At 35.9% G+C, this 61312-nt stretch overlaps 1 long non-coding RNA gene across 3 annotated transcripts; it reads left to right on the top strand.

The window, feature by feature from the left end:
* The first annotated feature begins 23523 nt into the window (after nucleotides 1-23523).
* LOC134484656 (uncharacterized) lies at nucleotides 23524-28572 on the top strand. 3 transcript variants are annotated; one of them, XR_010062240.1, is made up of 2 exons: nucleotides 23524-23688; nucleotides 26142-28572. It is a non-coding gene; the product is annotated as an uncharacterized LOC134484656 (long non-coding RNA). The 3 variants fall into 3 exon arrangements; XR_010062241.1 differs by lacking the exon at nucleotides 23524-23688 and adding an exon at nucleotides 25099-25641; XR_010062242.1 differs by lacking the exon at nucleotides 23524-23688 and adding an exon at nucleotides 25650-25825.
* The last annotated feature ends 32740 nt before the right edge of the window (nucleotides 28573-61312 follow it).

Below are 61312 nucleotides of genomic sequence, written 5' to 3'. Positions count from 1 at the left end.
GAGGATACAGAGAGTGTGTCCAAATTAACAAAATCAAATATTAAAAAGGGAGACAGAACAGCAGAATCAGAGGAAATTTAAAAAAAATTGCTGTACTACAAAAGCCTAGGTTCAAAAAACTTGAAAATCTGGAAAAAAAAAGACAATTTTCCAGACAAATACAAGATACCAAACCTAAATCAGGAAAAGATAAACCATTTAAACAACCCATAACTCCCAAAGGAATACAAGCAATCATCAAAACTCTCCCACCCAAAAAGAGTCCAGGATCAGATGGGTTTAGTGTAGAAATCCATCCAAAATTCATTGAAAAATTCATAACAATACTGTCCAAACTATTCCATAAAATTGAAACAGATGGAGTACTACCAAATTGCTTTCATGAAGTCACAATTACTCTTATAACTAAAACAAAGAAAGACTCAACAAAGAAAGATAACTCAGACCAATTTCTCTTATCAATATCAACACAAAAATACTCAATGAAATTCTTGCAAACCTATTCATACAACACATTAAACAATCATCTACTATGTTTAAGTAGGATTCATCCCAGGCTTGCAGGGATACTTTAATATACAGAAAACAAACAACATAATTCACTATATAAACTCCAAGATAAAAACCACATGATCCTTTCATTAGATGCTGAGAAAGATTTTGACAAAATTCAACATCACTTCATGAAAAAAGTCCTGGAAAGCACAGGAATTTAAGGCCCACACCTAAACATATACAGCAAATCCGTAACTAACATTAAACTAAGTGGAGAGAAACTTAAAGCAATCACACTGAAATCAGGGACTGAACAAGGGTGCCCACTCTCTCACAACTTATTCAATATAGTTCTAGACATCTTAGTCAGAGCAAGCAGACACTGAAGGAGGTCAAAGGGATATAGATTGGAAAAGAAGAAGTTAAAATAGCACTGTTTGTAGTTGATAGGATTGTATACTTAGTGACCTCAAACATTCCACAAGAGAATTACTAAGCCTGATGAGCAATTTCAGCAAAGTGGCTGAGTATAAAAATAACTCTGCACAAAGCTAAACAAGCAGAGAAAGAAAGTAGGGATATGACACCCTTCACAATAGCAGCAAATAATATAAAATGTCTTGGGGTGACATTATCCAAGTAAGTAAAAAATATGAGCATATGAGCAGAACCTCAAGTCTCTGAAGAAAGTGAAGGAGATTTCAGAGATGGAAAGATCTCCCATGTTCATGGACTGGCAGGATTAATACAGTAAAAATGGCCATTATATTAAACGCAACCTACATATTCATTCCAATCCCCATCAAAATTCCAATCCAATTCGTCAAAGATTTAGACAGAACATTCATTAATTCATCTGTAATAAAAAAAAAAAACACAGAATAGCTAAAACTGTCCTCAACAATAAAAGGACTTCAATGGGAATCACTATCCCTAAACTCAAGCAGTATTACAGGGCAACAGCGATAAAAAAAAAACAAAAAAAAAAAAAAAAACAAAAAAAAAAAACTGTATGGCGTTGTGACAGAGGCAGGCAAATAAACCAGTCGAATAGAATTGAAGACCCAGAAATGAACCCCTACAACCATGGTCACTTAATTTTTGAGAAAGAAGTCAAAACCATCCAATGGAAAAAAAGACAGCATTTTCAGCATGTGGTGCTGGTTCAACTGTGGGTCAGTATGTAAAAGATTGCAGATCAATCCATTCTTACTGCCCTGTAGAAAGCATAAGTACAACTGGATCAAGGACCTCCACTTCAAACCAGATACACTCCAACAAATAGAAGACAAAGTGTGGAAACATGTCAAACACATGCTCACTGGAGAAAATTTTCTGAACGAAACACCAAAGGCTCATGTTCTAAGATGAAGAATCAACAAATGTGATCTTAAAAAAACTGAAAAACTTCTGTAAGGTACAGGACACTGTTGTTAGGATAAAATGGAAACCAATAGATTGGAAAAAGATCTTTACCAATCCTACAACTGATAGACAGCTTATATCCAAAATATACAAAGAACACATGAAGTGAGACTACAGGGAGACAAATAACCATTTGAAAAATGGGGTTCAAAGCAAAACAGAGAATTCACAGCTGAAGAATATCAATTGGCAGAGAAATACCTAAAGAAATATTCAACAACTATAGTATAAGGGAAATGCAAATCAAAACAACCCTGATATTCCACCTCACACCAGTGAGAATGTCTAAGATCAAAAACTCAGGTGAGAGCAAATGCTGGAGAGGATGTGGAGAAAGAGGAACACTGCTCCATTGTTGGTGGGATTGCAGACTGATATAACCATTCTGGAAATCAGTGTAGAGGTTTCTCAGAAAATTGGACATTGAGTTATCTGAAGACACAGCTACACCGATCTTGCGCATATACCCAAAAGATGCCCCAATATATAACAAAGACATGAGCACCACTATGTTCATAGTAGCCTTATTTATAATAGCCAGAAGCTGAAAGAACCCAGATGATCTTCCACAGAGGAATGAATACAGGAAATATGGCACATCTAACCAATGGAGTGTCATTAAGAGATACATTGAAATGCTAGCACTCTATACAACAGGGTTTTAGAGTCCCTTAGTGAGAGAATGGTCTTTTACAGCAAGGTCTTCATTATCAGACTTTGATTTAACCCATCTACCAATGAAGTGAAATTATCCCAGACATAAAATAGTGCCTCTCCAGAAACAGCTTTTATCCACTAATACGCATCTACTTCTATTTCATAATTGTCATGTTTATATGGGTTTAGGATACAAAATGTTCTGATTTATTAATGATATTTAAGTATTATTTGGGGTAATTTTGAAATTTTCAAAGGAACAAACCTATTTTATGATTGTATTCCATACTACTTGTAATTTGATCTTGAAGAATTTCATGAAAACTGAAGTATCGAAAATGTATATCTTCCCATTGAAAATTTGTAACATCAATCATGTGAAACTCCCGCTGAACCTCAGTGTATTGATTTCTCTGAAAGCATTTATAGACTCTCCTACTGCATTATTGCAACTCTACAGAAGCTTCACTCCCATAGTGGCAGTTCCAGATCAGATGTAAACAAACAATTTTCTTTGCCTTGGAAAAGATTTAAAATATTTTCATTAACTTTTTATATGAAACTAGTCAGGATTTTGAGAAAAGGGGGCAGACAGGCCCCAGAAAGTATGTTTTTAAAATTCTTTTCTTAAAATTAGACTTTTTCATGCAATATATTTGAATTATGATTACTCTACCCTCTATTCCCCCCTTCTATTCCTCTCCTATCATCTGTATCTACATCCTTCTGACTCTCAAAACAAACCATCATCTAAGGGATAAAAATAAAATGAAAGTTAATGAATTGGAGTAGAACAAAACAAGCATATAGAAAAGAGCCAAAACAAGGGTCAAGAATCAGATACAGACACGGAGACCCAGACTTCCATTCACACACTCTGGAATTCCATGGAAACATAAAACCAGGAAAAATATATACACAAAACATACAGAGCAAAAATTAATAGATAAATAAACATAAAACAAAATGAAAAAGACATTCTGAAGAAAAAGTCCTGACCCATTATGAGACAAGGATCCTCCAAAGATGATGTTCAGTTCCCTTAGTGCTTTATACGCAGTCTACCCTTAAAATTAGTTTGTGTACCCAGTGATATTCCCTTGGAGAAAACTAAGTTTTCATTTTCACATGATTATCCAATGGAGATAACTTCCAAATTAGAGATAAGGTGATATGCAGGCCTTGGGTTCTTTCAAGGGCTTATTAATAGGTAAGGAGATCTGTGAGGTGCTGTCCACTGAGCATGATACAATTGTGGCCCTCCAGAACTCAAAATACTTACATCTATCTGAACAGACCCTATATAATATTGACACTGCCTATTCAAAGGAACTAAGTGAAGTGCTGGAGAATAGAGAATGATGTAGCCATGGGTGTCTTACTTCATGCAAGAAGATTTTAAGAGACTAAAATTTACTATGAGTTGGTGTCTCAAAGTAACACCAGAAATTACACTGTTAACGTCTCACTAACACAACTGCCTAAACAACAGCTGAGGAAGAGAGGGAATGGGGAAGAATGGAAGTTTAGTTCTCTTTCTGTTTAAATTCCTTCTTCCTCTTCTTCTTCTTCTTCTTCTTCTTCTTCTTCTTCTTCTTCTTCTTCTTCTTCTTCTTCTTCTTCTTCTTCTCCTTCTTCTTCTTCATCTTCATCTCCTTTTCCTCCGTCTCCTCCTCCTTGTCTTCCTCCTGTTCCTCCTTCTTCTTCTTCCTCTTCTGCTTCTTCCTGCTCTTCTTCCTCCTCCTCAATCTCTTCTTCTTCCTGTTCTCCTTCCTCCTCCTCTTCTCCTTCTTCTTCTTCTTCTCCTCCTCCTCCTCCTCCTCCTCCTCCTCCTCCTCCTCCTCCTCCTCCTCCTCCTCCTCCTCCTCCTCCTCCTCCTCCTCCTCCTCCTCCTTCTTCTTCTTCTTCTTCTTCTTCTTCTTCTTCTTCTTCTTCTTCTTCTTCTTCTTCTTCTTCTCCTTCTCCTCTCCCTCTGGTTTGATGTGTAGGTCCTTGATTCACTTTGACTTAGGCTTTGTACATGGATATAAAAATGAGATAATTTGCATTCTTCTTCATGCTGATTTCCAGTTGAACCAGAATTATTTTTGGAAAATGCTATGTTTCTGCCTTTGAATGGTTTTTATCTACTTTTCCAAATATAAAATGATAGGTGTGTGGGTTCATTTCTGTGTCTTCACTTCTATTCCACTGGTCTATCCATCTGTGTCTTTACCAATACCATGCAGTATTTATCACTATTGCTCTGTAATACTGCTTGAGTTCAAGGGTGATGATTCCCCCAGAAGTTCTTTTCTTGTGGAGGATAGTTTAAGCTCTTCTAGTTTTTTCTTATTCTAAATAAATTTGGAAATTTCTCTTTTTATCTCTATTAAAGAAGTGAGTAGGAATTTTGATGGAGATTGCATTGAATGTGTAAAATTAAATTGATTGGCAAAATGGTCATCTTTACTATATTAATCCTGTCTATCCATGAGCATGTAAGCTCTTTCTATCTTCTGAGATAGTATTCAATTTCTTTCTTCAGATACTTGATCTTTTGTCATACAGATCATTCACTTGCTTGAATAAACTTAAACCAAGATATTTTATATTATTTGGGACTATTGTGAAGTGTGTGATTTCAATATTTTCTTTCTCAGCCTGTTTATCCATTGAGGAGAGGAAGGCTACTGGTATGTTTGAGTTAATTTTATACCCTGACACTTTGATGAAGTTATTTATCAGGTTAAGAAGTTCTCTGGTGGTACTTTTGGGTCACTTAAGTATATACTATCATATCATCTGCAAATGGTGATATTTTGATATCTTCCCTTCCAATTTGTGTCAGTTTGACCCCCTTGTGGTCTGGTTTCTCTGACTATAACATGGAGTCCTGTTTTGAATGAGTAGAGAGAGAGTGGGCAGCCTTTGTCTAGTCCCTGATTTTAGTGGGATTGCTTCAAGTTTCTTTCCATTTAGTTTGATGTTAGCTACAGGTTTCCTGTATATTTCTTACACTATATTTTGATATGAGCCTTCAGTTCGTGATTTTGCCAGGACTTTTATTCACATGGGTTGTTGAATTTTGTCAAATGCTTTCTCACCATCTAATGAAATGACCTTGCGCTCCTTATCTTTGAGTTTGTTTACATGATGGATTACATTTATGAATTTTCCTATATTAAACCACCCTTCCATCCCTTGGTTCAAGTCTACTTGATCATGATGGATGATTTTTTTGATGTGTTGTAATATTCGGATTGCAAGAATTTTATTGAGAATTTTTTCATCAATATCCCTAAGGGAAATTGGTCTGAAGTCCTCTTTCTGTGCTGAGTGTTTGTGTGGGCTAGGTATAAGAGTAATTGTGGATTCATATAAGGAATGTGGTTGTGCTCCATCTGTTTCAATTTTGTGGAAGAGTTTGGACAGTATTAGTATGAGGTTATCTTCCATTCTCATTTCCCTGCTTTCCCTATACCTAATTCCTGCAAAGGCCACTCCCTTCCCAACCTCCCCTCTCATTCAGTTTCCTCTCTCCTGCCATTCTCCTCAATATCAATTCTGCTAACTGCATTTTAAAGTCAATATTTAGGAAAAAACACTGAGAAAGTATAGGAAGTATCCCATAAGCAATTGTGGTTGATGTTTTGTCAAGATATGAACATATTTAATTTAATAGTTGTCAAAATTACTACATATACTGTTAGAAGAGACACTGTCTTCATTACCTTCAACATGAAGGAAAACCATTTATATATTCTTTTAAGTTATACAAGGGCATCTGTTAAATGAGTAACACACATCACACAACTTTATTACTTTGAAAGCTCTCTTTATTGCATATATTTACACAATGAAAAGTACAAAGGCTTAAACTCATGTGAGTGTACTTTGTTTCAAATTAAAGTTTAGATATACAGGTTGATGACAACAGCCATCTCAGACTCAGAGGGGTTAAATACATAAGGGCATCATCTATTACCTTACCTTTCTTCTTTCCTTTATTCCTGATGAAGACTCATCTCATTTGCAGCCCCTGCTGTGAGAGATGGATCAGAAAATGCCTGAGAGTCCACAAACCAGAATCCATCTATAGGAAAGAAAAAAGACTACATCTACAAATAGTACACGCACTCAAAACTTGTTTGTAGATCTTAACACTTGAAATAAAATGCAAAAAGAAACCCATTTTCTAGGATATTACAATATACAGGAAATGGTACCTGTAGGAAGCATTCTCAGGGGATTTTAAACTTCTGCACCTAAGAATGAAACTGCCTCCATGAAGGTGAAGATTTTTTTCTTTGGCAAGAATGTCAGTCTGTCTCTTGACAGTTGTGCAGTCTGTTCATCACTAGAGCAACGGTGATGCTTTATGAATGTGAATAGATAAACACATACCAGTTTTCACTTCTTCAAATAATTTCAAGAAGAACCTGAAAGAGAATATATAATGTTCCACAGATGAAATATGGGAATTTAAATTAGCCATCATAAATATGTTGTTAAAATTTCTGCCTTTATTAATTTTGACTATTTCTGCTATGAATAATAAGATGGTTATGTAATGTCTACCAATCCCCAAAGCCTGAAACATTGTGGAAAACTGTCTTATTTCTCCCCAACTTGGTTTTTGATCACCATACTTTTCATTGCCCATCTAAATTCTCTGTTTCTCATGTAGATCTGAGGACTATGTGAGGATGTCACTCTCATGTAGAAGACCAAGGAACTTTCTGTACTTGCATGTATTTACTCATGGGAGCATGCAAATAAATCTTTCAGTTTCAAGAACAAAATCGTGGCTGTCCAAGACCCACATGAAACAATATCTTTCTTTCTGCCATCAATGAACTTTAGCACACTGGTAACAACACAGATAACAATATAATGGAATAGTCCTGTAATAATAATAATAGTGATGATGATGATGATGATGATGATGATGATAATGATGATGGAAAAATCCCCTCGAGGGATCACGTTATAAGGAAAATAAATGTTGAGATGTGTTTTTTTTAAGTGATATTGTATCCAGGAAAGCAATTTTCAATAGGACAGACTCCTCTCACATGAAAATCACTCAAACTGTCATGGCTTCACAGAGAGAGTTGAGAACCAGAGTGGTCTTTTAGGACAAGAGAAAGATTCACCAACATTCTATAAAGAAAAGCAATCCAGACATTCTGTGTGAGGATGGTTAGCTTACGCATGGCTAACACACACAACATATACACAAACACACAAACACACACACAGACACATATGCATGTACACACACACAGATACAAAGAGACACACAGAAAGAGACATAGACAGTTAGACAAACAGACATTCACACAGAGAGACTGACAATCACAGACAAACACACAGACACAGACACACATACACTGACACAAACACACAGACACACACACACGTATACACACAAATATACAGAAGCACAGACACAGAGACGATAACCAATATACAGATACACACACAGACACAGACAGACACACACACACACACACACAAACACACTTATGTACACACACACACACACACACACACTCACACACACACACTCATCTCTTGTCTCCTACCTAGAGTGTCCAGGTGCATAAAACGTGTGAAAGGATGAAGTGGACCCAGGAAACAGTTAGTCAGCAGAATATTGGTCTGCGTGCAAGTGAATTTTGGTGTCTTCCAAGGATTTCAGTGTCACAGCTCTGTTAGAAGGTATTCAGGGACACGCTATGGTTGTGTGCATATAATTTACTCAGGGTCAAAAGGGCTAAACGAACCTTGGAGAGCAGGAAGGGGTTTTTGTGTGCACTTACATCAGTTGCAGGCTTAAGGTACCAGGAAGTCCTCTATTGCTATATCTTTATAATCTCTGACCCAGCATCGGTCTGTTGTTCAGGGATCTCCATTTTACCTACTCAGAAATCGACTCCACTGAATGTGCCCCATACCCAACCCTGAGGTCCTACTTGCTCGATTTCAAATGATTGCAGGTTCATGTTATGCATTCTCTGTCAGAATAAATCCTCAGGAACGTGGCCCTCTAGACATCATGAATTAACCAGTGCTTCCTTCGAGTTTCTGCATTAACCCGTATGTCCTCTATTTCTGGCCAGTTCTCTCTACACCCCGCTATCCCTCCATCTTCCCCTCTGAACTTCTGCTCCTGTCCTCAGTCGCACTCACTCACTCACAGAATCTGTTCCAGTTCTTCCTTTCAGACAGGTCGATGCTTTTCTTCTCAAGGTGCCTTCTCCTTTCCTTTGTCCTCTCTGCATTTGTGGATTGTAGATGGAATATGATTTATCTCACAGCCGATACCATGCATAGGTAAACGCCTGCCATGTGTGTGTCTCCAGGTCTCATTTCCCTCTTGGGCTGATTTTTTTTTCTAGTTTCATGTATTTTCTCTTTGGCTTCAGGATATCATGCCTCGACCACTATGATGTCATTCCCCCACCCCTATGATGTCATGCCCCACCCCCATGATGTCATGCCTTGGCCCCTTGTTAGAATGGTTGTATATATTCACCAGGTAACATTCTGAATTCTGCCCTGTCACCAGACTCCTCCAGGCACCCACCATTTACAGTTCTTCCTCCTATCCTCTCCCCTTCTACTCTTATTGAGTAGAGGACCCTTCTGGGTACACCCCGTCTCCTGGCACATAAAGTCTCTGCAGGACTAGACTCATCGTCTCCCACTAGGTCCTGAAAACGCAGCCCGGGTAGGAGAACAGGATCCACAGACAGGCGATGGGTTTACTGAACTCATGTGAGAACCATTGTGCTCCTCTACCTCTCTCAGTCCTTCCCTCAGCTCTTTAGAGAGACTCACTGAGCACTGTCTGATATCAAGCCCTGTGCCTGTGCATCTGTATCAGTCGGCTGCTCGTTGGAGCCTTGCAGAGGACAATAATGCTACACTGCCGTCTGCAAACATAAGAAAGGACCATTAATAATGTCAGTGTTTGCCGTCTGCCCATAGGATAAGTCTCACATCCGGCCACTTTTCCTTTGGCCATTTCCTCATTTCCTCTTCCATCTCTCTCCGTGTGTCTCTTATAGAGTGGGCAATTTCTGGGTCAAAATTTTGGGGATGTGTTTGGTTCCTTATCCTTCCACCTTGGGTCCTCTGTGGCTACAGAAATTGACCATTTCGGTGTCCGTATCCCCACTGTTACGAGTCTCAGCTAAAGTCACCCTCATGGACGCCAGGGTATCCTCACCCATCCCAGATTGCTGGCAAATCATAGAGATAGTACCAACCCTGGACAGTCACTGATTTCAGTTTATTCTCTTGGCGCTCTGTCCCTCTTGCTCGTCTCTCCCAAGAAATGATTCTCAAACCCTATTTACCTTCCCATCCCCTCAGTCACCCATTCCTTTCCTTCCAACTGCCTCTTCTCATTACTTTGTTCCTCCTTCTGAGTGAAATTCAAACATTTTTCTTGGCCCATTCTTATTGTTTATCCTCTTTGGTTCCATAGAACTTAGTGTGTGAATTCTGTACTTAATGGCTAATACCCTCTTTTAAGTGAATATATACATGTTATTTTGGGTCTCAATTACTTCATTCAGGACAATACTTTCTCACTCCATCTTCTTGACCGCAGCTTCTCAATGTCCTTATTTTTCTTTCTTTTTTTTTCTTTTTTTCAGAGCTGGGGTCCTTATTTTTCATATGTGTATAGTATTTCATAGTGTAAATGAACTAAATTATCTGTAGCCACTGTTTGGTTGAGGGGCATCTGGCTTATTTCTATTTTCTGTTCATTATGAAGAAATCCACTAGGAACATGATGGAGCACATGTACTCTCTGCATGGCAGAGGTCTTTTCAGATATAAGACCAGGTGTAGTATAGCTGGGTCTTTAGGAAGAATATTCCCCATTTTCTCACAATCCACTGGACAGATATTGATAGCATTATACAGATTTGCTCTTCCCAAGCAAATGCAATTTGTATCCTGATATTTATTTGCTTCCTCAAAGGAGGTCTCCCCCCACCAACTAGCCCTCTATCATGGACACTGGTGATCACATATGAAACTTCTTCCCATTTTAACCGGTCAGTAAATGCTAGAGCCTTTTTACTGATAGCCAGAGGGGAAAGTTGGTACCGGAGGTATGACAGTGGGGTTAGGTAAAGAGGCAGAAGAGGGTAAGAGGTGAAGGGAGAGGACTGAAGAAAAAGAGGAGGAAGTAATGATGGAAACAATCCATGTGGCCTGAAGAATGCACATGTAGCAGGGGTTTGATGGTTGGAGTATAAGTTATGATAACATTAGATCTACCCAATACACGTTTATAGATTATAATTATAATAACCAAATTGTGTGTTTTCTTTATGGGTCATTGGGTTTGGAAATTCCAACAAGCTTTCCTCAACAGTATTTCTGAATCAAATTTTCTGTTAATAGAGATCACCCCTTGTAGGGGCTCTAACCATTGCTCCATAGTCCAGTAGATACAGCTGTTTCTTCCTCAGTCATGTCTCTTGTATTTTCTGTGGATATCTGTTTCTTCAGTGATCCATGCCCAGTGTTCCTTTTTCTCAAGGTTTTCAATGATCTCACCAGAGGAGTTTCAGGTTTCTCAACTTGTTCCACTTAGTTAACTGCAGCTTCACAATGTCCTTATTGCTCATACCTGCATATTATTCCACTTTAAAAATTTTCTGATAACAGTGAACCGTCGTGAGTAGGCTAAAATTTCCCAAGAAAACATTAAACATTCAGTCTCTAAATCTAGATCTCCTCATCCCATTATGCTTGCTTTGCCTGAATGGCCATGGCATGAGCAGTTTTTTCTTAGGGACATCAAAGCCATTTCCTTCTCCAGTAATGGCTGCCATCCCTCTGTCACAGGTTTTTACCCTGGTTATTTTTGGTGATTGATGTGATTTAGAAATTGTAACACCATCCGCATGGTAGAAAGCCAGAGATGTTTCAGGTTGACCCTGCTTCCACAGCCAATGATGTCACATGTGCACAATGAGCAACCATGTGACACCCAAACAGCAAGATGATGTCATCTTTGACTCCACATGTGACTGCAAGATTGCCTCTTCTCCTGCATGCACCTTGGCAACCATGTCATCCTGACTGCAAGATAGGAACTTTGAATCTACACCCAAAATTAAGATGGCCTCTTTAACTCTCTTAATCCTACCCATCTGTGAGTATGGGAGGTCTTTCTGTCTTCTGCTACCTTCCTCAGTGTCTCTTTTCAGAGACTTGGAGTTCACACCAGATATGCTTCTGATGTGCTAGGTAAGAGTTAATTTATATTTCATAATATATATATATATATATATATATATATATATATATATCCATTGTGATTGGCATGTCTTCCATAATTTCTTCTCAGCCTCTCTGTCATTTGCATGGCATATTATTTTCATTTAATTTTTCATCCATCCACTTGGCTGAAGGTGTTTTTCATATGTAGGTCATTTCTGGTAAAACTTTTGCATCACATATGTTCACTATTATATGATGTGTGAGTGGTGATACACTGAGTTCTCCTTTTGCGATATCACCCCCTTGACCTCCTTTGGTTGTCTTATTGCTCTAGCAGGAATTTAAGGACTTTACTGAAAGGATGCTGCGAGGTGTGCAGTCTGTTCTCATTCTCCAATTTAGTAGAATTGCCTTTTGCTTCCCTACCCCTTATTTAGATATTAACTGTTGGCTTGCTATATTGCATTTTATGTAATATTTTTTGTATTTATTTTAGTATTTTATTACATTAGGTATGTGCCTGACATCCCTGGTCTCCCTGAGATCTTAAATATGGAACGACGATGGATTTTGTCAAAAGCATTTTCAGCATTTAAGAGATAGTCTTGCATTTTTTCCTTCTTTCTTTAATTCTGCTCCTTCACACCATTGAGTAATAGTGAATATTAATAAATCATATTAAATATGTTAATAATTAATATATTATTTTTGATATATTAATGTAATATATCAGTTACATTATTATATCAATATATATTAATTTAATATAGTAACATAATATATTAATATTAATTATATTTACCTTATTAATATAATAATTTAATGTATAAATACATGTTAATATTAACATAGTATATTAATATTAGTTATATATTATGATGTTAGGATATAACAATTTAATGTTACTTTATTAAAATATATATGTATTTTATTAAAAAAATATATATTATGATATGCAACTACCAAAAAGTTAAATCCAAGGGGAGCTCCCACGTTAATTTGAAGTGCAGAGGGCACAATTTTTTTTTTCAGTTAAGTTTGTTAATATGGTGGATCACTTTAATGGGTTTTCATAGATTGATCCACTCCTGCATCCTCAGGAGAAAGCTTACATGATTGCACTGAATGGCAGTTTGAAATGCTTTTCATTTTGTTTTTGAGCATTTTACCTAGTATTTTTTCCACCATTGTCTGTAAAGAAAATTCGTCTGCAATTCTTTCTTTGTTGAGTCATTTTGTGATTTCGGTGTCAGGGCGACAGTGGTGTCGTGGAATCTGTTTGGTGATTTTCCTTCTGTTTCTGTGTTTTGGAGTAGGTTGAGAATTCTTTGAAAATCTGGTAGAAGTCTGCGCTCAATGAAACTGGCCCTGAGAATTTTTCAGTGGTTAAACTTTCAATTACTGTTTGTGTCTTTTTAGGGGTTGTACAGCTATTTACATAGTTTATCTTACCTTAGTTTACCTGTGGTCAGTGTTATCCATCTACACAAACATCCATTTAATTCACAGATTCTAATTTTGTAGAAAGCAGGTTTTTGAAGTGAGACCTAAGGATTCTGTGACTTTCATCTTTGTCTATCGATGTGTCTCCCTGTTCATTTCTGATTTTGTTATTTGGATGCTGTCTTACCTCGTATTACATTATCTATTTAAGGGTTTGTCTGTCTGGTTGATTTTCCCAAGGAACTAGCTCTTGTTTTTGTTAATATTAGTATTCTTTTTGTTTCTGGTGGATCACTCTCACCCTGAGTCTGATCATTTCTATCTGTCTCCTCCTTTAATATATGTTTGCTTCTTTTTATTCTAGAGATTTCATGTGTGCTGGGAAACTGCTAGTATGGGGTCTCTCCAGTTTCTTTATAAAATTGCTCTGTGCTGCATGTGCACTTTCCTCTTAGCACTGCTTTCCTTATGTACCTTAAGTTTGGAGACGATATGCCATCATTATCATTGAATTCTAGGAACCTTTTTTTTTTTCAAGTCTTCTCTGAACTTGTGGTTCTTCAGTTGCAAGCTATTGAATATCCATGAGTTTATAGACTTTTTGTTATTGTTGAAGTCCAGTTTAAATCCATGGTGATCTGAGAAGATCCAATGGTTAGCACAGTCTTTCTGTGTCTGTTGTGACTTGTTTATTGAGGGTGAACATGATCAGTTCAGGATAATGTTCCATGAGGTACAGAAAAGAAAGTGTGTACTTTTGTGTTCATGTGAAATATTCTGTAGATATGAATGAGGTCAGATTAATTGAAACCCCTGGCAGTTATATATTCTATTTTTATTGTTTTATTTTTAGTTTCTGTCTCAATGACCTGCCCTTGGTGAGATGGGACATTGATATCCCCCACTATTAATGTGTGAGGTTCGATGTGATATTTGAGCTTCAGCAATATTTCTCTCACCAATGTTGCTACTTTTGTCTTTGGGATATAGACATCCAGAATTGAGATGCCATTTTGGTGGGTTTTTCCTCTAATAAATATGAAGTGTCCTTCCCCTTCTCTTTTGATTACTTTTGTTTGGAAGTCTTATTGCTGGATGTTAGAGTGGCTACACCATCTTGTTTCTTGTTTTATTTCTTGGAAAACATGTCCCAACACCTTAGTCTAAGGTTATGTCTATCTCAATTGCTGGAGTGTGCTTCTTGAATGCAACAGAATGACAGATCCTGTTTTTACATCCATTATTTTAACCTCTGTCCTTTTGTTGTTGAATAGAGGCCACTAATGCTTAACGGTATTAATGACCAGTGATATTAACTTCATGCTATTTTGATGTTGTGGGTGCAGGGTTTTCTTGCTTGCATGTATTTTGGTTTTTTTTTTTTTTTGGGGTGGGATGTTTGAGTGTGTATGTTAGTATAAAATCTGTTCTGTAGGGTGAATGATTTTTTTTTTGTTTGCATGTTGTTTTTGTTTTTTTCGGGGGGGGGTTGTTAGAGCATGCAGGCGAGTACTTTCGTAGGTTATGCTGTATAATTTTTAATTTCTAGTCGGAGGTTGGGATGGTTCAAATTCTGAAAATCCATCAGTATAATCCACTATAAGTGAAACTGAAGGAAAAAAATTACATGATAATCTCATTAGATGCAGAAAAAGCAATTCCAGCCCCACTTCATGATAAAAGAGTGTGAGTGATAAGGGAGACAAGTCCTATGGAGAAACATAGTAAAAGCAAGGGAGAGAAACCTGTAATGACCGTCAAGCTAAATATAAAGAAACTTAAAACAATTCATTAAAGTGAAGGACAAGGTAAGGCTGCCCACTCTCCCTATTCAGTATAGTATTTGAAATTCTATCCAGGGTAAAAGCATGGTTCAAATTTGGTTCTGACATGGAGTATTGCCAAGTGCTGTGAAGGAGGAATGGCACAACATTTTAAAAATCCTGGGGTATGGCCCACTCTTTAGAACAGCCTCATTGCTCTTTGGTGAGTCATAGCCCCAAGGACCAACTGTACTGAGAACTTCATGCAGCGTTTCGCTCGGTTGTTCCCCTCATATCTCTCTAATTCTAAGAAGTACATAAAAATCCTCCTGGAGCTTACCACCACTCAGGGAGCAACATCATTGGCATTTGCAATAATAGTGGTCGAGGTCTTTTAGGAATTTCCTCTGTGGAAGACCAATGCTTCCACCATCACCAAAGGAAATGTAGAATAATTAGTGACGACCAGCACCCTTAAAAAGCATTTGGAAAAATAAAATTGTTTGTTAAGCTGGCTAACATGTTTTAACTACTGCCTCTGATGTAAAAAAAAAATTAGGGAACAATTTGAAGTTCGAAAAGACAGGGACTTTTTAAGGCCAGGGATCAAGAACAATGGTGGCACAGGCTAATGGTGTGACTGTCACACATGCTGGACTGTTGAGGACTGATTTCTGTCCCAGTTGTACCCTCAGCTCCCTGATAGGATTTAATAAGGATTGACAATCGCAGGTGTGCATTCTGATCATTTAAAGTAGATATGACATTTTTATACACATATTTAGATTTGTGCTTTTTAAAAGATTCTTATTAGAGTACTTTTAAAGATAAATGATACAATATCAACCATTTCTCTGTAAATTCAAAATGCTGCCTACAGTGAAGGGAAACCGAATGAGAAAACTACTTTGCTTACTCTTTGTTACTCTATAACAAATTGCTTACTTATGAGCCTTGTTGGCCTTGGGAGTAATTTGTTTATTTTACGTGTACTATGTAATATTTCTTCTCATACACTATCACTCTTTTCAGCATCAAGCATGAGAAGAAACTAGAACATTATCACATTTGCAGTTTTACTTGGCTTGAAAGATTTCACTAGGATATCAAAGCTATTTGCTGTGGTTTGCCCTGAAGTTATCTGTATTTTGATGCTAATTCCACTGCCCCAAGGACAGCTGCCTACTCATGTACTCAGAACTCAGGTGACTTCACCAAAACCACCTCCCTATTGAATTTGTAAAGTACAGGTGTGGGGCAGGTACATGATAGAAGGATGCTTTGGGAGTAATTTGTTTTCTTTACTTGTACTATGTAAAGAACTTTTCTTTACCATGTAAAGAAGGAGGTCATTGGAGGAGAAGGAAGAATGGGTGAGAGAGATGTTTGAAGAAAGAGGAGGAGACTGGAGGAAAAAGGGGAGATAGGAAGAGGAGAGGGTGAGAAGTCATGGCAGGTGAGGTTACAATTATGGTCTGTGTATTTACAGGTTATTATTAATGTTCCTAAGGGATGGATGGTAAAGGGCTTTGTATATTTAAGTGCGCAATTATATCTTAGCAATTGGGTCAAAATTTTTGTGATGTGTGTCTTCTATGTGACGGATTGAGTATAGGAAAGTGTGTGGCGGCAAGGGACACTGGGCTGACAGGGAGTAGGGATGTGTTTTCACCAAGATATCTACCTATTATATTAGGACACTACGGTGCTAGTGATAGCATGGTAAAAGACAAGTTTTCTTTTTTTTTTTTTACAACAACAGATGGCAAAACAAGGTGATGGGCAAGAATCCACTAGTAATCAAAAAGTTGAGAGAACCTTTTTATTTTCTAAGTAAGAGGACACCTGTGCCATATTAATTCTTGATAACTTAAGAGCAGAATATAAAACAAAAATGGGGAAGCAGCAAGGGCTGACAGGCTGTTGGTCCCCTGCTGTGTGATAAGTAATGGCAGTTCAGAGAGTTAAAAGATTAAAGCTGCTTTTTAATGAGAGTTGTTTAGTAAGTCTTTCAGGATACACATTTTCTTTTTAACATAGGCTCCACAGGGGAATTTTGTGTGGAAATCCTAGTTACACAAGACACTTCTTCTATTAAGGTATTTTTAACAAGTGATTAAGTTTTATTTAAGAAAGAAGAGAGTAGAGAGATTACCTGAATCAGGTGGGGATTTTCATCTACTGCTCAGAACTTAGGGAAAAATTAGGCACTACCAATTAGAGAGTTTTGATGAAATGTCTGTAACAACAGGGAAAGTGAATGCAGACATATATTGTAGAAGTTATTAACGATAAAGAAAAATCTGTGGCTTCAGGTAGAGAGCTTAACAGACTGAGCTATTTTGGGCAAAAGTCCTGGTTTGAAGTTTTCTTATTGATATTAGAATTGATAGAAGGTATTCGATTAGTTTTATGAATTATCCCACTATATGGCTCGTTGATGACGCTTAGCGATGATTTGTGGTTACTTTTGATATTTATGACAATAGCAAGTTCAAATTCTCTTAACATGGGCTCCATGGGAACTTTGGGTTTATTTCCTGATATCACCAAGTACTGAGTTATATCAGGCTCATTTTATACTTAAATTCCTTTTTTAAAAATTGTTTAATCTTCAGGATGGGTGTGACTTTGAGTTTTATGCTTATATTATTACTCTGGGAGAGAGTGCAAGATACAAGCTTCTCTGGTTTCAGATTAAGAAACAGAGTATTTTGGAAGAAATATTTTGTCCTTGTGTTTTTAAAAATTGTGATTAGGATTCTGGAAACCTCACAGAGTCATACTGATCAGGTTTGATATCAGTAGACGGCTATCAAATATATATTCAGGAGAATCAAACAAAAGATATATCGATTCTTAACCTTTTTCCTGAGAGTTGTATTTTGTAGAGTGTACCTACTTGGAATCCTGGTTTCAGTGAATTTCAGCTGGGTCCAGTCAGGACATATCGGCTATCGCATTTGTTTCATTTTTCCTACCCCCTACACCTAAGGATATCTCAACGCCCATGTACAACTTGAAGAAGTTATGGTGGATCCGTTGTCTCAATTACCTGGAATTTGTGGGGTGGGGCTGGAAGTGGTTATTTTAAAGATGTTTTTATAAAGAATTGAAAATTGGTTGAAATTTAGCAGGGAGGAATAAGCTAGATTTAGTTACAGTCATAATCGTATTTGGTAACTAAGCTTAATCTTATCTTTGTTTGGGTATAGAAATAATTTGAAAAAATTTTAAAATTACAAGAGCCAGTTCTATTATTTTTGTCATTACACACTTCTGAGTTGATTAAACCTGTGAGTTAAGATTGAAATATTAAAGTCATGCATCTGACTTTGTAAGAGTACTATCAAGAAAAAATTAAGATATAAAGACAACAGTCCAGATTGTCTTAGATAGATAGATGCTTTTCAAAAATGTAAGAAATCCACAAAATTTGAGATTTAAAGTTATTACTTATCTTTTGTTGAGTCATATCTTCTCCTAACTGTTCCCCTTTGGCAAATTTAATGAAGAATTTGAACATCTCTACCTCCAAATGAGGCAATACTTTGTGGCTAGGCAGTCACTGGAAAAAAATGCCTGTTTCATATGCAGATTAATACTATCCAGAAAAGGACAAATTATGCAGAGGATTTGAGGGATAAACCCTGCCAATACAGGGTAATCAGCCCTTCCAAGTCCGCCTTTCAATAGGCTGTCAGTTGATCTTGTGTCAGAAGGCTGAAGACTTAAGCTCACATGTTGCTAACAGGGGATTGTGCTATTGGAGATTTGTCTCTACAACCTCTCAGTTCTAGAAGCCCTCTAAGACATCCTATGTGTATAGATATTTGGACACTCTCAGATTTCTGACGGGGTAGGAGACTAATTATAGCCTCATTGCTTATCAGGCTGTATAACTCTGAATATACATATTTTACTGGATAGTTATCAGATAGTATACAAGCTAGCCAAGACATAATATAGATTTTAAGCCTTTCTGAAGCTGGAATGAAGAACTAAATGCTCTTTCTAACTGATATGGTGACATACTGGGTTTTGAGTATATCAAATGCTTTATAAATTGTAGAATAGTAATAATCTTACTCAATTGATATATATAAATGAAAAGTCTGTTTAACTGGACAAAAAGGGGGAAACGTTGTTTACACTAAAGTTATCTGTATTTTGATGCTAATCCACTGCTCCAAGGACAGCTGCCTTGTCCTGTACTCAGAACTCAGGTAAATTCTACAGAACAGCTTTCACATTAAATTTGTGAAGTACAGGTGAGGGGCAGGTACAGGATAGAAGCAGGCCTATCATTGGAAGAGAAGGAAGTATGGGCAGGAATGAAGTTTGAAGGAAGTAGAAGAGACTAGAGGAAAAAGGAGAGACAGGAAGAGGAGAGGGTGAGAAGCCATGGCAGGTGAATTTAAGATACTGCTCTGTGTATTTACTGGTTGTTATTATTGTCCCTAAGGTATGGATCGTACCAGGCTTTGTATGCTTATGTGGGCTACTATATCTTATCAATTGGGTCAAAGATTATTGTGTTGTGTGTTCTTTCATGTGAGGTTTTGAGTGTAAAAACATGTGTGGCAATAAGAGACACTGGGCAGCTGAGGAGTGGTGATGTATTCAACCAAGATATCTAGCAGAGACTTGGGAAACTACAGTGCCAGAGATAGCGGGATATAAGACAACTTTTTTATTTTTATATTTTTGCAACAACACATTCACTTCTGTATTTGACATGCTCTTTTTGTGTCACTTAGGGAAGATCTATATCTGGTTCCTGACAGAATGTGCTTCTTAGGTTCATCAATCTTATCTAGTTATCTAGTTTTGGTGGCTGATTATATATATATATCGGTGGTTCCTACAACTATGAGATTACGTGCAATTTTAACATGGATTCTGAGCAGGTATGTCAAGAAGGTAGAATCCACAAACGGCAATGCCAAATAGACTCGCTCCTATTCTTATGACCCTAATGAAGTTGAGGTTTCATTGGACCTCTAGTTCTTCCCTCCCTGCCAATCCTCCTGTATCTTATCTTTGGCGTGAAGAAAGAATCATTTTAAAACATCCAAAACCCTGAAATCTCACCCTTGGAACACGACAAGGTTGATATTACAGAGATCATATCTAATGGGACTACATAGTCCACGCTGTCCTTTGATTTACTCAGGCAGTTATTTCTTTGCACAAAATAAAAATTTGGGAGTTTATCATTTTAAGTAGGTACACAATATTTACACTGTTAAATTCACTTCATAGCTTAGCCACGTTTGTTGCCAAAATCATTGCCAAAAAACTGGAATTTGAAAACAGAATACTTGAGTACACATTCAGGAATATCTATAAAGACCCCTTTCAAGGAATGACCAATTAGAAAATGAAATACAATATTCACTCAATTAAACATCTGTAAAGAAAAAATGGCCTGTGGGAAACAGGGAAAAAATAGGAAATTGATCTGTTTGTCAGAGGAATGGAACTGGGAATAGAATTATTATCCAAAAGAATCTCCTACATCCCATGTTTCTAGATCTTTTCTACTCAATACAAGCCCCTAACTGAGTTTCTCCATGTAGAGCCTGTAACCACTGATGAAGCAAAGAGAAGTTTCCAGCTGTAGAGAGATGTAGTACATAAATGTTACCAATGTGTCACAGTAGACATTCCTGGAAAAGGCAAACTCGAATCTGGTCAATGTAAGGAAAGCTATTTAGGAGGTAGGCCATGGCAGTTCTCACTGACATCATCATTTGACCCTCCCTGAAAAATTTCTTGTACCCTGGAGAGCCCTAATTTTGTGATGTCACAAAAAACTGCATCACATATATTCCTGCAGTACCTCTAGGGATTACTAAGTGGCCTCTATTTCAGTGCAAACAGCCATTTGGGAAAGAGAACAAAGAGGATGTATATAACAAAAATGAGTAGAAGAAAGTTGGCTTTCTGTTTTAGTTTGAAAAAAATGAAAAAAATATGTGGTACATGGGAAAGTGCAGTGAGTGCCGTGTAGGGTTTGTGAGGGTTCACTGAACACATGAGCCTTCCACATATGGGATTCAGGAAGTGGGAGCCTCTTAGTAGCAACTGGATTTCCTTGCTTGTTATGGTTCCTGAAAGTCAGAGGTTTTTTTTTATCATTAATTTCATTATTCCAAAAGTCAGGTGTTGGGATGGGTACAGTTTTTTTTTTTTTTGAGAGCACATGGCTTCTATTTTTTCTTCCAGAAGAAAAAAGTCCTAAGGAGGAAGGGAAAGACAAGTATTGTATCCTCAGCTCAGAGTAAACTCCTTCGTGTACATGATTTCTACACTGTAGTTTGTGTCTGACACTGATATCTGGGAGGGAGAAATGCTTCTAGTTCAGACTTAATCATATCAGTCTTTCCACTAGTGTTATGCTGACTACCATTCCCTAACAGTGTCCCTCGTAGATTTCTGAATCAATATGTCTGATTACCTTGCAGTTTTATTTACTTTTATCTCTTTCATAATTTTTTTTTAATTTAAGCTAATTTTAATATTTTTTGGATATTTCTATATCTACATTTAAATGTTATTTCCTTTCCCAGTTTCCTCTCCATAAGAGACCTAAATGTTTCCATTCCTTGACATTTAAACCACCCTTACTGTCCCTTGACATTTCCTTGAACTGGGAGTCAAACCTAGGGAGGACCAAGGTCCTCTCCTTCCTTTGGTGTCCACCAATGCCATCCTCTGCTACATATGCAGTTGGAGCAATAGGCCTGTCCATGTACAGTCTTTGATTATCTGTATAGTACCAGAAAGTTCTTGTTCATTGTTCTGATGGGGTTGATAGCCTCTTCAGCTCTTGTAATCCTTTCTGAAAATTTATCAACAAGAGGTCCGTTTACAATTCTCTGGTTTGCCACTAGCATTCACTTCGGTAACTGACATGCTCTAGTTGTGTCTCTCAGGGAAGATCTATAACCTGTTACTGGCAGCATGCACTTCTTAGATTTATTAATCTGAATCGTATCTAGTTTTGGTGTCTGATCTATTTATTTATCTATCCATCTATCTATCTATCTATCTATCTATCTATCTATCTATCTATCTATCTATGCATATATTTATCTATCTATCTCTGCCTCTGTCTCTAGCTCTATCTCTTCTCTATCTCTATATATCTATATCTATTTATCTATATCTATTTTTATATATATGTACATATATTTGATGGCTTATACATCTATGAAATTAGTTGAAATTTTAACATGGATTCTGAGGTCCTAGGTCAAGAATGGAGAATCCACAAATGCCAATACCAAATATACTCCCTCCTGTTCTTATGCGCCTATCGAAGTTGAGCTTTTACTGGGCCTCAAGGCATTCCTCTCCCTTCCCATCATCCTGTATCTTTTGTATGGCCTGAATAAAGAATCATGGTAAAATATCTAAAAGCCTGAAGTCTCACCCTTGGAACACAGGAAGGTAGATATTCCAGAAATGATACCTAATGGGACTACAGAACCGCATGCTATAGTCCATGCTGTCCTTTGATTTACTGATGTCTGGTAATTTTTGCATAAAATAAAAATTTGGGAGTTTATCACTTGAAGTAGGAACACAATATTTACACTATTACATTCACTCTTTAGCTTGAGCAGCTTTGTTGCGAAAATCATTGCAAAAAACTAGAATTGCAAAACAGAATTTTTGAGTACATATTCAGGAATATCTATAATGTGCCCTATCAAGGAATGAACAATTAGAAAATGAAATACAAAATCCACTCAATTAAATATCTGTAGGGAAACAATGGCCTTTGGGAAACAGATAGAACTTAGGAAATTGAACTGTTTGTCACAGGAATGGAACTGGGAATAAAATTATAATACAGAAGATTGTCCTACATCCCATGTTCCTAGATCTTTTCTACACATGCAAAACCCGTAATAACTTTCTCCATTCAGAGCATGTAACCACTAATAAAGCAAAGAGAACTGTCTAGCTTTAGAGTGATGTTCTACATAAATGTGTCCACTGTGTCAAAGGAGACACACCTGGAAAGGTCACCTTAGAATCTGGTCAATATAAAGAAAGCTCTTTAGCAGGTAGGCCATGGCAGTTCTCAGTGACATCATCATTAGGCTGGCCCTGAAAAATCTCTTGTATACTGGAGATCCCTAGCTTCTCCTGTGATGTCACAGTGTTTTCCAGACTGCAACTGCCTCTCAGACATTCATTCAGTACCTCTAGGGTTTATTAATTGGCCTTTATTTCAGTGTAAACAGCTATTTGTGAGGAAGATCAAAGAAGATGTAGATATCAGAGATGGGGAGAAGGAAGTTGGCCTAGGAAGTTTTAGTTCAAAAAACGAAGAAATATGTGGTACATGGGAAAGCACAAGGAGTGCTGTGTAGGGGTTGTGAGGGTTCACTGAACACATAGCCTTGATCTGAGCCTTCCCAATATGGGATTCAGGAGGTGGGAGCCTCTCGGTAGCATCTGGATTTCATTGCTTGTTATGGTTCCTGGAAGTCAGAGGTTGTTTATCATTAATTTCTTTATTCCAAAAGTCAGGTATTCGGAAGTTTACAGTTGTTTTTCTGAGAGCTAATGGCTTTCATTCTTTTTCCCCAGGAAAAATAGTCCTGAGGAAGGAGGGACAACAAGTATTGTATCGTCATGTCATCTCAAGGTAAACTCCTCCTTGATTTGGATTCCTATAGTGCACTTTGTTTCTGACACAGATATCTGGGACAGAGATGTGCATCTAGTTCAGACATCATCATCTCAGTCTTTCCACTAGTATTTCTCTGATTACCATTCCCTGACAGTTACCCTTTAGATTTCTGTGTCAATATGTGTGATTCATTGACAGTTTTCTTTTCTTTTAACTCTATCATTTCTTTAGGAATTTTTATTGCGTTTCTAATTGGATACTTCTATATTTACATTTCAAATGTAATTTCCTTTCTCAGTTTCCTGTCCATAAGAGCCCTAACCTGTCCCCCTCCCCTTTTTCAATAACCCCCCTTACTGCCTCTTGACAGTCCATTGAACTGGGAATCAAATCTAGGGAGGACCAAGGGCCTCTTTTTTCATTGGTGTCACGAAGGCCATCTTCTGCTACATTTGCAGTTGGAGACATTGGTCTGCCCATGAGCAGTCTTTGAATATTGATTTAGTACCAGAAAGGTTTCGTGTATTGGCATTGTCCTTGTGGGGATTAAAGCCCCATTCAGATCTTGTAATCCTTTCTCAACATTTACCAACAAGAAGTCCATTTTCAGTTCATGGGTTTGCCACTATCATTTACCTCTGTATTTCACATACTCTAGCAGTGTCTCTCAGGAAATGTCTATATATGATTCCTGGCCGATTGCAGTTCTTAGGCTCATCAATTTTATATCATTTTGGTGCCAGATGTGTATATATATATATATATATATATATATATATATATACACTTTTGGTGGCTCCTACAGCTAGGTGGTTCGTTGGAATATTAACATAGAATCTGCCAAACTAGGTCAAGAATGTAGAATTCAGAAATGACAATGTCAAATAGACTCCCTCCTGTATTATGAACATATTGAGTTTGAGGTTTGACTGATAAACATGTCATTCTTCTCCCTGCCTATCCTCCTGTATCTAAGGTTGCTACTTAAGGACAAATAATGATAAAACATCCAAAACCCTTAATTCTGGCCATGGGAACACAGGAAGATAGGTAGTGCAGGTTTGATATCAAATGGGACTAGAGAACCGAATTCTGTAGTCCATGTTGCCCTTTGCTTTTCTGATGCCTGGTAATTTTTACATAAAAGAAGCTTATAGGAGTTTATTAATTGAAGTGAGTACACAGTACTCACACTGTTATGCTCACTCTATAGCTGGGCACACTTTGTTGCCAAAATCACTTTGTTGCAGATAATGGAATAGGAAAAAATAATTTTTCAGTACACATTCAGGAATATTTATGAAGTCCCCTGTCAAGGAAAGTACAATAAGAAAGTGATATACAATATTCATTTAATTAAAGGTCTGTAGGGAAAATACTGGCCTTTGTGATACATAGATAACAAAGAAAATTGAACTCTATATCTCAGGAATGAACCTGAGAATAAAAATATTATCTAGAAGAATCTTCTACACTAGATGTTCCAAAATCTTTTCTACCCATGCCAAGCCACTGACTACCTTTCTCCATCCCAAGTTTGTAACTGCTAATAAAGCAAGGAGAAGTCTCTAGCTTTAGAGAGATGGAGTACATAAAGGTTTCTACTGTGTCACATGAGACATACGTGGAATGGGCACCCTTGAATCTGGTCAATGTAAGGAAAGATGTTTAACAGGTAAGCCATGGCACATCACAATGACATAATCAGTAGGCCCTCCCTGAAACATCTATTGAAACCTGGAGAGGACTAGCTTCTTCTGTGATGTCACAAGTGTTGTCGTGACTGCAACTCCCTTCAGATATCCCCTCAGTACCTCTAGTGTTTACTAATTTAACTCTAATCGAGAGTAAACAGTCATTGTGGAGTGAGAAGGAAGAGGATGATGAGATCAGAGATGGTAAGAAGGAAGGTGGTCTTCTGTCTTGTTATAAAAAAAGGATGAAATACATGGTACTTCGGAAAGCTCAGTGTGTCCTTGTAGGAGTTGAGTAGGATCACTGAAGAGATAGACTTGTTCTGAGCCTTCTGCATATGGGAATCTAGAGCTGCGAGCCTCTCAGAAACATCTGGACTTCGCAGTTCTTATGGCTCCTGGAAGTCAGAGTTTTTATATCATTCATTTCTTTATTCCAAATGCCAAGAATTTTGAAGGTAACAGATGTTTTACTGAGAGCTCATTGCATTTATTCTTTTTGTCAATTATAAAAAGGTCCTAAGTAAGAAATAAAAGGCAAGTATTGTGTCCTCTGCTCAGAGTAAACTTCTCCATGCTTTGGATACCAATAGTGCAGTTTCTCTCTTACACTAATATCTTGGAGAGAGAAGTGCTTCTAGTTGAGACTTCATGATCTCAGACTTTCCACTAGTATTTCCACTGACTAACACTTTAGATTTCTGAGTCAATTGGTGAGATATACTTGCCGGATTCCTTTCTTTCATTTCTTCCATTTTTTCTTTATTTTTTTAGAAAAACTCTCAAAACTCATCCTGGCTGACAATGTAGATTAGACGCATCAGATGAAATGAATTGAAAAACTCTCCTGGGAATGAAAGTGGTAAGGAAATCACATTGATGTATCCTAAATGCAGTGCTAAGAGCAATATTCAGACTAGTCTGTGGAGATGCTGCTGTCATCAGAGACCACAGACAATTAGTGGAGAATGATTCAGCATTAAACTGGGAATGGAAGATGATGGTTGATATTGTTCTAGTAGATCTCACTACATTAAAAAGTGTTTCTTCCAGATAACTGAATGATTATTGTAAAGCAAATCCCGGAATGAACTTATGAGACCCACCATCAGCCTGTCAAATAATGTGCGAAAGAAGAAATCTGTGTCTCTCCAGGGACAAATTGTTGCTTTCAAACCAACAGTAAAGTGTCCATTCTATGAATGATACATTGATATATACACATTATAGAAGGATGGATACAGAGTTTCTTCAGGTCCATGAATGAGGTATTCAGCAGTTGACCTGGAGTAGCAATGAGGGTAATTTTTGCCAACTCTTCAGACTTGAGCTCCTTCACTAGGATCCCCATGATTGAAGAAAAGAACAAACTTCAGACAATTTGTCTCAGATTTTTATGTAGTTAAGATTTCCTGGTCTTGGACCTAGGAAGGAAGGATATCTTGCTTTCCAATTCTTGTTTATCCTATAATCCTCTCTGCTGCATTCATGCAAATAGATTACTGTGCATTTCTTTAATAGGTTACAATTGCTATTTTAATTATGTTGCCAAGAACTATAGAAAAAAAGAAGGACTGTATCAAAGCATCATATGAAAATACGACTAAGGTAATGTGGCCATTGGAAATTTGTAACTGACCTGAAACTCTTACTAGAGACAAAATGCCATAAAAGGTCTTCTCTAGATATCTGGTGTAGTAGTTGGTGTTCCCCAACAGACAGTAAAGGATGAATCTCTCTGTACAGAGAAATCGGACTAGTCACAATGATCACAGACTATGGAACACATAATTTAACAATGACTGACTATTTTTAAAGTCCTAGAATCCATTAGTTTATTAGTCCAAAAGGAAAGATGTCTTATCTGGTCATTGACATATGGATAAATATTCAGTATGCAGGTTCTAATGTCTATGAGGATTTGGTATCACTGTGAGTGCAAAAATGAAAAAGTAAAGGCTTCTTTCTTCCATGTTTTCTACGGGGATTCAAATAGAATGCATGGTTTAGAATACATTGGGTTTGCCATTCTCAAACAGACCAATATCTTCAACTGAACATTCTTTTCTTGGAAGCTGCACCCTGTCAGCATGGCTCACGTGTATGTGAACTGCAAGATCTAGTCTGGGAAGGCGGTCCTGTTCATCGATCCAACCTGCCCCTAATACTGAAATACCCAAGACTTCCTCAATCAACTCCTTTGCAAACATGGTCTTCTGGGATTTGAAGACATTACATCTACTAACAACACCAATGCAATTCAAGATTACTTTCAACAGCTCCCTGGAGTGAGAATTGTTCCTTGGGTCCTTATATGTAGAGAAAGACTGCATAGGCAGACACAGTGATCTAATCTACCTGCAACAGAATGAAGAGATGATGATGTGGCTGAAGCAGATTGGAGCTCTGCATTTATTAAAGGGATGGCAGTAAAAGCCCATGCTGACAGCAGACATTCAGACATGCTGAAGCCATGATGAGACTTGATGTTTGTCACAGATGATGTCAGTATTTTCTTATGACTGGGATTTTCAACAAATTGGCTTTCATTCTATTCCTCATTCCAAAAAATCTGTTGCTGTAGGCCTCAAACCATGGGGTAGGGAAACTTAAGAGACAACAGAGGTTTGATAATCCAGTCTTCATTCACTGACTTGTCTCTACCTCTAAGTCCATGTTTCACAATCCAGTGCATTTAAATCTCCAGGGAATCAGTTACTGTTTCTCTACCATGCTGGTCTGCTGAAGTCATTTTACAGAAGTCCACTTCCAAGTAATTATTAAAGCAATGAATATTTTGAAGTTGTTTATGATCTACACACAGGCTTTTTACGCCCCAAGCATGTACCATCCCACTTCTGCATTTGCAGCTCTCAGCCAGTGTTCTCGACCTATCCATCCAGCAACCCTTAGATTCCACACTTTGTATGAGGATAATATTTGAAAAAACAGAAGAATAGCTGTAGCATAGTTGTTCTTCTCTGTAGCCATATTAACACAGACGGCAGAGCATATGATGCATTCATCTCTGTTTGTAGTGTTTAATTCCCCGTAAAGTCCCAAACAATTGAGAGTTGATTCTGTCAGAGTACCAGCAAAGTCAAAAAGGAAATGCAAAATTTCAGAATTCTCCTTCCAAAGATGTTTTGAAAGAAGTTGTTTGCAAAACACTGTCTTAATAAATTTATTCCATTCTCACTTTGATATTTTGCTTTGATGTCTTGAAGTGATGTTTAATTATCACTGAAATGCAGGTCCCCTCTATAGTCTCCAGTATGAAGAATTCATTCCTCAAAAGGATGTATCTGCAGATGCCTGAAAAAATAATAGAAAGAATATTTCTTGATAAAGATCTAGGTTAATGTTGAAACATCCTACCACAAAGATAAATATAAGAAGTTCATTTGACATTGACCTTATGTTATGCAGAAATTCTTCACATATTCCCTCTATCGTTGGGGTTTAATTAATCTCCAATGAATAGTTGACAATGAAGAGTAGCCTTTAGAATCATTTTACCCTTTTCAGTAATAGTTTTAAGCAAATGGAACACTAAAAGATCACAAAGAAGAAATGGTTATAATCAAAAGATACATGTGGGACAGTCTAACTCTCATGGTCAAGATGACTTTGCACATGCTCCTTATGGTCATGGATTGCTCTCATAATACTCTGCAGAAGGTTGTTCCTACTGCCTCACTTTAAGCTCCAGGAATTACAAGCTACCAGAGCTGTTCAAGTTCCCTTACAATGCACTTGAAAGCCACATATGCTTAGGAACTTTTGATGTGCTTTAGCTCTATTGTCAGGTTTTTTTAAGCCTCTACCAAATAGCAAGCTGTCCTTTTTACCCCCTTCTCAACACCTCTAAATCTGCCCTAACTCAATTTCTCAATTGACATTAGTCATAGCTCAGCACCCCAAATATGCACTCATCTTACTGTGTTTTTAACATCCTGCCTGCTACACCAATGGCCACTCCATACCAGATCTCACATGACTGGTAACTCTTGCTCCACCCTAAATCCTTTCTCCACCCTTGTGTCTACTAGCCTGTTGGTAGAAATCCACACAACTGATTGGCCAAGAGCATCTTTATTGAACTATAGAGAATCAATTTGGGAACAGGACCTTCAGTGTTCGCAGGAAGATTCCCGATCTAAGAATCAAAACGATAGCAAACAAGACTCAATCCATGTCTCTGGTTTTGGGAGGGAGATAGAGCACTTAGATTCAGAGTTGAAATTTAAATAATTATAATATATATGTAGTATTAATTATGCCAGGATAAAAGGATCCAAAAAGTGGAAATGGGCAACATTAAAGGCAAGAGAAAAATCCCTAGTACAGCAAACAATGTGGACCTGTTAGAAAGACTGGTCTCTTTCCAGCCATCTGAATTTGTACTTGAAATTCTTCTAACCACTCTTGATCTCTGCATGTAGAAAAGAACAAAAAGAAAAAGAAAACAAAATAAAACAAAAAATCATTAAAATGAAACCAAAAGCAAAAGAAATAGCTAATCAACCCAATCCTAAAAGAAGAGGACCGAGTGAAGATTGTTTGAGGTTTTCATTTTCAACTACAACAACAAGCCACCAATAGCTTTCAATGCAAAAATTATTCATTATTTTATTTGAAACTTCTCTGTCGTTCAAAGAAACAAGGTTTATACGATGCAAAAACAGAAAACAGAAACAAATCATACTGTACAGCTCACCACTCATATTACTATGGTGACTGTGGGCAATGCGGAGAATATGTGTTTGACAACGGGTCTTGTGGTTTTCTATATGCTGGCAATATCTATGACTCTGATATGAGTTAGAGTCATCACAAAATCATCACTAAATGAACTGCTCCTTTTCTTTGGAGCACAAGATGTGGCAAACACTTGACTGACTATGATTTGTAATTTGGACCTAGCATCTGTAGTAAAGCTAAGGCATCTGATGGAAAATCCTCCACCAAAACACTGGATCGTCAATGTTGTTGCCAACCAAAAACCATGTCCTGAGTCTACCCTGCAATCTCCAGAAGAGGTTTCAAAATGTCAAACTTCACAATATTTTATTTGTGGCTTTGTCTTGTTGTCACTTTTTATTTTAAATAAAGTGTGATTTCTGGCATAATTCCTTCTAAGTTCTTCCTCACATAGAACTTCACTTTTGATCTCAAATTCCATTCATGAAGGGGTACTCTTATCTTTCGTTGGCTAAGTTTTCTATTTTGCTTTTATGGCTTGCTGTGATTGCTTATTGTGACTGTCTAAATGATGCATTATTGAGCAACTGACTCCATCAGAATGGCTTGTAGGCATCAGTATTTTGCATTTTCTTGATGGCTAGATGATGTATGGGGACATTGCCCACTGTGGATGGTACCAACACTAGTAAGCTGAGGAGGTTACAGAGAAAAGGTAGCTGAGCAGATTAGTAAGCAGAGTTCCTCTTAATTTTCATGCTGCTTCCGTGTGTCCTTTTCTTGTGTTCCATTATGAACTGTAACTTGTGAGGTGAAAAAAACCTTCAATTTCCCACCTTGGCACTTTTATGATTACTATAAATTAGTAGTACTATCAGAAACATTTGGCATTTTCTGGAGATCTGATCTGATAGTCTAGACTCCTGTTGCCATGTAACCTCACCTTTTAAATCAATAAATAAATCCTGGACGCTCCAATCTTTTGAAATACTCACTCTGCCAACAACATCACACTGTGTATGTAACCCTTACATTTTTTAATCTCATGATATTTTTCCTCCCTCTTTGTTTCTCTTTAAAATTATCTCCCTAAACATGCTAGCACTTTGCACTTTAAAGTTGTCCTCTGTCCTATAGTAGAATAATTATAGTCAAATTCTTGAGTTTCATATAAGTGGGTGATTTATTGTAGTAAAATTTTCTAATCAATATTTATTTCAACAGCTTTATTAATTAATTAACAATTGACATTATTATATTATCTACTTACACTTAAAACTATAAAAGCTTTGATTTATTCAAGTCTTTAAGGTCCTTCAGAACATCAGCTGGAACATTTCCTTATATATTCTGGATGGATCTTCATTACTTCATATGTCTTCTAACTAATAGTATGCTTTATAACTTTGCTAATCCAGGGTATTTTGTTATGTATTTTAAGAGTCTTTCAAGTGGAATATTTCCCTGATTTTTCTCCCATTGCTTAAAATTGGAAAACAGTAAAGATAGTGTGTTCTGAGTAATCACTTTGAATTCTACTATTTATGAATGTATTTTCAACTTTAAGAAACTTAATCTTTTAGAGAACAATTGTCTCTATTCAGGATCACTTCTATCTAATTCATAGTGGTCTTTGCATTTTAAATATTTTTATCCACAATATTTAATTTTATATTTTCAGATTATTGTGAGGAGAATTTTACCCATATTTTCTCACAGTATGGTTTGTATTGGCAAAAAGTAAAGCTAAGGAATTTTGTGTGTTCGTATGATGTTCTGCTTTTATGACCCTATTTTTCAGTCTTAAGAGACTGATACATTTTTAGAGTTTTTAAAATGGTATCACAACATCTGCAAATGAGAACATTTTGATTTCTTCGTTTTTCATTTGTATTCCCTGGATCTTCTTCAGTTGTCATATTGTTCTAACTAAAATTACAAATACTATAATACATAGTTATGAAACCAGTGTATATGCTTGTCTTCTCCTGCTTGTAGTGGAACTGCATTTGATTTTTCTCTCTTTAGCAAGATGATTTTGGTTGGCTTCTTGTACCTTGCCTTTATTATGTTGAACTATATCCTCCATACCTACAGCTTCCCCAGGACTAATCAAACTTTTATGTCTGGGATTTGAAGAAAGCTTATCTGGTTGAAGATTATTTTTAATGTTGACTTGAATCTGTTCACAAGTATTTTATTGAGAATATGTGTGTATAGGTGTAAATTAGTGTGTAATACTCTCTCTTCCTCTCTTTGTGTCAGTCGTCTGTAACTTTTTCTCCCTCTTCATTACCTTCCCTTTTGCCTCATTGTCCCCGTGTCTCACTCTCTCTCCTTATTTTCTCTGTCATTGTTAGATAAAACCAGATTCAAAAATATAATTTTAATGTATTCAATTTTTTCTCTACTTTATGAAATAGTCTTAGACACTTTAAATGCTATTTAAATGTATATTCATTTCTTTTCAACTGAATACATGTGGTCCTATGATATTTGAGGTGGGAGAAATTAAATACCGATTCTATGTAATTGTTTAGTATAGAGCTGTTTAAATTATAAAAAATGAGCTGATTTAATATTGATAAATCGAATACATCTAGTATTTATTGTCACTTCCAACCCCGACCAGCAGGAAAGGAGTGACACCCCACATTCTTCTCAAAGCAGTTTATTCAGGAACCCTTTTGTCTGCAAGCAGGAACAATGCCTCCATCCAGCCCCCGAGCCCACTCCCTTATATCCTCCCTCAACCACCTCAACCGTCCAGTCTGCGTGACCTCCATTCATAGGTCCACGTCACATGGCCTGATCTATCGTCATCGTGCGCCTGCGCAGCTCTCACGATTGGGCGTGGCTTAATTACAGGTGCTAGTCTTGAGACTCGGCAGCAGTCCCGGGCTCCATCTTGGGATTGCCGCTACACCCGCTCCCCACATAAATCACTAATGCTTTAAAATATATTCTAGATTTTGGACTGTAAATCTAAATAATCTGTGTTTTCTCCATGTTTCCTATATTGTCTTTCATTTTATTAATTCAAACCTTTCATTACCTAACATGGCCAGAGGTTATGACAATCTTGTTAATACTTTCCAGGAGTGACCTCTTCCTTTCATTCATTATATAGTTGTCTACATTTTATTGATTTCAGCCATAATGAGTTGGATATGCATGTTATACCCCAAGGCTAAAAAGCCATCCTGAAACAAGGTGCTAAGAGACTGTAGGTGCCCAAATTGTGGGTGGGATCAGACATAAAGAGCGTCGTCTGGATACAAGAAGTGATACTCTCATGTCACATAGCAGCTGTGGTTTCCTGCACAGCTTCAAGCCAGTCACAGTCCAAAATGCAGTATAAATGCCTGAAACCTGTTACTCCTAACTGACACACTGTGGACAGTTAGTGGCTTTTGTTGGAGGATTGAAAAATTTTTTGTAAGGGATTATCATGGGATTATTAAACAGTATTTTAATGTAGAAGTTACAGAAAAGTAGGATTCAAAGAAATAGAGTGATGTTGACAAAATAAATGGGTAAATTGTCCTCAAAATACTTTGGTGGAAATTCTCAAAAATTTAAACAATTAAAGCATATTCTACAATTATATGTACATAGATTATGTTTTATGATATAGGAATGTTTCATAAAGTGACCTTAATGAATTTTCTAAGCTACAACAGATCTGCCAATTCTGTGAGTTTAATGGGAGCACATTATATGATTTGACCTTAGCAAATTTAAATTAAAGTGTCTATTTTCAAAAATACTAAGCATTGTTTACATGTACACGTTGAGCAATGAGCTTCTATAAACCAAAATAAAAAACTAAAGAACTATATATCAAGGAAAAATAATTAAATTGGGCTACATATCTAAACAAAAAATTCACAATTGAAGAACTCAAATCAAAAAGAATCTAATGGCAAATATGTATAATCCTTATACATTATGGAAAAGCAAATCAAAATTATTCTGAGATTTTTTCATCCCCTTCAGAAAACCTTGGTTAATAACACATGAGCCAACTGATCTTTACTGTATTATGGAGAGAGGGGAGCATTCCTATTCTCCTGGTGGGAAGGCAAAATTCTATAACAACTTTTGAAACCAATATGATGATTCTTCAGGAATATGGAAATGGATACACCTAATGATATAACTCGAGGGTATAAATCCAAATGTTGATTCATCCTAGTATGTAGACCCTTCATAATGTGAAAATATTCAAGTTCTTCCTTAACAAATGAAGACATAAAAAAAAAATGGATGCTTTTACAGATCGGAATAAGGAAAGCATGGAATTTTCAGGACAGGAATGGATCTTGTAAAAGTCATCATAAATGAGGTAATCCAGATCAAAAAGGAAAAATGGGATACAAATTCGCTATAATCTGAATGTTAATTCTCCAAACTGTGTATCTGTATGACCAGTTTAGTGTAAGTGTCAAGGGACATGGTCCAGACTGTCTCCATTTTGGGAAGTACAAATGAACTTATGGATTGCTGAGGGACACAGTCAGGAACAGGAATGTCAAATGTGAAGAAACAGAGGGCGACAATGGAGGGAATATAGAGAAGTACAGCAAAGACTGAGAGACATTTGAGGCATGGAATGGAAACCTAATGGGATAGAAATACAAAATATGTTTGTTTTTTTTTTAATTTAACATCGAGGTAACTAAAGATTTATAGCTATAAGGACAAAAGATAAAACTTTAATTTTGTTTATCTTTGTGAAATTTCAATACTAAGTAATTTATGAAAATTATGGATTTCAACTTTCAGTAAACCTGAAACAGTACAGATAATGACTATATAATCCTTAAGGAGAACAGATGTGAACATCTCTATTGTAAACATAAATATCTTATATTATAAACAGTATGTGTGTAAAATAATCTCTTCGTTTTTTTATATTTTGAATGTCATTGCTCAAACTGGTATTTTTCTTGAATCCCCATTCTGATCCTTTGCATTTCTAATATGGTGCTCCCCCGTCTCCTTGCCACTTCACTTTAGCCCTCCAACATCCCCCTTCTCTGGGATATGATGTCTCCACAGGACCAATTGTCTCCCTTCCCAGATATGGCAAATGAGGCAGTTGTCTTCTCCATATGCTCTACGACCTATGTAGCAGAACCCTATGACTGACCCAAGTATATTCTATTTGGTAATAAATTTCCTGAGCCCCGAAAGTGTAAACTTAATGATCCTGTTGTTATTCATTTTAGGCTCAATCCCCTTCAGATCCTTCAGACATTCCCCTTACTCTTCATTTCTGGCTGTCAGGTTCTTTCAAAAGGTTAGCTGTATCTACATCTGTCACGGTCAGGTGATGGTGGAGCCCCTCAGAGGACAGACATATTAGGGTATTATCTGCAAGCACATCTTGAAATCAGTAATAAGGCCAGGATTTAGAGTCTGTGGATTGAATGGTTCTTATGGTGGGGAGGTCTCCTAAGGGTCTTCCTTTCAGTCTTTGCTCTGTTTTTGTATTTGCATTTTTGTAGGCCTTGGATATTTATAGGATAAAGATTTTGAACTGTGTGTGCAACACCATTCCTTCACAGGTGTGCATGTCTAGCTATCGGAGGCAGTCTCTAGTGGTTCTACCTCTTTGCTGCTTGGTATTTCAACTACCATTATCCCATTAGGTTTATGGGAACCTCTTGCATCTCTGGCACCTGGAACTTTCCTGGGGATACCCAAGTTCACCACCCACCACTGATATACTTATTGTCATTTATTCCACTTTTCCTCTGGAATCCTCTCGTTTCTCTTTTCATTGTTGCAACTAACCTCACTTTGTCCATCATTCTCTACCTATAAATAAGTCCCCATCCCTCTGCCTTTCATGATTATTTTGTTCTCCCTTCTAAGTTGGTTGCAAGCATCCACAATTTGACCTTCTAACATGTTACCCTTCAGGTGATAAATGCTCTGTATAGTGGGCATTCTGAGATATGGGGTAAAATCGGCTTGTCACTAAGTTCATCCCATGTTATTTCCTTTTTGATCTCTGTTACTTCACTAATTTCCAGCTACATCCCTTTGCCTACAAAGTTCTTGGTGTCCTCATTTTTAATACCTGAGTAGTGTTCCTTTGTTTAAATAAAGCACATTTGTTTTCTCTATTTATTCCTCAGTGGAGTTGAGTTAAATCACACTTGTTTCCAGCATTCGACTATTGTAAGTAAGGCTGCTGTGAACCTGTTCAACCACATGTCTTGTTGTATGTGGATCAAGTTTGTGTATATGTGTTGAAGTGAGTGGTAAAGCTGGGTCTTCAGGTAAAGCTATTTACAATTTTCTCTGAACCTCCACATTTATATCCAAAGTGGAGTAGTGTTCCACTTTGTCTACATCGTAGCCTACTCTGCTACTGCATCAGTTTTTTTATCTTAGTCATTCTGATTGGTGTAATATAGAATCTCTGGCTCATTTTGATTTGCCTTTTTCTGATAACTATGGATGCTGAACATTTCTTGATGTCTTTCTCAGCTATTGAGATACCTCAGTTGAGAATTCTTGGTTTGGCTCTCTAACCAATTATAAAAGTTTTGATATTTGGTTGTCTGGGACAGTAAGGAAGGGGATATCAATATGGAGGGGACAACCACTATAAAAGGTGAGGGGAAGAATTTAGGCGTGTGGACAGGAAAGATAAAAACAATTGAAATGCAAATAAATACCCAATTTAGTAAAAATGGAAGAAGAAGTAAACAAATAGAATCCCAGAAAGAGGGAACACAAAAGTACCTTAAAGAACTAATGGAAAAACAAAAAACAAAAAACAAAACAAAAAAAAAAAAAACAGGAAATGAAAATGAACAAAAAAATCCAGGAGTTAAAAATGGAAAAAGAAACTATAAAGAAAGCACAAAGGAAGACAACCCTGGAGATGGAAGACCTAGAAAAGAGACCAGGAGTCATAGATGTGAGCGTCACCAACAGGATAAAAGAGATGAAAGACATAATCTAAGGAGCAGAAGATTCCTTAGAAAACATTGACACAACTGTCAAAGATAAAAAACAAAAAACCCCTAGCCCAAAACACAGGAAATCAAGGACACAACAAGAAGATCAAACCTAAGGATAACAGGTATAGAAGAGGGTGAAGACTGCTAACATCAAGGGACAGTAATATCTTCCACAAAATTATAGAATAAAACTTCCCTAATCCGAAGAAAGAGATGCCCATAAACATACACAAAGCCTACAGAACTACAAATAGATTGGACCAGAAAAGGAGACCCTCCCATCACATAATAGTTAAAACACCAAATACACAAAACAAATAAAAATATTAAAAGCAGTAAGTATATGTATAAATAACATATAAAGGCAAACCTATCAGAATTACACCAGAATTTTCACTAGAGACTATGAAACCCGGAAGATCCTGGACAGATATCATACAGACCCTAAGAGAACAGAAACGCCATCCTTGGCTACTTTATCCAGCAAAATTCTCTATTAACATAGATGGAGAAACCAAGATATTCCATGACAAACCCAAATTTACACAATATCTTTCTAAATATCCAGTAATACAAAGGACACTAACTGGCAAATCCCAAAACAAGGAGGCAAGTAAAATCATAAAGCAAGAATTAATCTTTTCACAACAAAATAAAGAGAAGGGAAGCACACAAACATTAACTATCCTCCAATTATGAAAATAAGAGAAAGTGATCATCGCTATTCCTTAATATCTCTCAACATCAATGGACTCAATTCCCCACTAAAAATACACAGATTGACACACTGGATATGTAATGAGGACAAAGCATTTTGCACTACAGGACACACATTAGAGACAAAGACAGACACTACCTCAGAGTAAAAGGCTGGAAAATATCTTTCCAAGCAAATGATCTGAAGAAGCAAGCTGGAGTATCCATTTTAATATCATATAAAATTGACTTTCAACCAAAAGTCATCAAAAAGCATAAGGAAGGACACTTTATATTCATCAAAGGAAAAATCCACCAAGATGAACTTGAAATCATAAATATCTATGCTCAAAATAAAAGGGCACCTGCATACATGAAAGAAATCTTACCAAAGTTAAAAGAACATATAGCAGCACGAATAATAAGAGTACGAGATTTCAACACCCTATTCTCACCACCAGACAGATCACGGAAAGAGAAATTAAACAGAGACATAGACAGACTAACAGAAGGATTAAACCAAATGGACTTAAGAGATATTTAGAGAACATTCCATCCAAAACAAAAGGATTTAACTTCTTCTCAGCCTTTCATGGCACTTTCTCCAACATTGATCATATAATCAGTCAAAAAGCAGGCCTCAAAGGATATGGAAATATAGAAATAATTCCATGCACTCTACCAGACTACAATGGGCTTAGGCTGTCCTTCAATAACAATCGGGAAAGAACACCCACATATACATGGAAGTTGAATAATGCTCTACTCAATTATAACTTGGTCAAGGAAAAATTAAAGTAAGAAATTAAAGACTTCTTATAATTCAATGAAAAAGAAGGTACAATATACCAAACTCTTGGAACACAATGAAAGCTGTGGTAAGAGGAAAACTCATAGCTCTGAGTGCCTGGAGAAAGAAACAGGAGAGACTATCCATCAGTAGCTTGACAGCACACCTAAAACCTCTAGAACAAAAAGAAGCTAATACATGCAGGAGTAGGAGAAGGCAGGAAATAATCAAACTCAGTGCTGAAATCAACCAAGTAGAAAAAAGAACAGTGACAATACAAGGAATCAACAGAACCAATACCTGATTCTCTGAGAAAATCAACAGGATACATTAACCCGTAACCAGACTAACAGGAGGAAACAGAGAGTGTGTCCAAATTAACAAAATCAAATATTAAAAAGGGAGACATTACAGCAGAATCAGAGGAAATTAAAAAAAAATCATTGTACTACAAAAACCTAGGTTCAACAAAACTTGAAAATCTGGTGAAAAAGGACTACTTTCTAGACAAATACAAGGTGCCAAAGCTAAATCAGGAAAAGTAAACCATTTAAACAACCCATAACTCCCAAAGGAATACAAGCAATCACCAAAACTCTCCCAACAAAAGAGTCCATGATCAGATTGGTTTAGTGCAGATATCCATCCAAAATTCATTGAAAATAACATAACAATACTGTTCAAACTCTTTAATAAAATTGAAACAGATGGAGTACTACCTAATTGCTTTCATGAAGCCACAAATACTCTAATCACTAAAACACATAAAGACCCAAAAAAGAAAGAGATCGTCAGACGAATTTTCTTATCAATATCGACACAAAAATACTCAATGAAATTCTTACAAACCTAATCTTACAACACATTAAACAATCATCCACTATGATTAAGTAGGATTCATCCCAGGCTTGCTGGGATGCTTTAATATACAGAAAACAAACAACGTAACCACTATATAACAAACTTAAAGATAAAAACCATATGATCCTTCATTAGATGCTGAGAAAGATTTTGACAAACTTCAACATCACTTCATGATAAAAGTCCTTGAAAGTACAGGAATTTAAGGCCCACACCTAAACATATATAGCAAATGTGTAGTTAACATTAAACTAAGTGGAGAGAAACTTAAAACAATCACACTGAAATCAGGGACTAGACAAGGCTGCCCACTCTCTCACAACTTATTCAATATAGTTCTAGACATCTTAGCCAGAGCAAGCACACACTGAAGGAGGTCAAAGGGATATTGATTGGAAAGGAAGAAGTCAAAATAGCACTGTTTGTAGTTGATATGATAGTATACTTAGTGACCCCAAAAGTTCCACAAGAGAATTACTAAGCCTGATAAACAATTTCAGCAAAGTGGCTGGGTATAAAAATAACTCTGCACAAAAGCTAAACAAGCAGAGAAAGAAACTAGGGATATGACACCCTTCACAATTGCCTCAAATAATATAAAATATCTTGGGGTGACTTTATCCGAGCAAATAAAAGATATGAGCATATGAGCAGAACCTCAAGTCTCTGAAGAAAGTGAAGGAGATTTCAGAAGATGGAAAGATCTCCCATGTACATGTCCTGACAGGATTAATAGAATAAAAATGGCCATTGTACCAAAAGCAACCTAAAGATTCATTCCAATCCCCATCAAAATTCCAATCCAATTCTTCATAGAGTTGGACAGAAAAGTTCATAAATTCATCTGGAATAACAAAACACACAGAATAGCTAAAACTGTCCTCAACAATAATGGACTTCCTTGGGAATCATTATCCATGAACTCAAGCAGTATTACAGAGCAATAGTGATAAAAACTGTATGGCATTGAGACAGAGGCAGCCAAATAGACCAGTGGAATAGAACTGAAGACCCAGAAATGAAACCACACACCCATGATCACTTAATTTTTAAGAAAGGTGCCAAAACCATCCAATGGGAAAAAAGATAGCATTTTCAGAAAATGGTGCTGGTTCAACAGGAGGTCAGCATGTAGAAAAATGCAAATTAATCCATTCTTACTGCCCTGTAGAAAGCATAACTCCAACTGCATCAATTACCTCCACATCAAACCAGATACACTCAAACTAATAGAAGAACATTGGGGAATCATCTCGAACACATGGGCACTGAAGAAAATTTCCTTAACAAAACACCAATGGCTCATGCTCTAAGATCAAGAATTGACAAATGTGATCTCATAAAACTGCAAAGCTTCTGTATGGCAGAGGACACTGTTGTTAGGACAAAATAGCAACCAACAGATTGGAGAAAGATCTTTACAATCCTACAGCAGATAGAGGTTTTATATCCAAAATATACAAAGAACTCATGAAGTCAGACTAAAGGGAAACAAATAACCCTATTGAAAAATGGAGTTCAGAGCAAAACAAAGAATTAACAGCTGAAGAATTTAGAATGGCAGAGAAACACCTAAATAAATGTTCAACATCTTTAGTCAAAAGGGAAATGCAAAACAAAACAACCCTGAGATTCTACCTCATACCAGTCAGGATGGATAAGATGAAAACTCAGGTGAGAGCAGATGCTGGCGAGGATGTGGAGAAAGAGGAACACTCCTCCATTGTTGGTGGGATTGCAGACTGGTACAACCATTTTGGAAATCAATCTGGAGGTTCCTCAGAAAATTGGACATTGAACTAACTGAAGAACCAGGTATATCTTTCTTGGGCATATACCGAAAAGATGCTCCAACATATAAAAAAGACACATGATTCACTATGTTCATAGCAGCATTATTTATAATAGCCAGAAGCTGGAAAGAATCCAGATTCCTTCAATAGAGGAATGGATACAGAAAATGTAGTACATCTTCAAAATGGAATATTACTCGGCTATCAAAAGCAATGCCTTTCTGAAATTCATAGGCAAATGGATGGAACCAGAAAATATCATCCTGAGTGAGGTAAACCGATCACAGTAAAACACACATGGCATACCCTCATTGATAAGAGGCTATTAGCGCAAATGCTTGAATTACCCTAGATGCACAGAACTAATGAATCTCAAGAAGGATGACCAAAATGTGAATCCTTCCCACCTTCTTTAAAATGGTAACAAGAATACCCTTGTCAGAGAATAGGGAGGCAAAGTTTACAGAGGCTGAAGGAATACCCATTCAGAGCGTGCCCCACATGTGGCCCATACATATACAGCAACCAATCTAGATAAAACGGATGAAGCAGCAAGGAAGTGCAGGCCAACAGAAACTGAATGTAGATCTCTACTGAGAGACAAAGCCAGAGTATGGCAAATACTTAGGCAAATGCCAGCAGCAAACCACTGAACTGAGAAAGGGATCCCAGCTGAAGGAATCAGAGAATGGCTTGAAAGAGCTGAAGAGGCTCAAGACCCCATATGCAAAAAAAAAAAATGCCATAATTCCTTTTCTTTCTACTTGGTTGATTTCAGTACGGAGTTTGATTATTTCCTGCTCTCTAGTCCTTTTGTTGCATTTGGGTTTTTATTGGTTCTGAGATTTCAGGTGTTCTGTCAAACTGCTAGTGTACCAGAGCTCCTGTTTCTTTGTGGAATCTCTCATAGCTATGAGTTTTCCTCTTAGCATTGTTTTTTTTTTTTCTTTTGTGTTCCCAAGTTATGCCTTCATTGTCATTAAATTCTAAAAAGTCTTTACTTTTTTTTCTTTATTTCTTCCTTGAACTAGTTCTCATCGAGTAAATCATTCTTCAGGTACCATGTATGTGTGGGTCTTTGGTTGTTCTTGTTGTTATTGAAGACCATTCTTAGTCTGTAGTGATCTCATAGGATGAATGGGATTAATTCTATCTTCTTGTATCTGCTTATGCCGGTTTTGTGATGGATCATAATTTCAGTTTTGGAGAAGGTACCATGTAGGACTGAGAATAAAGTGTCAGGAGCCATAACAGGACAAGCTAAAAACTAGCAGGTGATCATCCTCAGATGGACAGCCTCGGATTATTTTATAATCCACAACTGGTTTGCCCTTATTAAGCAAGGCTGTAAGGGATTCATTTTGGGAAAGTTTCCTGCTATTGAAGTGCTATTCCTGTTGTTATTATTAGATATATATAACAATCCTTGAGTAAGATCACACACATTTGGAGCAGATCTCTGCAGGCCACAAAGTTGTACTGTCCCACAGTGATGCTATAGAGACAAATAGATGAATCTTTAGTCTTAATAATGATCCTACAATAATTCCTAATATTATATCAATGGTCATTTAGCTTTTTATAATGGGACTTCTATAAGTCTCTTTCTAATAGTCAAAATTGCAGTGACAACTCTGCCAGTCTCCCAGGTATCACCAGTTAGTAGTTCTGAGATAGTAAACAGTCTTTCCCCTACTTAGGACACATTCCAAGAGGTTGCAAAACAGTTATCAAGAGACATAAAAAGAGAACAAATGATTTGTTACAGGTGCAAGGACAGAGGATAAGATATTGACTGGGTTTATCTGTAAATAACTTCTCTATCAACTATGGTTTTGGATATTCAGTGAACCTGTAGAGCTGACACTGGTGATGAAGGTTTAGCCAGATAATTACTCCTGATGGATATTCACGTAAACATTCTCGGTTGTAAAATTGTATATCAATTTATGCTTTGATCTTTCATATGAAATAGTGATAATCATTGTAACACGTGATCATGTATTCTGAAAGATGTTTAGGTGCTGAGGACAAAGAGAAGACACACAGAAGGACTGAGACAGAAGGTCTGAACTGGAAGGACAGAGACAGATGGACTGGGCTCGATAGTGGCTGAGCTGAAAAGTCCGGTTTGAGATAAGGAGAACTGAGCTAAGTAGAGCTGATACAAAAAGATCTGGGCTGAGAAGAAATGTAGAGAGGAATAACTTATGTAACATAAGAGAGCAATCAGCAGAATGCAGAAGAAAAGAGGAAAAAAGAAGAAGCTGGAAAGAAAAGAAGGTGCAGGCAGGTTTGTCCTTACCATGGGACAGAAAAGGTCATTTCTTAGTACTAATGCAGGCTTAGTCTTGTTAAAAGGAAGAAGTCTTTTCTCTTACAAACTTGGGATGAATAAACTTAGCATTAAAAGTGTAGAAGCGATTTCTTTCTCTCTGAAATAAAGATTGGAGTCCATCTTTCTGCACTGCTCCTTGGTCTTTTGCTCAATATGCATATGTAAGTATGGATGTCTGTGTAAGTATGTAATTATGAGTTTTTGTGTGTAAGAATGTAATTGTGAGATTGCATGTAAGTTGGGCCCAGCTGAATTTGAGAGGAAATGTATCAATGCACGTTTATTGAATCCAGGTGTGAAATTATGTTTATGCATATTTGACTATGTAAAAGTTTTACTTCTGTAATTGCTATGCACTTCTCATGGTTTAGTAGAAGTTTATTGCTCCAAGCTTCTCCCTAGCCTGACAAGCAAGAAGCATAAGGACAAAAGGGAAAAGGCTCCAGCAAGTAATCCTCTACTTTATCTCCTGCTGTTTTAGAATGAGGTGGTAAGTGCCAGAGACTGCAGTTTCTGGTCTCAGACGGCAGACCAGTTACAGTAGCAAAGCATAGTGACTGAGACATAGATAAGTAAATCAGGTACAGTAACATAGTAACTTAGACTTAGATAAGTAAACATATTATCATACAGCAACCAGAAATATCTTGAAAGACAAAAACTGACCACATATATCGTAAGACAAAGTCTCACCCTCCGCTAACACTCTTCCTCCTCAGCTGCCTCAAGAAGAACCAACAGGAGAAAGAAGATCAATCTTAGGGCTGGCCCATGAGGAGGTATATTATTTTTTAAGATGAAATGTTGTATTGATATTTGTTAAATACATTTGGTTCATACCTTGTTAGTTTCTTTGTGTCTTTGCTTAGTTTCTCTTTCCATGATCTGTCTATTTATGAGAGTGGTGTATTGAAATGTCCAACTATTATTGTTTATGATATAATATATGTTTTGAGCTTTAGTAAAGTTTCTTTGACAAATGTGTATGCCCTTCAATTTGTAGCATAGTTATTCAGTATTGAGTTTTTCTTGGTATATTTTTCGTTTGGTGAGTATGAAATGTCCTTTATTACCTTTTTAAATAACTTTTGCTTGAAAGTCTTTTTCATTTGATACTAGAATGGTTACGTCAGGTTCTTTCTTGGGAACATTTGCTGAAAAATTGTTTTACTGCCTTTCACTCTGAGGAAGCATTTGTCTTTGTCATTGAATTGTGTTCAGTTCATGCATCAAAATGATATATATATATATATATATATATATATATATATATATATATATATATATTCAGTTAGTGTTTGTCTTTTTATGTAGAATTGAGTCCTTTGATGTTTAGTGTATTTGGGAACAATTGTTGCTTTTTTCTATTTTTTTTTGTTAGATGTCAAATTATGTTTCTGTGGCTATCTTATTTAACTTCTTTTGTGTTTTTTAAAAGTAGATTATTTTCGTGCTTTGTGTGGGGTGTAGTTTCCCAAATTGTGCTGGAATTTTGGATCTACTATCTTTTGAAGGACTGGATTAATGGAAATATTTTTTGTAAATTTGCTATTTACATGGCATATCTTGGTATCTCCATCTATGTAGTTGAGAGATTTTATAGTAGCCTGGGGTGCCATTTTTGTTCTTTTAGGATTTGTGTGATGTATGCCCAAGATCTGCTAACTTTCATAGTGTCTTTTATGAAGACTGGTGGAATTCTGATAGGTTTGCCTTTTTATGTTACTTGAACTTTTTCCCTTACTGCTTTTAATATTTTTTCTTTGATTTGTGCACTTTATATTTTGACTATTATGTGATGGTAGAAATTTCTTTTCTTGTCCAATTTTTTTGGAGTACTTTATTCTTTTCATATGGTTAAGGTTGTCTCTATCTTTAGGTTAGGGAAGATTTCTAGTATAATTTTGTTGAAGATATTTACTGGCCCTTCAAGGTGGGAGTCTTCATTCTTTTCTATACCTATAATCCTTAGGTTTTGTCTTCTCATTTTCTCTGGGACTTCTGGGATGTTTTGGGTTAGGAGTTTTTTGTGTTTTGCATTTTTGACAGTTGTGTCAATGTTTTCTTTGGTACCTTCTGACCGTGATAATCTTTTCTATCTTTTATATTCTTTTGTTTGATGCTTGCATTCTTGACTCCTAATCTCTTTCCCAGGTTTTCCATATCCAGAGTGTCTCTCTTTGTGTGTTTTTTGTTGTTGTTGTTAATATTGTTTTTGTTGTTGTTGTTGTTGCTCTTTCTGTTTAAATATTTTTTTCCTGATGGATTGTTCACTTCCTCCACCAGTTTGGTTATTGTCTCCTGTAATTCTTTAAGGGAGTTCTGCATTTCCTTTATAAGGGCTTCTATCTCTTTACATCTGTTGGATGGAGTTTTTTTTTCTTTGATGGAGTTACTTATGTCCTTCTTAAAATCCTTTAACCTCATCATGTTAAGTGATTTGAAGTACAAATATTTCTTTTTCTTTTCTGTTGTGTTGAGGATATCCTAACCTTGCGTTGGTGTGAAAACTGGGTTCTGATGATGTCATGTAGCCTTGGTTTATGTTGTTTAGGCTTTTATACTTCCCTCTCGCCATCTCATTATCTCTGGGGTTAGCTGTTTTTACTGTCTCTGACAATGGATTGAAGCTCCGGTAAGCCTGTGGGTCAGCACTCGAGGGACACTAAATCTCTCTGGAAGGATCTTGTCTACCAAGAGCTGTGGATCAGGATCAGCTACAAGGAATAGATATAAACCAAAAGTATATTGTAACAGACTGCACCTCTGTTCCTGGGTTCTGAGGGCTCCAGGAAGTTCCCTCTGAAGAGTGTTAATCTCTCTTGTGCTCTTTAGTGTGTCATCACTCCTGGAAGTCCAGCCATTTTCTGGTGGTGTCTGGCCACAGAGAGATGAGGTACAGGTTCAGCTCTGGAAACACAGCTGTATGTCCTCTTGGTTTTTAATCTTCCACTGAAACAGCTCACAAATAAAATTTGACTCCATGACCAGTCAGCCCCTAGGAATGATCATTTCTTTGTATCTTCAGAGATGGGACCACAAATGAATTGCACCTGGCATTTTTAAATGGGTGCTATGAATTAAAATTAGGTATCTTATTCTTTCATGTCAAATGTATTCCTAGCTGAGATAATTGCTCAGTCAACAAAGCATTGCTGTTGAATATGAAATAGACTATCGCTGACAAATAAAAATGTTTAGGCAATGTCATTTAATTCATTGAATTGTAATATATTTATGAACTCACATTATTACTTCATGGTGGTTTAACCAATGCATGGAATGCATATTCATTAAAACGAAGAATAGTATAAAGTTTATTTTTTACAACTTACTAAATCGTGCAATCAATCAATCAATAAATAAATAAATAAATAAATCTCCATTAATGTACCAGGCTCCATAATAGTGGTATAGTTTAGGAATGAATAAAAAGTATTATGAACTTTCTTTTATTAATACTGCTTTATACACAAGGAAAAAGAAAGAAATGAATGCATAAATCAGTATGTTGGAGTCAATATCATGCAAGTAATTGAAGAATCTATTTTAGAAAAAAGGTCATGGAGATTTTCTTAGGGAAGTGACATTTAAGTTAAATAAAATGAAACATAATTGAACTATATTTTGGGCAAAATCACAGTAAATATAAGTTCGATAAAAGGATGAAGACCTTGACATATCCAAAAGTACATATGAGAGAAGTTTGTATTGATTAAGAGATAGAAGAGCAGTCCAAATAAAGCTGATGCTTAGGCAATGTCACATATGGGAATATAGAAACAATATTAGAAATATAATTTTTATTTACAGAAAATGTATTAGAAATCATTGAGTAGGTTTAAATAAGTTTGTTTAACTCTGTATGTATATAGTAAGGGACTCTGGTTACTTATGTATTATGAAATGTTACAGAGAATGATTTGAAGGAAGTTTTTGAAGTCTATATGGAAGTAGTGTCAATGATAATGAAAAAGAGTCATATCAGAGAGCTATGTTGGAAATTGATGTGTTTTGTAGTAGAATGAGGCTGGGGTGGGCAGGAAGAAAAGAAAGCCAATGTCTTTTTTTTTTGAGCAAATGAAAAGATGTTGGTGTTATTTACTAAGATGTGAAATATTTCATGATAAGTGGGTTTAGGAGAATTTTCAAGGAATTTATTTTAGATCGATTTACTTGAAGATGCTTGAAAGAACCTCTAACTCACTAGACATTCCTATTTACTGTTCATGGTTTGGTGATTTAAGTCATTACTCAGACCATAACTAGCTGTTATATAACAAAAACTTACTTTAATATCTGTATTTTTTCAAGTTATATCCTCATATTTAATTAAGAGGAAACCTATGATTATACTACATGCTTATTTAGTGTATTCAGACAAAGTATTTGCCCATTTACTTATTACAAGCATTTTGGATTGCAATTAGAATTTAATCCAAGTTTATGGGAGCTGACACAGCAGTTTGATTAGAATTTATTAGCTCATGAATGTGAATTTCACCGAAAGAAGTCATTTGCTTAGATTTTGTAAATTTGCAAACCCGAGAAGAGTAAAAATAGTAATAAATTCTAGCTCTTATACTTTTTATCTTTAGTATTTTAGTGTGATATGATATACATGCAAAAATTCCTTATCCAGATGATTTTTAACTATAATATCCACTACTATTTAGCATATCAACAGTATTTTAAAAGTATGAATAACATATGCTTTCAGAAAATTTTCATCAAATGAGCCAGAAATTCTTCATGACTTCAAAACATTATGACCATTTTGAACCGAATAAAACACAAATCAGGAAAGGCAGAAAATGATTGACACATGTACTGTTCTTGGTTTTAAATTTAACAATCGTGCGAGTTATAGGATAGAGCTTTGAAAGTAGAATCAATGAGAGGATGAAAAATACTGAGGAAGAGTATTTAAATTGAATTCTTGCTACATGAAAGAAAATACTGGATCTGAAATTAAGGTACATTCTATAAAATGACCCTCTTCTTCTGCCACTATATATTCAATGCTTTGGTATTTGATCGTATAATATGTTCCATAAACCTATCAATGATTCTGGTTATTCTTAATTAAATGAACATGCAGTTCAGCTGATTTAATATTACACATTATCTTAATGTTCTTCTGTATCTTTGGATATTAAAATATAGAGAATTATTTTGATTTGACTAAAATTTTATTGTTTGTTTATCATATAAAGAAGAAATTATTAACAAAGAATGGATACCTGATATTTTCTAAAAAATGTCAATAGAGGTTTAAACCGTATATGTAAGCTCAACCATTTATACCTTCTCCAAATGAAACTCATTGAAATGTCACTACTCATATAGTACATAAAGGGAGTAATATATAGGAATAAAAACATCCCCTATGCATCCAGAACCATCCATTATCCACATGATGAAAGCCAATATTAGGAAGTGAAGTTGGTACAGCCACATTGCAGGATAAATCAGCTTCATTCAAAATGAAGATTGAGCTGGAAAGTGATTTGAACTAAGTACAGTTAAGAATATGAAAATGCCAAAAATTGCAATTTTACTAGGTGGTATGTCCTTGTTGCAGGAGGTATGTAGTTAGGGGTAGGCTTTGAGGTTTAAAGGACTGAAGCTATTTCAATCCAGTTTTCTCCACCTTCCGCTTGTGTTCTGAGATGTAATCTTTCAGCAACCTCTGCCTGTGTATCTTTGCTCTGATATCATCCATCACTGATTCTTATATTCTGGAATGTAAGTCCAAATAAATTATTTTTTTATAAAGGAAAGAATAATACAAACGAGTTTAATGTTATGAGAAGCAGACCTGGTTTACCTGATATGGTTGCCTTTTCCCTTCTTAGCTTGGGCCGTCACACTTCTGCTATGTTGAATGAGATGTCTCCACCTTCTCTACTCTCACATATTGCAGTTTGTCACTTGGCCCTCAGGACCTCCTTATACCTGGGGCTGTATTTTTTTTCTTGGAAGTTAGAAAGTTTGTAATTTCCTGACTTTGGTGCAGGGTTAAAAGTAAATGGGAAGTGAATGACATACATACCATAACTCTTCTGTATTATTCCCTAAATGGGGGTTATTGGAAGATGGTATTACTGAGGTGAGCAGAAATGAAAGGTGCTGCTTTACTTGAAGTGTTTTCTTACATCATTCTGTGCCCCTGTAAAGGACCAGCCTTATCTCTCAGACCTGGCCATGTTCCTGTCACTGCTCCCCTGCCTTTCTCTTGCAGCTCTTAATCTAGGTCCTGCTTGCCACTCTAGGTTTCATATTGACAAGATTCAGCTCATTTCCCTGTGATCCTGCTCTGAAACATACACAAGTTTGTTTGTTTGTTTTTTTTCTTTTCAAACTTTCAATTTTTATGTTGGTTTTTGTTTTAACTCTTTTATGGAAGTCTTACAAGAGAATCATTCAGGGATGTCTGTTTTGATTGGAATGAGAAAATAATGAAAAAATCTTTTTTCAAAATTACGGGACATGTTCATGTCTACATTTTCTCTTACATACACCTGCCATGCTAGTTTATCTCCCTGTCTTCTCCTGAGTTCTTTCCTCCCATTGCTACTTGGATACTGCCTCTTAAGACTTATTGCAGAACCACGAATGCTGACATACACAAGGAAGGTGTTGATACTTCACAACATTTCTAACCCTTTTTCTTCCTTCTCTCTTGTTTGAATTAATTTGGATCACTGTACTCAATAGTACAGTGCTATAGTGCTTGGGCCTTGAAAATACCTGTTATTATTGCCTTGTCATAGTTTTACAGCTCAGGGTTGGACCTACTTACACTTTGGAATCTTAGTCCAAGAAGTTTGAGAACTTTAATAAAACCTTGTCAGGAGCTACATATGCTTTTAAATAATTACTTAATAAATTGAGGCGTATAAAACCCTTTAGTAAATCATGGAAAAAGGAGTCTGAGATTCTTACTTGTGTAAAGTACTTGAAAAACATGAAAGCGAGAAAGACCATGGCTTGCTCACTCTTGTTATCAGATAGGGCGCTGAAATATGACTTTAGTTTTCCTGCGATTTCTGGTTAGAACATAAAGATGTCTGTTGTAGTTTGCATTAACGGATTGCTTATATTAATACCCCTTTTGCTATTGTTTTGGTTTTCTCTCTTCATTGTTCCCATTAGAGCCTTAGCTCCCCTCTCTGTGTAGATAAAAGGTGGTTCAGTCCAGCTATTATTGTTCTGGCACACAAACTACTTTTTGGGAACAAATGTTCACCATTGTATAGTTGAAAGTGGTTTCAAATTCTTCCCTTGTCCTCGTTTTCTTGTAACAACATACTTCTTTACATCTTCTTCAATTGACTTTATTTTCCACTCTCTAATCCTATTATGTATCTGTGTGTATGGAAGAAAGTGCTTTTTAAATTTTCTGTGGTTAGTGGGTTTATTCTTCCATAAACTACTACCCAACAGCACATGACCTCAGGCCATTACTGGGAATTATTTTATGCTGGGATCTTTGGGGGAGGATAGTGTGAAATTCATCACTGTCCTTTGTTTCAGAGATTTTTATGTTTGAATAAGTAACCATACTATACAATTAGCCAACTAACTCTTGTGTTCCCCTTCCTGTATGGCTGCTGGTGTAAATAAATTGCATTTTGTCATTGATAAACAATAATAAAATCACTTAAAGACACAAACTCACTTAAAGACAGAAAGTATTCACAAAAAAAAATCCATTTAAATGGAGATAAAATATAAACAAAATGAGATCAAAAGATCCATTCAGAAATCATGATATTAAAAATGTCATTATCAAACTACAAATTTGTAAGATGAGATAGTAAAAATATATATTTAAGTAAAGAGGAAAACATTAAATGCACTGTGTGCCCAAAGAGTTCATTCAAAATGTAGTATATAACCAAGAATGGAATTTAGCTCTCACTCTTGCTACAATAGAGGCAAAATGGAAGGATTACTGCTAGGCTAAACCCAACCTGGAATGTGTAGTGCCAAACTATGAAGAAAGATGATGTTTGAAAAATACCACATAAAGAAAATATCGATAATAAAAACAAATATAAAAATAAGAAAGTATTGAAGACAAGCCCTAGTCCATGGTAATCTGATAAGGTGCATGGGATTATTTGAATATTCTGTTATCTATTGAGACCTGTTTAGTTATTGAGTATATGGGAAAGTTTGGAGAAGTTACTTTGAGGTGCAGAAAAAAAGGTATGTTCTATTGTTTTAGGATGAAATGTTCTTTCAATATCTGATAAATCCATTTGGATAATAATTTCTGTTATTTTTACTGTATCAGTTTAGTTTCAGTTTCCAAAAATGATCCATTGATCTACGTGGAGTATTGAAGTCTCCCACTATTATTGTGTCCGAGACAATATAAGCTTTGAGCTTTAGTGATGTTTCTTTTGTGAATTTATGTGCCCTAGCATTTGAAACATAGTTGTTTGGAATTGATAGTTCATCTTAGTATTATTTTTTTTACAATTATTTTGTCCTTCCTTATCATTTTTGATATCTTTGGTTGAAAGTCAATTTTATTCAATGTTAGAAAGGCTATTCCACTTTGTTTCTTGGGACCATTTGCCTGGAATTTCTCTCCAGCCTTTTACGTTGAGATAGTGACTGTCTGTATAACTAAGGAGTTTTTCCTGTATGCAGCAAAATATGCGGTCCTCTTTATGTATCCAATCCCTTATTTTATATCTTTTTATTGGAGAATTAAGTCCATTGATGGTAAGAGATAATAAATAAAATGTATTGTTTTTTCCTGTTATTTTTATTGTTAGAAATGAAATTACGTTTGTGTCTATCATCTTTTGGGTTTGTTGAAAGATTAATTCCCTACTCTTTCCTAGGGTGTAGTTTCCTTCCTTGTGTTGGAAGCTTCCAACTATTATCCAATGTAGGGTTGGATTTGTCAAAAGATATTTTGAAAATTTGGCTTTGTCATGGAACATCTTGGTTTCTCCATTCATGGTAATTGAAAGTTTTACCGGATATCCTAGCCTTGAAATCCAGAAATGAATGCAAACACCTATGGTCACTTAGATGCTGACAAAAATGAAAACAATCAATACGTCTTCATGTTAAAAGATTTGGTACATATCATAAATTCAAGGTCATACATAAAAATAATAAAAGCAATATTAAAAAAACGAGTAGCCAACATCAACCTAAATCAAGAGAACCTTGAAGCAATTCAACAAAAATCAGGGAATAGAAAAGGTTGCCCAATCTCAACTTACATCTTTAATATAGTATTGGAAATCTTATTCACAGAAATTAGACAACAAAAGGAGAACAAAGGGAATTCAAGAAGTCAAAATATCACGATTCGTACATGATACGATAGTATATTTTAGTGACCCCAAAAATTCAACCAGAGAACTCCTTCTGCCAATAAACAACTTCAGGAAAGTGGCTGGATATAAAATTAACTCAAACAAATCAGTACCCTTCCTCTATTTTAAGGATAAACAGGTTTAGAAGAAATTAGGGATATGACGACGTCAACATTATTCAAAAATAATAAAAAAAAATACTTCAGTGTGATTCTAACCAAGCAAGTAAAAGGTCTGTATGACAAGGACTTCAAGTCTGTGAAGAAAAAAATTGAAGACAATCTCAGATGGGAAGTTTTTCCATGCTCATGGATTGGTAGAGTTAATATTGCCAATATCGACAACTTGCCAAAAGCGATCAACATGTTCAAGGCAATCGCCATAAAAATTCCAACTCAATTCTTTATAGATTTAGAAAGAGCAATATGAAAACTCATTTGGAATAACAAAAACACCATGATAGAGAAAACTATCCTCAACAATAAAAGAACTTCCTTGGGAATCAATATCCCTTACCACAAACTGTACAACAGAAAAATAATGATAAAAATTTAATGGTTATGATACAGAGACAGATACCCAGATCAATGGAATAGAATTGAAGACCCAGAAATGAAGGCACACACCAGTAACTTGATATTTGACAAAGGCGCCAAAAGCATCCATGGATAATAGATAGCATTTTCAACAAACAGTGCTGTTTTGACTGGAGATTAGCATGTAGAAGAAGGGAAATCAATCAATTCTTATCACTGTGTACGAAGCTTAAGTCAAAGTGGATCAAGGATTTCCACATAAAACCATATAACCTCACACTAATTGAATAAAAATGAGAAAGAGTTCGAAAACTTGGGCACTGGGGAAATTTCCTGAATATAAAACCAATGGCTTATGCTCTGAGATCAAGATTTGACAAATGGAAATTCATAGAATTGTAAAACTTTTGTAAGGCAAAGGGCACTGTCATTAGGAAAAAGGAGCAACCAACCAATTAAGAAAAGATCTTTTCCAATCCTACATATGGTAGAGGGCTAAATTCAATCTATACAAAGACTCAAGGAATTATGTTACAGGGAATCAAATAGTCCTTTCAAAATGGTGTATAGAGCTAAACAATGAATTCGTTTTTTTTTTTCTTTTTTTCAGACCTGTTGATCGAACCCAGCGCCTTGTGCTTGCTAGGCAAGCGCTCTACCGCTGACCTAAATCCCCAACTCCTAAACAACGAATTTTTAACTGAGGAATATCAACATCCTTAGCCATGAGGAAAGTGGAAATCAAAAACAAAAAAACAAAAAAACAAACCAAAAAAACAAACAAACAAGATAAAAAATCCTGGGATTCCACAGTACACCAACCAGAATGGTTAAGATAAAAACAAATTCAGTTGACAAATGATTCCTAAAAGGATGTTGATAAAGAGGAAGACTCCTCCAATGTTGGTGGGATTGCAAGCTGGTATAACCACTCTGGAAATCAGTCTGGAATTTTCTCACAAAATTCGTAGTACATGAGGGTGATGCAAAACCAATTCATGGGTATATACCCAAAAGATGCTCCAACAAATAACAAGGACATATGATGCTGTTTGTTGGTAGCAACAATATGTATATATATATATATATATATATATATATATATATATATATACACACATATTGTATTATATATATAATATATAATGTATATATATATATATATATATATAAATGTATTATACATATTTGCCAGAAGATGAAAAGAACCCAGATATCCCTCAACAGAGTAATGGATAAAGGAAATGTGGTGCATTTACACACCTGTACTTCTAAGCTATCAAAAACAATGTTCGCAGAAAATTCTAGGGATGGAACTAGAAATTATCATTCTGTGTGAGGCAAGAACACAAATACTATAAACTAATTGGAAGTGTGTATCAACCCAAAAGTGTGGAATGCATAAGAAAGAATCCACAGGTCATATGAAGCCCAAGCAGAAGGAAGTCCAAAATGTGGATGCTTCATTCTTTCTAAGAAGAGAGAACAAAATATTCATGAGAGGAAATACAATGATAAAGAGTTAAGCAGGACGAAGAAAGGGTCAACCAGAGACTGCCCCACATAGGGACCCATCCAATATGCATCCACACAATACAGATTTTATTGGTGATGCCAACAAATCCTTGCTGATAGAAGTCAGGTATTGATGTCTCCTGAGAGGCTCTGACAGATCCCTACTGATATAAATGAGGATGGTTGCAGCTAACTGTTGGATTAAACAAGGGGGTTTCAATGGAGGTTTTAGAAAAAATACTTAATGAGATGAAGGGATTTGCAAAACCCCAGGAAGAACAACAATTTCAACCAACAAGATCCCACCAGAAATTCAGGGGATTAAACAACCCACTAGTGAGTACAGAATGTGGAACCCACGATACCAGCCACATGTGTGAAATTCACTGTCCAGCAAGATTGGAAGGAAAAGCCCTTAATCCTGTGAAGACTTGTTTCCCCAGTGTAGTATGTTTATAGGAATGGTGCATCAAATAATTTTTGTTAATCGCGTCAATCAGGAAATGGTTCTAATATTCATCCATTATTGTAGTTGATTATGGAAGAAACTGAATGTTCTTAGATTTCGTAATAATGTATATAAATCATTCATTTTTAATGTTTGTTGACAGAAGGAAGTTATCAACGAATACCTATACATATAATGTGGCACACGTTTCTAATATAAATAGAGCAAATTAAATATATAATTTGTGAACTAAAGGTGAGCAAAAGAAAGATATATCATTGATTCTACCTAAAATTGGAGTTAAGATAAGATTCATCCATCCATGTATTTCTTTCTAGACATCTAATGAGAAAAAATTAGTGTGGAAAAAGCTAAAACTGCAATTAGTATGTTTGATCTAGTATACATATTTAAAAATTGCTTTTGAAAAAATACACAAAAAATATTTTCAAGTTTATATACAGCATATACAAAAATTCACTGCGTCAATAAATTATCAATATCACTAAAGTAACTTTCTCTGGTATTATATTTGAATTATCAAATATATATACATATATATATGTATGTATGTGTACACACACAGGCACTCACACACACATACAGAAACAAACACACACCATTACCTAAAAATTTAAAACAAATTAGCAAATAAGAGTCATTCAGAGAAATCTAATGAAAAAGGATGAACTAAATTTCCAGTATAATGTACTCCCAAAAGTGTACTTTCCAACATATAAAACTTTGCCTTGTAATTTTTCGAAAAATACGTATGGAGCCAATATATGTAATCAGATCCCATTGTGACTTATTACTCAGGATTAAAGTAGAAGTTGAAATGGAGTGGGAAAAAATTAAATAACAAGATTTAGCTATATTTTTCAATTACACAAAAAAAATCTGAGAAAGTGAAATGACACAACATGTAAAATTGCTTTCTATTAAGCATTGATATCTAAGTTTAGTCTTCATAGTCTATATAATAGAGAGAACTAAATCTCACAAGTTGTGTCCTGGCTTAAATACAATTTTCTTGGCTTGTGAATATACACAGAAACAATCAATACAATGAAAATGGATAGATGTTGTGTTACAACAAGTAAAAGACCTTTTGTTTATTTATTTTTATAAATTTATTTTTGTAGCATTTCTTCCCATGTTTCTGATGGATATTTTATAAATCCTCACTTTGGTGTGGTCGGTGCTTAAATTTAACTGAACATGGCTGAATATGTCAATATAGTAGAAATGGATTCTTGGGGCAGAGAATATGTTTGGGTTAAACCTGGTTATAATGAAATGGTGGTCACATTATGCACAACCAAATATAAGGTAAGAATCTGGGGCTTCTGGTACCAGTCTCTTTATGAGATTTCACTTTGTAATGTTGGAAGAATTCTGTCATGATATCATGAGATTGTGCAGTGAAGAGGCCTTTTCTTTAAACCTGAATGAAAGCAAATATTTGTTGTTTTCAGTTCCTTCAGAGAGCTTGCTAGGTGACTAGATGAATCAGGACCTTGGGAAGAAGAACTTAGATATGCAAAATATATTTTTGGTATTGGGTTTCTTCTAGGTACTCTAGGGAACTAACATCATAAGATTTGGAATATAATCAGACAAGAGCTTGTTAAAGATGGAGAAAAGCACGGGGTGTGGTGGCACAGGCCATTAATATTAGCACTGGAGAGCACAAGTAGGCAGAACTCTATGTTCGAGGCCAGCTTTGTCTACAGGGAGAGAGAGAGAGAGAGAGAGAGAGAGAGAGAGAGAGAGAGAGAGAGAGAGAGAGAGAGATCTGGTACTGCCAGGTATATAAAAGAAACACTGTCTCAAAAAGTTCAAGAATAAGTTGTGTATTATACAAAGAAAAAAATTCTCATTTTAGTAAGATGTGAATAATTTTATCTTGATTCTAATGAAATGTCTTAGGTATAAAATAATGTGAAGGCACCAAAAATGTATCAAAAGATGTTTTCCATCACTATTCCCCTTAAACTATAACCTGAATGTGTACTAAATAAACCTATGTAAAAACACTTTGAAGGATTTTCTGTGATTAGCTAAAGGGTTTTTACATTGTGAATTAAGAATGGTGGATTTCAGGCTAGTGTTGAATGGTCATAACTAAGGTTTGGAAGCATATTAAGCATACAAAATCAAATATAAAATTGTGCACAATAAAGAATGAGAACCTCTAATTGGTTTTCCTCTAATGTAAACAACTTCTAGATTGTTCGGAATGAAGATCAGATGATTTGAACTAATTTTGTGAGAAATACCACCTGTTCTCAGAAGATAAGAAACAGAGAGAGATAAGCAATAACATATGCTAAGGAATAAAGAACTGGGAGAGAATATTCTATGAAATATATAGAACAAAAAATTTGACCTGCCTTTTACTGGTTAGCTGGGGACTGCATTATGCATATCTATGTACTTAAAAATGTTTTCTTTTCCTTCTTATGTTTTGTATGGTTGCTCTGAAAACCCTGGGCTTTGTGTTAAGATCTTTGCATATTTAATGATAGTTTTGAAATATTAGTGTTATAATCAAAAGCCGTGATTTGTACATACTTTTTAAGCAACAAAAAAGTGAAGTGTCTGCTTGGGATTTATGAAGTAAGTTACTATGTTAAACATGAATTTATTTTTCTGATATATACCATCTCTTCATGTACCATGCTTGTTGATGAAACCTTAGCACATAGGATTGAATAGTAACCATCTTAGTATAGTTTAAGGATTTTATTGTATCTTGTTTGACATGTGCCTTTCTATTAAAATGCTATCTCTTTTCTAAGTCTCTTAATTTAACTGGAGAGATTTTCAATAACTTCTAGTCTATTGTTTATTCATATACCAGGTCTTTGGTGTTGTTATTGAATTTGAGACAGTAACTTCTTAATGTCCTTTATTTTTAAGGTAAATTTAATATATATATATATATATATATAATGTATAATATATATAACCAAAATGTATATATAAATTATATATGTATATATATATATATATTATATATATATATATCCAAAGTATTTTATAAAAAAATTACATTTTTAATGGAAATATCACTTAGTGATGGACAATTTTATAAGCATTCTTTAAAGTATTGAATATTCTACATTTTAAGTAGTATAAAAATATTACAAATACCACATCCTTTTTAACTTTAACATACACTGCTCTAGTTAATTTAACCACATATATGTTAGTTATTTTTATCTTTGAAAATTTTTTCTTAGTTTGTCAGTAATTAATCTTGACTTCTCTATATGAGCTTTCTCATAGTTATTCACAAAGAAATCTATTGCTGTTTTATTGAGAATAGTAAGAATGTTCATTTATACATAGATACATAAGAATGTTACAATATACACAATGGTAATTCATTCTCCCCTAGGAAAAGTAAACTATGACGGTTTCAGGAAAATAGATTAAACTAGAAAATATACCGAGTAAGGTAACAAAGACTCAGAAAGGCAAGTACCATGTGTTCTTTCTCATAAAGGTCAAAGAATCTCCTTTTAATATACTTGTATTTATGTGAAGCTGTGGGTGGTTTGAGTTCATTTAACTGGTATAGGTCGCAGAGATTAGAATGTAGGGTTTAAAACGGTGTGGTATGGAAGATATTGAACATGTGGGATATGAATGTAGAAGTAAGAATAATGAAGAGAAACTAGTATAAGTGGTGAGGGACATAGGGCAGGTGGGAAAAAAGAACTGAGGAAGTGAGGATGAGGTTGAATATCTACAAAAATAATATAATGCATCCTGTGACTTTATAGGTTAGGTTAAAATAAATATCAAAATTTAAAACTAATACCATAATGTTTAATACATCATGTTTGAGGAAAATGCCAGCAAGTTTTATCAGAATGAAAACAATATATTTATCTCATCTTAGTCATATTATCCATAATTATTTGGTAAAAACATCTTTTGTCTGCCAAATTTTGGTAGCACTTAAAAAATTGCCTGTGATATCATAATTCCTTATGATAGTAGAGAATTTTTATTATTAGATCAATTTTTAAAATCTGTGATTTGATCTATGTTTTAAATTTCTTTTTACTTAAATTTGGTCCTCCTGACATTCACTCATACTAAATTATTATTTTCAATTTTAACATACTACTATAAAAATATGAATCAGCAGGGTTGCTGAAATTGTTAAATTATAAGTAATATTATGCATAAACTACAGGACATTCTCCACAAAGCACATAGATACAAAGAAGATAAACAAGAAGAATGGCCCAAGTGCATATGATGGACTCTCAGGTAGAATGGGGAATACAATAGTCTAGGAGGCAGATTGAGGAAACAAACCAGATGGAGAAGGAAGGAAGGAAGAGGAGAATGGAACCTGTGTGGGAAGGGACAGGAGATATGACCCGATACTCATGAGAAAGAAAGGAAATCTTCAACTTTTAGAGATGAGGAGGTGGGAGAAACCTCCAGGAAGAGAAGGAGACCTGGGATAATGGAGGTACCCACGAATCAATGGGGTGACCTAAGCTGTGACTTACACTGGTGATATGGAACATTAAGACGCCAACTCCTGTAGTCCGGAAGGACCACCAGCGGAGGGATAAACACACAAGTACATCCACAAAACTTTGTAGGCAAAATTTTTCAAGCCTAAAGAAATTCAGAACAGCATTCTAGGGTCCATGTTGTCCTTTGCTATACTGATGGCTTGTAATTTTTGTATAAAATAAGGATTTGGGAGATTATCATTAGAAGTAAGTATACAGTATTTATACTGTTATATTCACGCTTTATCTGGGCCCAATTTGTTGCCAATATCATTGAAAAAAATAAAATTGGAAAACAGATTTTTTGAGTACACATTCAGGAACATATATAAAGTTCCCTTTCAAAGAATGTACAACAAGAAAATGTAATACAATATTCATTCAACTAAACGTCTGGAGGGAAAATATTGGACTTTGGGAAACAGAGAAAACCTAGGAACTTGAACTGTATGTCACAGGAAAGGACCTGGGAGTAGAATTATTATCCAGTAGAATCTCCTCCACACCATGTTCCTAGATCTTTTTTATCCATGCCAAGCCCCTGACCAACATTCTCTATTCCGAACATGTAAGTACTAATGAAGCAAAGACAAGTCTCCAGCTTTAGAGATATATAGTAAGTAAAGGTTTCCAGTATGTCACATGAGACACTCTTGCAAAGGGCACCCTCAAATCTATTCAATGTAAGGAAATCTGTTCAGCAGGTAGGCCATGGCAGTTCTCAGTAACATCATCATTAGGTCCTCCCTGAAAATTCTCTTGTATCCTGGAGAGCTCTAGCTTTTCTGTGATGTCACAAGTGTCATGGTGACAGCAACTGCCTCTTTGATATTCTTTGAGGACCTCTAGGTTTAACTCATTGACCCCTTATTCTGGCTAAACAGCCATTTGGGAGGGAGATAAAAGAGAAGGAAGCTGGCCTTCTGTGTTTGTATAAAAAAAGGATGAAATAAATTGTCTATGGAAAGCTCAGTGATTACTGTGTAGGGGTTGAGTGATTTCGCTGAAGAGATATCCTTGACCTGAGCCTTCCACACATGGGAATCAGGAGCTGCGATCCTCTCAGAATCATCTGGACTTCCCTGCTTGATATGGTCCCTGGAAGTCAGAGAGTTTATATAATCAGTTTCTTCATTCCAAAAGCCAGGTGTTGTGAAGGGCACAGTTGTTCTCCTCAGAGCTCATGGCTTTTACTCTTTTTGCCCTGAAGAAAAAGGTCCGAAGAAACAAAGGAAAACAAGTATTGTCTCCTCAGCTCAGTGTAAACGCCTCCATGCTTTGGATACCTATAGTGCAGTTTGTGTCTGACACTGATATCTGGGAGAGAAGAGCTTCTAGTTGAGACTTCATTATCTCAGTCTTTCCACTAGTATTACTCTGACTA

Source organism: Rattus norvegicus, assembly GCF_036323735.1.
Source record: "Rattus norvegicus strain BN/NHsdMcwi chromosome Y unlocalized genomic scaffold, GRCr8 chrY_unlocalized_24, whole genome shotgun sequence".
In the NCBI taxonomy this organism is placed as follows: domain Eukaryota; kingdom Metazoa; phylum Chordata; class Mammalia; order Rodentia; family Muridae; genus Rattus; species Rattus norvegicus.
The sequence above is the reverse complement of the archived record's forward strand: the minus strand, read 5'-3'. Positions and strand labels throughout refer to the sequence as shown.